Raw genomic sequence first — 72,089 nt, forward strand, 5'->3', positions numbered from 1 at the left:
TATAACTGACACCATTGTCCTTCAGGATAGTTCTTGAAATGTCCTTTTTGATGATAAATGCAACACCATTCCTCTTCAATGTGTTGTTCCCAGCGTAGTTGACCATATGATTTTCCCATTCAAAATCACCACTACCAGACCATTTCAGCTCACTAATGCTAGGATAGCAATGTTTACACTTTTCATTTCATTTTTGACAATTTCCAATTTTCCTAGAATCATACTTCATACATTCCACATTCCAATCATTAATGGATTTTTGCAGCTGTTTCTTCTTATTTTGAGTCGCGGCACATCAGCCAATGAAGGCCTTGAAAGCTTGACTCCGTCCACATCCATAAGGTTCACTCAACTTTAAGGAGGCAACTCTCTCCCAGTTGTATTTTGAGTGCCTTGCAACCTGAGGATCTCACCTTCCAGCACTAAAGAAGACAATATTAATCTGCTATTCATAATTTGTGTGTGTGTGCACATTAAAAGAAAGTTTACAAAACAAGTCAATCTCTCATATAAAAATTAATGTACAGCTTGCTATGTACTCCTAGTTGTTCTCCCCCTAATGAGACAGCACACTCCTCCAGTCTGTATTCCCTGTGTCCATTTAGCCAGCTACTGTCCCCCATTGCCTTCTCATATCCTCTCCCGACAAGAACTGCCCACATACTCTTATGTGTCTACTTGAGCCAAAAAGCTCACTCTTCACCGGTATCATTTTTCTGTCTTATAGTCTGAAGAATTGGCTTTGAGAATGGCCCTGTCTTGGGCTAATAGAAGGTCTGGGGTCCATGGCCTCTGGGGTCCTTCTAGTTTCAGTCAGACCATTAAGTCTGGTCTTTTTACAAGAATTTGAGGTCTGCATCCCACTGTTTTCCTGCTCCATCAGGGATTCTCTGTTGTGTTCCCTGTCAGGGCCATCATCGGTGGTAGCGAGGCACCATCCAGTTCTTCCTGTATCAGGCTGATGGTGCCTTGGATTTTCGTGGCACTTCCTGTCTCTTGGGCTCTTAATTACCCTGTATCTTTGGTGTTCTTCATTCTCTTTTCCTCCAGGTGGGTTGAGACCAATTGATGATGCATCTTAGGTTGCGGCTTGTTAGCGTTTAAGACCCCAGGCCCCACTCACCAAAGTGGGATGCAGAATGTTTTCTTAATACATTTTGCTATGCCAATTGACCTAGATGTCCCCTGAAATCATGGTTCTCAGACCCCTACCCCTGCTACTCTGGCCTTTGAAGCATTTGGTTGTATTCAGGAAATCTGTTTGCTTTTGGATAAGTCCAGTTTTGCTGACCTCTCCTGTATTGTGTGTTGTCTTTCCCTTCACCTAAAATACTCCTTGTCTACTATCTAATTAGTGAATCCCTTTTCCCTTCCCTCCCCACCCTCTAACCATCCACGAGTAAATTCCTCTGTGTTTCAATTATGTCCTGAGTTGTTATAACAGTGGTATCCTGCAATATTTGTCTTTTTGCAACTGACTAATTTCACTCAGCATAATGCCTTCCAGATTTCTCCATGTTATGAAATGTTTCATGGATTCATCATTGTTTTATCATTGTGTAATATTCCCCTGCATGAATATACCATAACTTAATTATCCATTCATCCGTTGATAGGTGCCTTGGATGCTTCCATGTTTTTGCTACTGTATATAGTGCTGCAGTGAACACGGGTGTGCATATAACTGTTTGTGTGAAGGCTCTTATTTCTTTAGGATAGATCCTGAGAAGTGCAATTGCTGGATCATATGGTAGATCTGTTTCTAGCTTTTTAAGGAAGTGCCAAATCAACTTCCAAGGTGGCTGTACAATTCTACGTTCCCACCAGCAGCATATAAGTGTTCTAGCCTCTCCTTAACCTCTGCAACATTTATTATCTTGTTGTTTTTTTCTTGGGGGTGAGGGGGATAATGGCAGCATTTTTGGAATGAGATGGTATCTTAGTGTAGTTTTGATTTGTATTTCTCTAATGGCTAATGATCTTGAGCATTTCCTCATGTATCTGTTAGCTGCCTGATTGTCTTCTTTGGTGAAGGGCCTGTTCATACTACTTGCACATTTTTTAACTGGGTTGTCTCTCTTTTTTGGTTTAGTTTTTGAGGTATAGCATAGGATTTAGAGATCAAACTCTCATCACTATTGTCATAGCTGAAACTGTTTTCCCAGTCTATAAGTAATCTTTTTACTTTTTTGGTACAGTCTCTGGATGATCGTATTTGATTTTTAGGAGCTTGCAGTTAGTTTCTCTTCTGGTTTTTGTGCACTTTTAGTAATGTTTTGTATACTGTTTATGCCATGTATTAGGGTTCCTAGTGCTGTCTCTATTTTTTCTTCCATGATCTTTATCATTTTAGATTTTATATTTAGGTCTTTGATCCCTTTTGAGCTAGTTTTTATGCATGTTGAGAGGTATGGGTATTGTTTCTTTCATTTTTTTTTTTTTTTTTTTGCAGCTGGATATCCAGATACGTCAGCACCATTTGTTAGAAAAGCTGTCTTTTCCCCATTTAACAGATTTTGGGACTTTTTCTGCTAGCAGCTGCTCATACGTGGATGGATTTATATCCCGGTATTCAATTCTGTTCCACTGGTCTATGTATCTGTTGTTGTATAGTTCTAGGCTGTTTTGACTACCGTCTGATATAATAGGTTCTAAAATCAGGTAGTATGAGGTCTGCCACTTTGTTCTTCTTTTTCAGTAATGCTCTATTTATCCGGGGTCTCTTTCTCTTCTGTGTGAAGTTGATGATTTGTTTCTCCATCTCACTGAAAAATGTCATTGGAATTTGGGTCAGAATTGCATTGTCCCTACAGATTGCTTTTGGTAGAATGGACATTTTTACAAAGTCGAGTCTTCCTATCCATGAGCAAGGTATGTTTTTCCACTTCTGTAGGTATCTGTTGGTTTCTTGCAGTAGTGTTTTGTAGTTTTCTTTGTATATATATCTTTTCTGTCTCTGGTTAGATTTATTCCTAAGTATTTTATTTTTGTGGGGCAATACTTAATTGTGCTCATGAAGAATCTGTAAGTTGATCAAGAGGCAGTAGTTTGAACAGAACGAGAGGATATTGCACGGTTTAAAGTCAGAAAATGTGCACTTCAGGGTTGTATCCTTTCACTGTACCTATTCAATCTGTATGCTGAACAAATAATCTGAGAAGCTGGACTGTAAGAAGAAGAATGGGGTATCAGGAATGGAGGAAGACTCCTTAACAACCTGTGTTATGCAGATGATATATCCTTGCTTGTTGAAAGTGAAGAGGACTTGAAGCACATGCTGATGAAGATCAAAGACTGCAGCCTTCAGTATGGATTACCTGTCAACATAGAGAAAAGAAAAATCTTCACAACTGGCTGAATAAATGAAGAAAAGATTGAAGTTGTAGAAGAATTCATTTTACCTACATCCAAATCAACACCCAGGGAAGCAACAGTCAAGAAACCAAAAGATACATTTCTTTGGGCAAATCAGCTGCGAGAGATCTCTTTTAAGTGTTAGGAAAAAATCTCTCCTTGAGGACTAACGTGCACTGACCAAAGTGATGGTGCTCCCAATAAGTTCATAGGCATGCAAAAGCAGGACAATGAATAAGGAAGGCCAAAGAAGAATTGAGGCCTTTGAATTGTGGTGTTCCCAAAGAATATTGAATATACCACGGACTGCCAAAAAAAAAAAAAAAAGAACAAATCTGTCATGGAAGAAGTACAGCCAGAATGCTCCTTGGAAGCAAGGATGAGGAGACTGTGTCATGTCGTCAGGAGGAATCAGTCCCTGGAGAAGAACATCATGCTTGGTAATGCAGAGGGCCAGCAGAAAAGAGGAAGACCCTCAAAGAGATGGACTGACACAGTGGCTTCAACAATGGGCTCAATGGTAGCAAAAGTGGTGAGGACGGTGCCGGACCAGGCAGTGTTTAGTTCTGTTGTAGATGGGGTCACTTTGGGTAGGAGTTGATTTGAGTGTACCTAACAAGAACAACATCTGGGACCAAACTGACAATAGTAACTTGAAAGGGTAGATAGGAAAATTAGGGAGGAGTGAGTTTGTGTAAATGGGGGAGGAAAACCAGAAAAGGAAGGTGAATGGTTACACAACTTGAATGTAATCAATGTCACTCAATTGTATATAAGAACCAAGATGTCTCAATGGTTTAGCACTCAGCTGATAACTGTAAGGTGGTGGTCCAAGCCTACTAGCGGCTCCACAGGAGAAAGATGTGGCTCTCTGCTTCCATAAGGATGACAGCTTTGGAAACACTACGGGGCAGGCCTTCTTGGTCCAATAGGGTCACTATGAGTTGGAATCCAAATGAGGAATGCTTCTGAATTGTACATGTAGAAACTATTGAATAGCTGTATATTTTGCTGTGCATATTCTCAACAGCAACATAATGACATAAAAAGATAAAAAAAGGCTTGGAGAAGTTACAGAATGAAAGAATAAACAACTCCCAACAGCAAGTAGGGCAAATGCTTAGGAGGGCAAAGACTCTATTTCCCAAAGCTAACACTAAAAGTGCTCAAACTCAGCAATATCAAAGGAATGTTAAGAACAACAACAACAACAACAGGAAAGAATGGTAATTCACAGTGGAAAAATTGATAGAAACTCTGAGTAAGTACTGATATTGAACTTACTAGAAAAATAAAGGAACTCTTAAATATGCTCAAAGAATGAAAGGCAAATATGGACAAAGAAATAAAGAAACAGAGAAAAAAAATCTATGTATGTACACAATGAGAATACTAGGAAAGTGATAGAAAATATAAAAGGGAGCTTTTGGGAGCTAAAAAGTAGTATTACTAAAGTGAAAACTTTAATGGGGAGTCTCAACAGAAGACTTGAGCAGGAGAAAAAGCAATCAATACACTTTTAATGACATAAAATTAAAATTTTCTGCTCATAGAAAAAAAATTAACGTAAGCAGGAAGAATGCAATGCAGTGGCTCTGGGTTTGGCCAAAGAGTGGGCGGTCTGTACTTTGAACCCACCATCTGCTCTGCAAGAGTAGGATTGCAGTCTACTTCCGTAAAGATTTACATCTTTGGAAATCCTATGGGGTTGTTATACCCTGTCCTAAACATTGAGAATGAGTAGGAATTTACCTGATGGCAAGTATTTTTGTTTGTTTGTTTAAATGTCCTATGGATCATCATTGAGTATACAAAAATAGGAAAAAAAGAAGACAAAAATAGGAACAAAAGGAACAAAAGAAAACTTGAAGAACTAATGACCAAAAACATCACATTTTAAGGAAGAAATGAATACGCACATTTAAGAAACTCAACACACTTTAAGTAACCTCAAAAGGGAACCAAACTGAAACTCATTATACTCAAATTGTGAAAACTCAGAGGGGGAGTATTGAGTGCAGCATGGGAGAAGCAACTTGTCGTGCAGAAGAGTCTCAGTAAGATTAATGGCTGAATGTATATCGGGGCCCATGGAGGTAAATTGCAGGTGTACATTTTGAGATGGTATATGTTTTGTCATGTGTATTTTTACCACAGACAAAACAAACAAAAATTAAAAAATTGGAAATGTGCAGTCAGCAAGGTGACACATTTAAAGTTCTCAAAGTAAGAAAACAAAATCTGTCCATCAAGAATTCTCTCCAGCTTCACTGGGATCTGCTGAGAAAGAACCAGAATAGCTGGTGGCTTTGTGGCAGAAGGCGTGGACTTCCTGCACAGGGTCATCATGAAGACCGTGTGCTTTGCCCACAGCTTCCAACCCGTGGTGGTGAAGGGCAGTAGGGCATCCTGACCCAGTCTGTAGGTAATCTTTTTACTCCTTTGGTGAAGTCTTTGGGTATTTAGGAGCTCCCAGTTATCTACTTTTTCTTCTGCATTGTTAGTAATGTTTTGCATACTGTTTACGCCGTGCGTTAGGGCTCCTGACGTGTTCCTTATTTTTCGTTCCATGATCTTTATCGTTTTAGATTTTATATTTAGGCCTTTGATTCAGTTTGAGCTCGTTTTTGTGCATGGAGTGAGGTATAGGTCTTGTTTCATTTCTTTGCAGATGGATATTCAGTTATGCCAGCAGCATTTGTTAAAAAGACTGTCTTTTCCCCTTTAACTGCTTTGGGCACTTTGTCAAATATCATCTGCTCATGTGTGGATGGATTTATGTCTGGATTGACAGTTCTGTTCCATTGGTCTTTGTATCTGTTGTCATACCAGTACCAGGCTGTTTGGACTACTGTGGCAGTAGTCAAAATCAGGTATAGTAAGGCCTCCCACTTTGTTCTTCTTTTTCTGTAATGCTTTACTTATCTGAGGCCTCTTTCCCTTCCATATGAAGTTGATGTTTTGTTTCTCCACCTCATTTAAAAATGTCGTTGGAATTTGGATTGGAATTTTGTTGTGTCTATAGATAGCTTTTGGTAGAATAGACATTTTTACAATGTTCAGTCTTCCTGTCCATGAGCAAGGTATGTTCTTCCACTTATGTAGGTCTCTTTTGGTTTCATGCAGAAGTGTATTGTAGTTTTCTTTATACAAGTCTTTGACATTTCTGGTAAGATTTATTTCTAAGTATTTTATCTTCTTGGGGGCTACTGTAAACGGTATTGATTTGGCGATTTCCTCTTCGATGTTCTTTTTGCTAGCATAGAGGAATCCAAGTGATTTTTTTATGTTTATTTTGTATCCCAGTACTCTGCTGAACTCTTCTCTTACCTTCAGTAGTTTTCTTGAGGAATCCCCAGGGTTTTCTGTGTATAAGATCATGTCATCTGCAAATAGAGATGCTTTTACTTCTTTCTTGCCAATCTGGATGCCTTTTATTTCTTTATCTAGCCTAATTGCTCTGGCTAGGACCTCCAGCACAATACTAAGAGCGGTGATAAAGGGCATCCTTGTCTGGTTCCCTATCTCAGGAGGAATGCTTTCAGCAAAAGTGACTGGAAGGTAATTTTTTTCCTTTAAGTGGGTGGGCAAATGGCTTGAGAGTGTACAAAAGAACATTATGAGTATGACACAAGGGATCAAAGTGTTATGTGCAGTAACTTTGCCAATACCATGGCTTGGGTCAGGTGCACCTTAGTCTTCAGGGTGACATCTTTGCTCTTCTATACTTTGAAGAGGTGCTTTGCAGCAGATTTGCCCAACGCAATGCATCTTTTGATTTCTTGACTACTGCTTCCGTGGCTGTTGATTGTGAATCCAAGTAAAATGAAATCCTTGATAACTTCAATCTTTTCTCCATTTATCATGATGTTGCTAAAAGGTCCAGTTCTGAGGAGTTTTGTTTTCTTTATGTTTAGGAGTAATCTGTACTGAGGGCTGCGGTCTTTGATCTTCATTAGTAAATGCTTCAGGTCCTCTTCACTTTCAGCAAGCCAGGTTGTGTTATCTGCATAATGCAGGTTGTTAATGAGTCTTCCTCCAATCCTGATGCCCCCTTCTTCATACAGTCTAGCTTCTCATATTATTTGCTCAGCATACAGATGAAATAGATATGGTGAAAGAATACAACCCTGAGGCACACCTTTCCTGACTTTAAACCAATCAGTATCCCCTTGTTCTGTCCGAACAACTGCCTCTTGATCTATGTCAAGTTTCCTCATGAGCACAATTAAGTGTTCTGGAATTCCCATTCTTCCCAGTGTTATCCATAGTTTTTTATGATCCACACAGTCGAATGCCTTCGCATAGTCAATAAAACACAGGTAAACATCCTTCTGGTATTCTCTGCTTTCAGACAGGATCCATCTGACATCAGCAATGATATCCCTGGTTCCACGTCCTCTTCCGAAACCAGCCTGAATTTCTGGCAGTTCCCTGTCGATTATACTGCTTCAGTCGTTTTTGAATGATCATCAGCAAAATGTTGTTTGCGTGTGATATTAATGATATTGTTCTATAATTTCCACATTCCGTTGGATCACCGTTCTTGGGAATAGGCATAAATATGGATCTCTTCCAGTCAGTTGTCCAGGAAGCTGTCTTCCATATTTCTTGGCATAGACGAGTGAGGAGCTCCAGCGCTGCATCTGTTTGTTGAAACATCTCAATTGATATTCCATCAATTCCTGGAGCCTTGTTTTTCACCAATGCCTTCAGAGCAGCTTGGACTTCTTCCTTCAGTACCATTGGTCCCTGATCACATGCCACCTCTTGAAATGGTTGAATATCGACTAATTCTTTTTGGTATAATGACTCTGTGTATTCCTTCCATCTTCTTTTTTTTTTTAATAACTTTTATTAAGCTTCAAGTGAACGTTTACAAATCCAATCAGTCTGTCACATATAAGTTTACACACATCTCACTCCCTACTCCCACTTGCTCTCCCCCTCTTGAGTCAGCCCTTTCAGTCTCTCCTTTCGTGACAATTTTGCCAGCTTCCCTCTCTCTCTATCCTCCCATCCCCGCTCCAGACAAGAGTTGCCAACACAATCTCAAGTGTCCACCTGATATAATTAGCTCACTCTTCATCAGCATCTCTCTCCCACCCGCTGACCAGTCCCTTTCATGTCTGATGAGTTGTCTTCGGGAATGGTTCCTGTCCTGTGTCAACAGAAGGTCTGGGGAGCATGGCCGCCGGGATTCCTCCAGTCTCAGTCAGACCATTAAGTTTGGTCTTTTTATGAGAATTTGGGGTCTGTATCCCACTGATCTCCTGCTCCCTCAGGGGTCCTCTGCTGTGCTCCCTGTCAGGGCAGTCATCGATTGTGGCTGGGCACCAACTAGTTCTTCTGGTCTCAGGATGATGTAGGTTTCTGGTTCATGTGGCCCTTTCTGTCTCTTGGGCTCTTAGTTGTCGTGTGGCCTTGGTGTTCTTCAATTTCCTTTGCTCCAGGTGGGTTGAGACCAATTGCTGCATCTTAGATGGCCGCTTGTTAGCATTTAAGACCCCAGACGCCATATTTCAAAATGGGATGCAGAATGATTTCATGATAGATTATTTTGCCAATTGACTTAGAAGTCCCCGCAAACCATGTTCCCCAGACCCCCGCACTTGCTCCGCTGACCTTTGAAGCATTCCTTTTATCCCGGAAACTTCTTTGCTTTTGGTCCAGTCCAATTGAGCTGACCTTCCATGTATTGAGTGTTGTCTTTCCCTTCACCTAAAGCAGTTCTTATCTACTGATTAATCAATAAAAAACCCTCTCCCACCCTCCCTCCCTCCCCCCCTCATAACCACAAAAGTATGTGTTCTTCTCAGGTTTACTATTTCTCAAGATCTTATAATAGTGGTCTTATACAATATTTGTCCTTTTGCCTCTGACTCATTTCGCTCAGCATAATGCCTTCCAGGTTCCTCCATGTTATGAAATGTTTCAGAGATTCATCACTGTTCTTTATCGATGCGTAGTATTCCATTGTGTGAATATACCACAATTTATTTACCCATTCATCCGTAGATGGACACCTTGGTTGCTTCCAACTTTTTGCTATTGTAAACAGAGCTGCAATAAACATGGGTGTGCATATATCTGTTTGTATGAAGGCTCTTGTATCTCTAGGGTATATTCCTAGGAGTGGGATTTCTGGGTTGTATGGTAGTTCTATTTCTAACTGTTTAAGATAACGCCAGATGGATTTCCAAAGTGGTTGTACCATTTTACATTCCCACCAGCAGTGTATGAGAGTTCCAATCTCTCCACAGCCTCTCCAACATTTATTATTTTGTGTTTTTTGGATTAATGCCAGCCTTGCTGGTGTGAGATGGAATCTCATTGTAGTTTGAATTTGCATTTCTCTAATGGCTAATGATCGAGAGCATTTTCTCATGTATCTGTTGGCTGCCTGAATATCTTCTTTAGTGAAATGTGTGTTCATATCCTTTGCCCACTTCTTGATTGGGTTGTTTGTCTTTTTGTGGTTGAGTTTTGACAGAATCATGTAGATTTTAGAGATCAGGCGCTGGTCGGAGATGTCATAGCTGAAAATTCTTTCCCAGTCTGTAGGTGGTCTTTTTACTCTTTTGGAGAAGTCTTTAGATGAGCATAGGTGTTTGATTTTTAGGAGCTCCCAGTTATCGGGTTTCTCTTCATCATTTTTGGTAATGTTTTGTATTCTGTTTATACCTTGTATTAGGGCTCCTAGGGTTGTCCCAATTTTTTCTTCCATGATCTTTGTCGTTTTAGTCTTTATGTTTAGGTCTTTGATCCACTTGGAGTTAGTTTTTGTGCATGGTGTGAGGTATGGGTCCTGTTTCATTTTTTTGCAAATGGATATCCAGTTATGCCAGCACCATTTGTTAAAAAGGCTATCTTTTCCCCAGTTAATTGTCACTGGGCCTTTGTCAAATATCAGCTGCTCATATGTGGATGGATCTATGTCTGGGTTCTCAATTCTGTTCCATTGGTCTATGTGTCTGTTGTTGTACCAATACCAGGCTGTTTTGACTACTGTGGCTGTATAGTAGGTTCTAAAGTCAGGTAAGGTGAGGCCTCCCACTTTCTTCTTCTTTTTCAGTAGTGCTTTGCTTATCCGGGGCTTCTTTCCCTTCCATATGAAATTGGTGATTTGTTTCTCTATCCCCTTAAAATATGACATTGGAATTTGCATCGGAAGTGCGTTAAATGTATAGATGGCTTTTGGTAGAATAGACATTTTTACTATGTTAAGTCTTCCTATCCATGAGCAGGGTATGTTTTTCCACTTAAGTATGTCCTTTTGAATTTCTTGTAGTAGAGCTTTGTAGTTTTCTTTGTATAGGTCTTTTACATCCTTGGTAAGATTTATTCCTAAGTATCTTATCTTCTTGGGGGCTACTGTGAATGGTATTGATTTGGTTATCTCCTCTTCGGTGTTCTTTTTGTTGATGTAGAGGAATCCAAGTGATTTTTGTATGTTTATTTTATAACCTGAGACTCTGCCAAACTCTTCTATTAGTTTCAGTAGTTTTCTGGAGGATTCCTTAGGGTTTTCTGTGTATATAATCATGTCATCTGCAAATAGTGATAACTTTACTTCTTCCTTGCCAATCCGGATACCTTTTATTTCTTTGTCTAGCCTAATTGCCCTGGCTAGGACTTCTAGCACGATGTTGAATAAGAGCGGTGATAAAGGGCATCCTTGTCTGGTTCCCGTTCTCAAGGGAAATGCTTTCAGGTTCTCTCCATTTAGAGTGATATTGGCTGTTGGCTTTGCATAAAAGCATAGATGCCCTTTATAATGTTGAGGAATTTACCTTCAATTCCTATTTTGGTAAGAGTTTTTATCATGAATGGGTGTTGGACTTTGTCAAATGCCTTTTCTGCATCAATTGATAAGATCATGTGGTTTTTGTCTTTTGTTTTATTTAAGTGATGGATTACATTAATGGTTTTTCTGATATTAAACCAGCCTTGCATACCAGGTATAAATCCCACTTGATCAGGGTGAATTATTTTTTTGATGTGTTGTTGGATTCTATTGGCTAGAATTTTGTTGAGGATTTTCGCATCAATGTTCATGAGGGATATAGGTCTATAATTTTCTTTTTTTGTAATGTCTTTACCTGGTTTTGGTATCAGGGAGATGGTGGCTTCATAGAATGAGTTGGGTAGTATTCCGTCATTTTCTATGCTTTGGAATACCTTTAGTAGTAGTGGTGTTAACTCTTCTCTGAAAGTTTGGTAGAACTCTGCAGTGAAGCCGTCCGGGCCAGGGCTTTTTTTCTTGGGAGTTTTTTGATTACCATTTCAATCTCTTTTTTTGTTATGGGTCTATTTATTTGCTCTACTTCTGAATGTGTTAGTTTAGGTAAGTGTTTTTCCAGGAATTCATCCATTTCTTCTAGGTTTTCAAATTTGTTAGAGTACAATTTTTCATAATAATCTGAAATGATTCTTTTAATTTCATTTGGTTCTGTTGTGATGTGGTCCTTCTCATTTCTTATTCGGGTTATTTGTTTCCCTTCCTGTATTTCTTTAGTCAGTCTAGCCAATGGTTTATCAATTTTGTTAATTTTTTCAAAGAACCAGCTTTTGGCTTTGTTAATTCTTTCAATTGTTTTTCTGTTCTCTAATTCATTTAGTTCAGCTCTAATTTTTATTATTTGTTTTCTTCTGGTGCCTGATGGATTCTTTTGTTGCTCAGTTTCTATTTGTTCAAGTTGTAGGGACAGTTCTCTGATTTTGGCTCTTTCTTCTTTTTGTATGTGTGCATTTATTGATATAAATTGTCCTCTGAGCACTGCTTTTGCTGTGTCCCAGAGGTTTTGATAGGAAGTATTTTCATTCTCGTTGCTTTCTAAGAATTTCCTTATTCCCTCCTTGATGTCTTCTATAACCCAGTCTTTTTTCAGGAGGGTATTGTTCATTTTCCAAGTATTTGATTTCTTTTCCCTAGTTTTTCTGTTATTGATCTCTAGTTTTATTGCCTTGTGGTCTGAGAAGATGCTTTGTAATATTTCGATGTTTTGGACTCTGCAAAGGTTTGTTTTATGACCTAATATGTGGTCTATTCTAGAGAATGTTCCATGTGCACTAGAAAAAAAAGTCTATTTTGCAGCAGTTGGGTGGGGAGTTCTGTATAAGTCAATGAGGTCAAGTTGGTTGATTGTTGTAATTAGATCTTCCGTGTCTCTGTTGAGCTTCTTACTGGATGTCCTGTCCTTCTCCGAAAGTGGTGTGTTGAAGTCTCCTACTATAATTGTGGAGGTGTCTATCTCGCTTTTCAATTCTGTTAAAATTTGATTTATGTATCTTGCAGCCCTGTCATTGGGTGCATAAATATTTAATATGGTTATGTCTTCCTGATCAATTGTCCCTTTTATCATTATATAGTGTCCTTCTTTATCCTTTGTGGTGGATTTAAGTCTAAAGTCTATTTTGTCAGAAATTAATATTGCTACTCCTCTTCTTTTTTGCTTATTGTTTGCTTGATATACTTTTTTCCATCCTTTGAGTTTTAGTTTGTTTGTGTCTCTAAGTCTAAGGTGTGTCTCTTGTAGGCAGCATATAGATGGATCGTGTTTCTTTATCCAGTCTGTGACTCTCTGTCTCTTTATTGGTGCATTTAGTCCATTTACATTCAGGGTAATTATAGATAAATAAGTTTTTAGTGCTGTCATTTTGATGCCTTTTTATGTGTGTTGTTGACAATTTCATTTTTCCACATACTTTTTCGTGCTGAGGCGTTTTTCTTAGTAAATTGTGAGATCCTCATTTTCATAGTGCTTGACTTTATGTTAGTTGAGTCGTTACGTTTTTCTTGGTTTTTATCTTGAGTTATAGAGTGTTATACCTTTTTGTGGTTACCTTATTATTTACCCCTATTTTTCTAAGTAAAAACCTAACTTGTATTGTTCTATATCGCCTTGTATTACTCTCCATATGGCAGTTCAATGCCTCCTGTATTTAGTCCCTCTTTTTGATTATTGTGATCTTTTACCTATTGACTTCCATGATTCCCTGTTATGTGTATTTATTTATTTTTTTAATTAATCTTAATTTGTTTGTTTTTGTGATTTCCCTATTTGAGTTTATATCAGGACGTTCTGTTTTGTGACCTTGTGTTGTGCTGATATCTGATATTATTGGTTTTCTGACCAAACAATATCCTTTAGTATTTCTTGTAGCTTTGGTTTGGTTTTTGCAAATTCTCTAAACTTGTGTTTGTCTGTAAATATCTTAATTTCGCCTTCATATTTCAGAGAGAGTTTTGCTGGATATATGATCCTTGGCTGGCAGTTTTTCTCCTTCAGTGTTCTGTATATGTCGTCCCATTCCCTTCTTGCCTGCATGGTTTCTGCTGAGTAGTCAGAACATATTCTTATTGATTCTCCCTTGAAGGAAACCTTTCTTTTCTCCCTGGCTGCTTTTAAAATTTTCTGTTTATCTTTGGTTTTGGTGAGTTTGATGATAATATGTCTTGGTGTTTTTCTTTTTGGATCAATCTTAAATGGGGTTCGATGAGCATCTTGGATAGATATCCTTTCGTCTTTCATGATGTCAGGGAAGTTTTGTGTCAGGAGTTCTTCAACTATTTTCTCTGTGTTTTCTGTCCCCCCTCCCTCTTCTGGGACTCCAATCACCCGCAAGTTATCCTTCTTGATAGAGTCCCACATAATTCTTAGGGTTTCTTCATTTTTTTTTAATTCTTTTATCTGATTTTTTTTCAGCTATGTTGGTGTTGATTCCCTGGTCCTCCAGATGTCCCAGTCTGCATTCTAATTGCTCGAGTCTGCTCCTCTGACTTCCTAGTGCGTTGTCTAATTCTGTTATTTTATTGTTAATCTTTTGGATTTCTACATGTTGTCTCTCTATGGATTCTTGCAACTTATTAATTTTTCCACTATGTTCTTGAATAATCTTTTTGAGTTCTTCAACAGTTTTATCAGTGTGTTCCTTGGCTTTTTCTGCAGTTATCCTAATTTCATTTGTGATATCATTAAGCATTCTGTAAATTAGTTTTTTATATTCTGTATCTGATAATTCCAAGATTGTATCTTCATTTGGGGAAGATTTTGATTCTTTTGTTTGGGGGGTTGGAGAAGCTGTCATGGTCTGCTTCTTTAAGTGGTTTGATATGGATTGTTGTCTCCGAGCCATCACTGGGAAACTAGTTTTTCCAGAAAATCCTCTGCGTCCAGTCCAAATCCCTGCGGGATGGTTCCCCGGCTCGGATGCTGCTCTTTCTGCTCCAAGACCAGTCACTGCCTCCCGGGGACTTCTCCTACCGGCTGCATCCCACGCCGCCCGTGGAACCGGCTGGTCCCCCTTCCGGGGTTAGATCAGGGGAGTGGAGCAGCTCTCTGTGCTTGTGCCGTACCTGACTGGTACGCTGGCTCCAGGCTCTGGAAACAATCGCTGCTTCCTCGTATTAGTTTGTTCTCCATCTCTAAATCTGTGTTTGTTGTTCAGGGTTCGTAGATTGTTATGTATGTGATCGATTCACTTGTTTTTCCGAGTCTTTGTTGTAAGAGGGATCCGAGGTAGCGTCTGCCTAGTCCGCCATCTTGGCTCCGCCTCCCCTCCATCTTCTTTTGATGCTTCCTGCATCATTTAACATTTAATGAAATATTTATTATTTAATGAAACGTTTACTATTTAATGAAGCTATTGGTAGAAAACAAAGCTCCAGGAATTGACAGAACGCCAATTGAGATGATACCACAAAAAAATGAAATGCTGGAAGTGCTCACTTGTTTATTTCAAGAAATTTGGAAGAAAGCTACTGGGCCAACTACCTAGAAGAGATCCTTATTTGTGCCCATTCCAAACAAAGTCATCCAACAGAATGTGAAAATTATCAGACTATATCATTAAGATCACACACAAGTAAAAATTTGCTGAAAAGAATTCAAAACCAGTTGTAGTGGAACTGTGAGAGGGAAATGCAAAAAAAATTTAAGCTATACTGAGAAGACGGTGTGGAATGAGGCATATCATTGATGATGTCAGAATGATCTTGGCTAGCAGAGAATAACGCAAAAATGTGTACCTGTTTTTTTTTTTTTTTTGAGTGTGCAAAGGCATTGCACTCTGTGGATCATAACTAATGATGGATAATGCTGTGAAGAATGGAAATTCCAGAACACTAATTGCGCTCATGCAGAACTGGTATATAGAGAGAAGATCAGCTGTTAGAACAGAAAAAGTGGATATTGAGTGGGTTAAAATCAGGAAACTTGTGGGCCAGCAGTGTATTCTTTCACCATATTTGTTAAATTTGTATGCTGAACTAATAATTCCATAAGCTGGACTTAGGAAGAATGTAGCAACAGTACTGAAGGAAGATTTGTTAACAACCTGAATATGCATGACACAACATTGCTTGATGAAAGCATAGAGGTCTTTAAGCACTTACTAAAAAAGACCAAAGACTGCAGCATTCAGTAGGGATTATACTTCACCATAAAGAAAACAAAAGTCCTCACAACTGGACCAAAAAGCAACATCATCAGAAATGGGGAAAATATTGATGTTGTCAAGGATTTCATGTTACTCGAATCCACAATCAATGCCCATGGAAGCAATAGTCAAGAAATCAATTGCATTGGGCAAACCTGATGCAAAAGACCTTTTCAAAGTGTTAACAGCAAAGATGATGCTTAGAGAACTAAAGTGTGCCTGACCCAACCCATGGCATTTTCAATCATCTCTTTGCATGGGAAAGCTGGAAATGATTAAGGAAGACAAAAGATGAATTGATGTCTTTATAGTGTCAATACGTCAGACTAAGAGTCTTCTATTTTTTATTGTTTCTTTATCTTAATAATCATGATGTCATTTTTCAGGGACTGGTCCCAACAGAAATCATGTCCAAAGTAAATGAGACAAACCCTCTCTATCCTTGGTGTCAAGGAACATTCGGTCTGTATATCTTCCAAGTCAGATTTGTTCGATCTTCTAGCCATCCACGGGATAGTCTATATTCTTTGTCAACCATACCGCAAAGCTATTGATTCTTCTTCCACCTTCTTTATTCATTGTACAGCATTCTCATGCACATAAGGCAAGTGAAAACATCATGGATTGGTTCAGGTGCACCTCAATCCTCAAAAATGACCTTTGATTTTCAAAATTTTAAGAGGACTTTTGCAGCAGATGTGCTCAAGGCAATAAGCTGCTTGATTTCTTGATTGCTGCTTCCATGGGTGTCGATTGTGGTTTAAAATCAGAAACACATGCATCAAGGTTGTATCCTTACATGATATGTATTTAATCTGTATGTTGACTAAGCTGAGAGGATGGACTATGTGAAGAAGAATGTGTCATCTGGATTGAAGGAAGACCCATTAACAACCTGCAATAGTGGGAGGACACAACCCAGCTTGATGAAAGCAAAGATGACTGGAAGCACTTACTGATGAAAATCAAGACTACAGCTTTCAGTATGAGCTACACCTGAACATAAAGAAAACAAAAATCCTCACAACTGGATTAATAAGTAACAACATAATAGATGGACAAAACAGAATTACCATAGCAAGCAGCAATAACACACCTAAGTATAAACTCCAAAGAAATGAACTGAAGGACTAAAGCAGGTATTTGTACACCAATGTTTATAGAAGCATGATTCACGGTAGCCAAAGGGTGGAAATACTTAAGTTTCCGTCAACAGATGAACCGATATACAAAATATGATACTTATATGCAATGGAATATTAGTCAGCCATCAAAAAGAGTGGAGTCGTAATGCATGTTATGACATGGATGAAGTACGAAAACGTTATGTAAGTAAAAGAAGCCACACAAAATCTGATAACTATTTTACAGTTCCATTTATACTAGGTATCTAGAATAGGCCAATGAGTTATTGTTTAATGGGCACAGAGTGACTATTTGAGATGAGGAAAATATCCTGGAAATACATATTTGTAATTGTTGTCACAGTATTATGAGTGCACTTAACATCGGTTAATTGTAAACTAAAAAAAAGAAAAATGTTGAAGTGGCAACAACTATGTTATGTGTATTTTACCACAATAAAATTAAAACAAAATAAAAACACATGGAAAAATTTGCTGAGTACTCCAGCCAACAACTCCAGCCTCTGATTAATTTAGTTTTGAATAAGGTCTTTACATAATGCATCCATAAAGAGTTTGTTCTCATTACCCACTCTACTTTGCTGTATGTATTTGTATGTTTTACATAAACTTTTTATCTCTATATTTGCCATACTAGAGGGTCCAGGATTGTGCAGATGACCTTCATGCTTGGCTATTAACAAAAAGTTTGGGGGATCACCTAGAAGCACCTTGGAAGAAAGGCCTGGCACTCTACTTCCAAAAAAATCTTCCATGCGAAACTCTATGGAGCACGTCTACTCTGACACACATGAGGTCACCACGAGTCAAAAGTGACTGGGAGGTAATTTTTTTCCTTTAAGTGGGTGGGAAAATGGCTTGAGAATGTCCAAGAGAACAACCTGAGTATGACACGAGGGATCAAAGTGTTATGCGCAGTTACTTTGCCTTCCCCTTGGCTATTTCTCTGTTCAGTGAAAGTCAGAGAGAATGGCAGAGAGGTTTGGAAGGAATCTGTGCAACTAACTATGCCTACACCCTGCTTTAGAAAATATAGAGATTAAGCAGGAACCTGTGGAACATTACTTCATAGTCTTCCTATTACTCGGCAATAAAAAAAAAAAAAAAGGAAAACAAAAAGATAAATGAACTCAGACAAGAAAATGAAAAGGGCAGACAGAGAAAAGGAACAAGTATTTTAAATGCTAATGTGGCAACCCAAGTCCTTCTAAGGTTTCTGACTGAAAGGTAATAAAGCGGTCCCTCAGGCTAGTTTTCCTGAAGATAATTAGCAGGGTGCGTTGATCCAGACTTCAAAATACTGGGCTTGCTGTTTCAGATCTAAGAAAGAAATATGACTGAGCTTCTCTAAGGTTTAAGGATTGATTGACTGGAATTCAAGGGGTTTGGTTTGGGTTCTCAGCCACCCGTACTGCCACCATTTCTGTTTAAGATGGGGGAGGGGCTTCACGGTCGCGGTAGGTGGTCTTGAGGCTCCACAGGGAACATGATGGGGAGAGCTTGGAAAGACGATGCTTCCAGCCACAGGCATCAACGCGAGATTGCCTGCGAGCAGTTCTCCTGGAGATCAGATGTGACAGGAGGGTTTCTGGCTGGGTGGAGTGAGGAAACGTATAGTGCAGGCTCCCCGCTTGGGGCACCGATTTCACCCACGTCATGAGTTGTCCCCAGCTGAGGAGCCACGCACAAAACCTGTTGCCCTCCAGTTGATTTTCACTCATAGCGACCCTAGAAGATGGAGTAGAAATGCCCCATTGGGTTTCCAAGGAGCGCCTGGTGGATTTGAACTGCCGGGCCTTTGGTGAGCAACTGCTGCACTTAGACAGTACGCCACCAGGGTATCCAGCTGAGGACTGAGAGTACGCCACCAGGGTATCCAACTGAGGACGGAGAGACAAATGAGTACCTCTGGGGGTAGGCACAGTAGAAAGGAGCCACCACCATGTGCCCGTAGGTGCAGCCTGGACCTCCTGCACCGCTAATGACCAGGGTCCAGCCACGTTCCATCTGGAAGGCCAAGATGACCCCCTCTGTCCTGTGCAGGGCGCCCTCTGCAGGCTGGCCCTGGTAGTGCAGAGGCTGCCCTGAGTCTGAGCGAGGCAAGGGGCGGGGTAGGAGTAGGAGCAGTCTCCGCCCCTGGCCGTCACTGATTGGTTGCGTTTGGCGACGTCGCCAGTGGCACGACAACGTCCGGGCACGAGAGAGCTGTGGCTAGAGCTCTGAGTGTTACGTTGAATACAAGTGGTGAAAACGGGAATCTTAGTTTTGTTCTTGATACTAGCTGCTGTGTTTCCAGGATTTCTCCAGTGATTATGATGCTAATTGTGGGTTTTCCACAAATTTCTTTTTGAGGTTAAGCATCCTTCCATTCTTAGTTTATTGAGTGTTTTCTTCATCAAAGTGTATTGGATTTTGTCCAATTTATTTCTGCATTAATTGAGATGACCTAGTACTTCACATTGTGTACTGATTTTAGTACGCTGAACCAACTTTGCATAATGGGACTACATTCTATTTGGACATTGAATATGATCCTGATAATATTCTCCTGGAGTTTCCTAGCGTGATGTTCAGGATTTTTGCATGCAGAGTCCTAAGATGTATTTGGTCTGTAGTTGTGTTGTTTCATTTCAATGAATTTGTAGCTTTGATACCAAAGTAATGACAGACGCATACAATGAGTTAGAAAGTGTTCCCTCCACCAGTATTTTGGAAGACCTTGATTTTGCTTCCTTCTTCCTGATTTATTGATTTTCTACCAGTGTAACTTTTTTTAAAATAATTTTTATTGAGCTTTAAGTGAACGTTTAAAAATCAAGTCAGTCTGTCACACATAAGCTTATATACACCTTACTCCATACTCCCACTTGCTCTCCGCCTAATGAGTCAGCCCTCCCAGTCTCTCCTTTCTGACAATTTTGCCAGTTTCTAACCCTCTCTACCCTCCTATCTCCCCTGCAGACAGGAGATGCCAACACAGTCTCAAGTGTCCATCTGATACAAGTAGCTCACTCTTCATCAGCATCTCTCTCCAACCCATTGTCCAGTCCCTTCCATATCTGATGAGTTGTCTTCGGGAATGGTTCCTGTCCTGGGCCAACAGAAGGTTTGGGGAGCATGACCGCTGGGATTCCCCTAGTCTCAGTCAGACCATTGTCTGGTCTTTTTATGAGAATTTGGGGTCTGCATCCCACTGATCTCCTGCTCTCTCAGGGGTTCTCTGTTGTGCTCCCTCTCAGGGCAGTCGTTGGTTGTGGCCGGGCACCATCTAGTTCTTCTGGTCTCAGGATGATGGAAGTCTCTGGTTCATGTGGCCCTTTCTGTCTCTTGGGCTCATAGTTATCGTGTGACCTTGGTGTTCTTCATTCTCCTTTGATCCAGGTGGGTTGAGACCAATTGATGCATCTTAGGTGGCTGCTTGCTAGCGTTTAAGACCCCAGACGCCACATTTCAAAGTGGGATGCAGAATGTTTTCATAATAGTATTATTTTCCCAATTGACTTAGAAGTTCCCTTAAGCCATAGTCCCCAAACTCCCGCCCTTGCTCCGCTGACCTTTGAAGCATTCAGTTTATCTCAGAAACTTCTTTGTTTTGGGTCCAGTCCATTTGAGCTGACCTTCTGTGTATTGAGTATTGTCCTTCCCTTCACCTAAAGTAGTTCTTATCTACTAACTAATCAGTAAATAACCCTCTCCTACCCTCCCTCCCTCCCCCCCTTGTAACCACAAAAGTATGTGTTCTTCTCAGTTTATACTATTTCTGAAGATCTTACAAAAGTGGTCTTATAAAATATTTGTCTTTTTGCCTCTGACTAATTTCACTCAGCAGAATGCCTTCCAGGTTCCTCCATGTTATGAAATGTTTCACAGATTCGTCATGGTTCTTTATTAATGTGTAGTATTCCATTGTGTGAATATACCACAATTTATTTAACCATTCATCAGTTGATGGACACCTTGGTTGCTTCCAGCTTTTTGCTATGGTAAACAGTTCTGCAATAAACATGCGTGTGCATATATCTGTTCGTGTAAGGGCTCTTATTTCTCTAGGGTATATTCCGAGGAGTGGGACTTCTGGGTTTTATGGTAGTTCTATTTCTACCTTTTTAAGAAAACACCAGATAGATTTCCAAAGTGGTTGTACCATTTGACATTCCCACCAGCAGTGTATAAGAGTTCCAATCTCTCCACAGCCCCTCCAACATTTATAATTTTGTGTTTTTTGGATTAATGCCAGCCTTGGTGGAGTGAGATGGAATCTCATCCAAGTTTTAATTTGCATTTCTCTAATGGCTAATGATCGAGAGCATTTTCCATGTGTCTGTTATCCGCCTGAATATCTTTCTTAGTGAAGTGTGTGTTCATATCCTTTGCCCACTTTTTGATTGGGTTGTTTGTCTTTTTGTGGTTGAGTTTTAACAGAATCACATAGATTTTAGAGATCAGACACTGGTCAGAAATGTCATACTTGAAAATTCTTTCCCAGTCTGTAGATGGTCTTTTTAATCTTTTGGTGAAGTGTTTAGATGAGCATCGGTGTTTGATTTTTAGGAGCTCCCAGTTATCTGGTTTCTCTTTGTCAGTTTTGGTAATATTTTGTATTCTGTTTATGCCTTGAATTAGGGCTTCTAAAGTTGCCCCTATTTTTTCTTCCATGATCTTTATCATTTTAGTTTTTATGTTTAGGTCTTTGATCCACTTGGAGTTAGTTTTTGTGCATGGTGTGAGGCATGGGTCCTGTTCCATTTTTTTGCAAATGGATATCCAGCTATGCCATCACCATTTGTTAAAAAAGATTATCTTTTCTGCAATTAACTGACACAGGGTCTTTGTCAAATATGAGCTGCTCATATGTGCATGGATTTATATCTGGGTTCTTAATTCTATTCCATTGGTCAATGTGCCCGTTGTTGTACCAGTACCAGGCTGTTTTGACTACTGTGGCTGTATAATAGGTTCTGAAATCTGGTAGAGTGAGGCCTCCCACTTTCTTCTTCTTTTTCAGTAATGCTTTACTTATCCGAGGCTTCTTTCCCTTCCATATGAAGTTGGTGATTTGTTTCTCCATCACATTAAAAAATGTCATTGGAATTTGGATCGGAAGTGCATTGTATGTATAGATGGCTTTTGGTAGAATAGACATTTTTACTATGTTAAGTCTTCCTATCCATGAGCAAGGTATGTTTTTCCACTTAAGTAGGTCCTTTTTAGTTTCTTGCAGTAGTACTTTGTAGTTTTCTTTGTATAGGTCTTTTACATCTTTGGTAAGATTTATTCCTAAGTATTGTATCTTCTTGGGAGCTACTGTGAATGGTATTGATTTGGTGATTTCCTCTTCGATGTTCTTTTTGTTGATGTAGAGGAATCCAAGTGATTTTTGTATGTTTATCTTATAACCTGAGACTCTGCCCAACTCTTCTATTAGTTTCAGTAGTTTTCTGGAGGATTCCTTAGGGTTTTCTGTGTATAAGATCATGTCATCTCCAAATAGAGATAATTTTACTTCCTCCTTGCCAATCCGGATGCCCTTTATTTCTTCATCTAGCCTTATTGCTCTAGCTAGGACCTCTAGCATAATGTTAAATAAGAGCGGTGATAAAGGGCATTCTTGTCTGGTTCCCGTTCTCAAGGGAAATGCTTTCAGGCTCTTTCCATTTAGAGTGATGTTGGCTGTTGGCTTTGTATAAAAAGATGCCCTTTATTATGTTGAGGAATTTTCCTTCAATTCCTATTTTGCTGAGAGTTTTTACCATGAATGGGTGTTGGACTTTGTCAAATGCCTTTTCTGCATCAATTGATAAGGTCATGTTGTTTTTGTCTTCTGTTTTATTTATATGGTGGATTACATTAATGGCTTTTCGAATATTAAACCAGCCTTGCATACCTGGTATAAATCCCACTTGGTCATGGTGGATTATTTTTTTGATATGTTGTTGAATTCTATTGGCTAGAATTTTGTTGAGGATTTTCGCATCTATGTTCATGAGAGATATAGGTCTGTAATTTTCTTTTTTTGTGATGTCTTTACCTGGTTTTGGTATCAGGGATATGGTGGCTTCATAGAATGAGGTAGGCAGTATTCCATCCTTTTCTATGCTTTGAAATACCTTTAGTAGTAGCGGTGTTAACTCTTCTCTGAAACATTGGTAGAACTCTTCAGTGAAGCTGTCCGGGCCAGAGCTTTTTTTCGTTTGGAGTTTTTTGATTACCGTTTCAATCTCTTTTTTTGTTATGGGTCTATTTAGTTGCTCTACTTCTGATTGTGTTAGTTTAGGTAGGCAATGTTTTCTAGGAATTCATCCATTTCTTCAAGGTTTGCAAATTTGTTAGAGTACAATTTTTCTTAATAATTTGGTATGATTCTTTTAATTTCAGTTGGGTCTGTTGTGATGTGGCCCATCTCATTTCTTATTTGGGTTATTTGTTTCCTTTCTGGTATTTCCTTAGTCAGTCTGGCCAATGATTTATCAATTTTGTTAATTTTTTCAAAAAACCAGCTTTTGGCTTTGTTAATTCTTTCAATTGTTTTTCTGTTCTCTAATTCATTTAGTTCAGCTCTAATTTTTATTATTTGTTTTCTTCTGGTGCCTGATGGATTCTTTTGTTGCTCACTTTCTATCTGTTCAAGTTGTAGGGACAGTTCTCTGCTTTTGGCTCTTTCTTCTTTTTGTATGTGTGCATTTATCGATACAAATTGGCCTCTGAGCACTGCTTTTGCTGTGTCCCAGAGGTTATGATAGGAAGTGTTTTCATTCTCGTTGCATTCTATGAATTTCTTTATTCCCTCCTTAATATCTTCTATAACCCAGTCTTTTTTGAGGAGGGTATTGTTCAGTTTCCAAGTATTTGATTTCTTTTCCCTAATTTTTCTGTTATTGATTTCCACTTTTATGGCCTTATGGTCTGAGAAGATGCTTTGTAATATTTTGATGTTTTGGATTCTGCAAAGGTTTGTTTTATGACCTAATATGCGGTCTATTCTGGAGAATGTTCCATGTGCGCTAGAAAAAAAAGTATACTTTGCAGCAGTTGGGTGGAGTGTTCTGTATAATTCTATAAGGTCAATTTGATTGATTGTAGCAATTAGGGCTTCTGTGTCTTTATTGAGCTTCTTATTGGATGTCCTGTCCTTCTCCGAAATTGGTGTGTTTAAGTCTCCTAGTATAATTGTGGAGGTGTCTATCTCACTTTTCAGTTCTCAAAAAGTTTGTTTTCTGTATCTTGCAGCCCTGTCATTGGGTGCATAAATATTTAATATGGTTATATCTTCCTGGTCAATTGTCCCTTTAATCATTATGTAGTGTCCTTCTTTATCCTTTGTGGTGGATTTAACTTTAAAGTCTATTTTGTCAGAAATTAATATTGCTACTCCTATTCTTTTTTGCTTATTGTTTACTTGATATATTTTTTTCCATCCTTTGAGTTTTAGTTTGTTTGTGTCTCTAAGTCTAAGGTGTGTCTCTTCTAGGCAGCATATAGACGGATCGTGTTTCTTTATCCAGTCTGAGACTCTCTGTCTCTTTATTGGTGCGTTTAGTGCATTTACATTCAGCGTAATTATAGATAAGCATGTGTTTAGTGCTGTCATTTTGTTGCCTTTTTATGTGTGTTGTTGACAATTTCATTTTTCCACTTACTTTTTTGTGCTGAGACATTTTTCTTTGTAAATTGTGTGTTCCTCATTTTCATAGTATTTGACTTTATGTTTGCTGAGTCGTTATGTTTTCCTGGTTTTTATTTTGAGTTATGGAGCTGTTATACCTCTTTGTGGTTACCTTAATATTTACTCCTATTTTTCTAAGTGAAAACCTAACTTGTATCATCCTATATTGCCTTGTATCCCTCTCCATATGGCAGTTCTATGCTACCTGTATTTAGTCCCTCTTTTTGATTATTGTGATCTTTTACATATTGACTTCAGTGATTCCGTGTTTTGAGAGTTTTTAAAAATAATCTTAATTTGTTTTTGTGATTTCCCTGTTCGAGGTGGTATCGGGATGTTCTGTTCTGTGACCTTGTGTTGTGCTGGTATCTGATATTACTGGTTTTCTGACCAAACAATTTCCTTTATCATTTCTTGTAGCTTTAGTTTGGTTTTTGCAAATTCTCTAAGCTTCTGTTTATCTGTAAATGTTTTAATTTCACCTACATATTTGAGAGAGAGTCTTGCTGGATATATGATCCTTGGCTGGCAGTTTTTCTCCTTCAGTGTCTATATATGTCTTCCCATTGCCTTCTTGCCTGCATGGTTTCTACTGAGTAGTCTGAACTTATTGATTTCTCCTTTGTAGGAGAACTTTGTTTTATCCCTGGCTGCTTTTAAAATTTTCTCTTTATCTTTGGTTGTGGCAAATTTGATGATAATATGTCTTGGTGTTTTTCTTTTTGGATCAGTCTTAAATGGGGTTCGATGAGCATCCTGGATAGATACCTTTCGTCTTTCATGATGTCAGGGAAGATTTCTGCCAACAGATCTTCAACTATTCTCTTTGTGGTTTCTGATATCCCTCCCTGTTCTGGGACTCCAGTCACATGCAAGTTATTCTTCTTGATAGAGTCCCACATGATTCTTAGGGTTTCTTCATTTTTTTTAATTCTTTTATCTGATTTTTTTTTCAGCTATATTGGTGTCAATTCCCTGGTCCTCCAGATCTCCCACTCTGCATCCCAATTGATCGAGTCTGCTCCTCTGACTTCCTATTGCATTGTCTAATTCTGTAATTTTATTGTTAATCTTTTGGATTTCTGAATACTGTCTCTCTATGGATTCTTGCAACTTAGTAATTTTTCCACTATATTCTTGAAAAATCTTTTTGAGTTCAACTGCTTTATCAGTGTGTTCCTTGGCTTTTTCTGTAAATTGCTTTATTTCATTTCTGAGGTCATCCCTGATGTCTTGAAGCATTCTGTAAATTAATTTTTTATATTCTCCATCTGGCAATTCCAGGATTGTGTCTTCATTTGGGAAAGATTTTGATTCTTTAGTTTGGGGAGTTGTAGAAGCAATCATAGTCTGCTTCTTTATGTGGTTAGATATCAACTGCTGTCTCCAAGCCATCACTAAGATATTGTAGTGGTTTAATCTATATTTGCTCACTGAGTCTTAACTTGTTTTGTTTTCTTTCAGTATACGTAGATGGGCTACTAGATTGCGCTGTCTTGATTGTTGTATCCCTTGACTCAGTTATGTCCTATTACCAGCTGGTTTGGGCTGTTACCAGATATATAAGCCTAAGAGTCCATTCACTATTCTTGAGTATAATCTGATTTTGGGTCATCAAGTGTGTGGTGCAGACTGTCACCTGTCCACTTAGAGAAGTAGTGGTGATAGTTGTGTGCACCAGATTCTAGTAGCAGCAGGGGGTCACACTCGGGGGGGCAGGATGCTGACAGGCTTCCCCCAAGTGCCAGTGAGGTAGGTGTGTCTCTATTCCTAAAGCACTTTGGTGGGTGGGCTCTGCAGGTGTACCTTAGGCCCCCAGTGCAAGTACCTCTACAGATTGGTAGGTGTCACCCTCCTTAGACCCCTAAGGCAGGAGGCTAGATGGTCTGGGGGGAGCTTCAGCCCTCAGTTCCCTGTTGTGGGTCAGTGAGAGCTCTGTTGAATACGCGAAGATATCAGACCTGGGAAACTTGTCTTTCCAGTAATCTGCTAAAACAATTACAGTCAGAGCCCTATCAGAAATGCCTTTGCATTATAATAGCCACCTTGTTCCCTGTAGGGATGAAAGCCCAAGACTGTGGATCACATATGCTTGGCTGGAGCTGGTTCTGTGTTTTTAGTCCAATTAGGGAAGGATACTTGGTCTCCGGGTTTTTTGTAGTTGCTTCTCTCAGGCCAGGAGAATGGATTAGGAAAAGACCAAGAAAGAAAGAAAAACCGCAGCACAGTTCACTCTCTGGCTGAGGAAATTCCAATGTAAATGAAGCCGCCTGGGAAGGGGGCAGTGGTTCAGATAAATAGGAGAGAAGAGCACCCCGGCATATAGACAAAGTTACTTATCTTGCTTGGGATGACTGTTTTATCTGAGATCGAGAGGCGCGTCGACTGTGTGCGCTGGCTGGGTAGAGATTGCCCCTGAGAGTCAGGCCCATGTCCCTTGCTTGCGCTGTCTCAGAAGCCATGGTTAGTTCCTCTGCTCCCAGTCCAACGCCCAGCGCCAAGGTTCCCTGGCTGGGACGCCACACTCCGGGCTCCAAAACCAGTCACTGTCTCCCGGTGACTTCTCCTGTCAGCCACATCGCTGCGCTGCCTGCGTGCACTGGTTGGGCTTCCCCCGAAGTCAGTTCAGGGGGTTAGGGCTGTGCCCCGTGTTTGCGCCTTCTCAGGATGCCGGGCTCAGCTCCCCTGCGCCCAGTCCAAAGCCCGGCGCCAAGGTTTCCTGACTGGGAAGCTGGCTCCAGGCCCCAAAAACAGTCGGTGCTTCCCCATCGTTGTTCGTTCTCAGTCTCTGTCACTCAGGTCAACTCTTTAGATCTGTGTTTGATGGTCAGGGTTCGTAGATTGTATGTGATCAATTCACTTGTTTTTCCGAGTCTTTGTTGCAAGAGGGATCCGAGGTAGCTTCTACCTAGTCCGCCATCTTGGCCCTGCCTTAGTGTAACTTTTTAATTTTCTTCTGAATTTTTTTTTTCCTTTATGGTTTTCCTGAAAATTACATTCACATCGTAGGATCAGAAAAATGCATTATGACTTCACAGTAACTTAGTTTTAGTGCTACACAGGTCTGTATCTGTTGGGTATGTTGTTATTGTCACAAGTTATATCTGAACATAGAGTGAGTCTAATACCATGTGTTTAATTACCACTTTGTGCAGTTTTCCTTAAATCATGTAGGAAATAAAAGAGTGGTTTCAAAGAAAACTACAATAAAATAGTATTTTATATCTTAATTCTGTATATTATGTATAATATCAGTAGTGCCAGGGTTGAGATTTTTGAAAAATCAGGTAAAAGAATTTTTAAAAAATGAGGAAACCCTAAGAATTACGTGGGATTGTGTCAAGAGAAATAACCTGCAAGTGATTGTAGTACCAGAATGTGTGGGATAACAGAAAATATAGAGAGAAAATTGTTGAAGATTTGTTGGCACAAAACTTCCCTGATATCGTGAAAGATGAGAAGATGTCTATCAAAGATGCTCATCGAGCTCCATGTAAGGTAGATGTTAAAAGAAAGTCACCAAGGCATATTATAATCTAACTTGCCAAAACCAAAGATAAAGAGAGAATTATAAGAGCAGCAAGGGTTAAATGAAAAGTCACCTACAAAGGAGAGCCAACAAGAATAAGCTCGGACTATTCGGCAGAAACCATGCAGGCAAGAAGGCAATGGGATGACACATTTAAAAAATTGAAGGAAAAAAATTGCCTGCCAAGAATTATGTACCATCAAAACTGTCTCTTAAATATGAAGGTGAAATTAAGACATTTCCAGATAAACACAAGTTGAGGGAATTCGTAAAAACCAAACCAAAACTAAAAGAAATACTAAAGGGAGCTCTTTGGTTAGAAAATCAAGAATATCAGGTATCAACCCAAGACTAGAACACTGGACAGAGCAACCAGAAGTCAACCCAGACAGGGAAATCCAAAAAACAAAGCAAAATTATTAAAAATAAAAACCAAAACAGGGAAACAGCGATGTTATTATGTAAAAGAAGACAACATTAAAATAATAGAGTGACTAAGAAATGTAATCATACACCTTCTATATGGAGAGGAAGATACAGCAATACAAAGAAATAAAAGTTTTAAATTTTGAAAAATAGTGGCAAATAATAAGGTAACCACAAAGGAGATAACCTGTCCTACTCATCAAAATAAAATACAAGGGGAAAATACTGACTCAGCAGAAACAAAATCAACAACAACAAATATGAGGAAAGGACAATATATAAAGAAATTCTACTCAGCACATAAAATCAAGTGGCAAAAAGAAACTGTGAACAACACAAAAAAGACATCAAAATGATAGCACTAAATTCATACCTATGCACAAATTACCCTGAATGTAAATGGACTAAATGCACCAATAAAGAGACAGAGAGTGGCAGAATGGATTAAATGGTAAGACCCCTCTACATGCTGCCTACCAGAGAAACACTTCAGACTTAGAGAAACAAACTAAAAAAGCAAAGGTTGGGAAAAAATGTATCAAACAAACAACAATCAAAAAAGAGCAGGAGTGGCAATATTAATTTCTGACAAAATAGACTTTAAAGTTAAATCCATCACAAAGAATAAGGAAGGACACTACATAATGATTAAAAGGACAGTACACCAAGAACATATAACCATATTAAATATTTATGCACCAAATGACAGGGCTGCAAGATACATAAAACAACCTCTATCAGTATTGAAAAGTGAGATAGACGGCTCCACAATGATAGTAGGAGACTTCAACACACCACTTTCAGTGAAGGACAGGTCATCCAGAAAGAAGGTCAGTGAAGACATGGAGCATCTAAATGCCGCAATCAACCAACTTGGCCTCGTAGACATATACAGAACACTCCACCCAACACCAGTCAAGTGTAGTTTCTTTTCTAGCGCACGTGGAACATTCTCCAGAATAGACCACAGATTAGGTCATAAAGCAAGCCTTAGCAGAATTCAAAACATTGAAATATTACAAAGCATCTTTTCTGACCATAATGCCATAAAAGTGGAAATCAATAATGGGAAAAGAAATCAAACACTTGGAAACAACAATACCCTGCTCAAAACAATACCCTGGATTATAGAAGTCATTAAGGATGGAATAAAGAAATTCGGAGATTCCAATGAGAATTGAAACACTTCTATCAGAACCTTCGGGACACAGCAAAAGTGGTGCTCAGAGGCCAATTTATATCAATAAATGCACACATCCAAAAAAGAAGAAAGGGCAAAAATCAAAGAATTTTCCCTACAACTTGAGTAAATAGAAAGAGAGCAACAAAAGAAACCTACAGGCACCAGAAGAAAAGAAATAATAAAAATTACAGGTGAATTAAACAGAAAACAATTCAAAGAATTAACAAGACCAAAAGCTGGTTTTTTGAAAAAATCAACAAAATTGATAAACCACTAGCCAAACTGACAAAAGAAAAACAGGAGAGGAAGCAAATAACCCAAATAAGAAATGAGATGGGTGATATTACAACAGACCCAACTGAAATTAAAAGAATCATATCAGATTACTATGAAAAACTGTACTCAAACAAATTTGAAAACCTAGAGAAATGGGTGAATTCCTAGAAACACACTACCTACCTAAAGTAACACAAAAAGAGGTAGAACAACTGAATAGACCCATAACAAAAGAAGAGATTGAGAAGGCAAACAAAACACTCAACAAAAAAAAAAAGCCCAGGTCCTGAGGGCTTCACTACAGAGTTCTACCTAACTTTCAGAGAAGAGTTAACACCACTGCTACTAAAGGTATTTTAGAGCGTGGAAAAGGATGGAATACTCCGAAACGCATTCTATGAAGCCACCATATCCCTGATACCAAAACCAGGTAAAGACACCACAAGAAGAGAAAATTATTGACCTATATATTCCTCATGAACGTAGATGCAAAAATCCTCAACAAAATTCTAGCCAATGAAATTAAACAACATATCAAAAAATTAATTCACCATGACCAAGTGGGATTCATACCAGCTATGCAGGGATGGTTCACCGTTAGAAAAACAATTAATGTAACCCACCACATAAATAAAACAAAAGACAAGAATCACATGATTTTATCAATTGATGCAGAAAAGGCATTTGAAAAAGCTCAATGTCATTCATGATAAAAACTCTCAGCAAAACAGGAAAAGAAGGAAAATTCCTCAGCATAATAAAGGGCTTTTATACAGAGCCAACAGCCAACATTACCTGAAATGGAGAGAGCCTGAAAACATTCCCATTGAGATCTGGAACCACACAAGAATGCCCTTTATCACCGCTCATATTCAACATTGTGTTGGAGGTCCTAGCCAGAGCAATTAGGCTAGATAAAGAAATAAACGGCATCCAGAATGGCAAGGAAGAAGTAAAGGTTTATCTATTTGCAGATGACATGATCTTATACACAGAAAACCCTAAGGAATCTTCAAGAAAACTACTGAAACTAATAAAAGAGTTCAGCAGAGTATCGGGATAAAGATAAACATACAAAAGTCAATCGGATTCCTCTACACCAACAAAAAGAACATTGAAGAGGAAATCACCAAATCAATGTCATTTACAATAGCACCCAAGAAGATAAAATACTTAGGAATTAATCTTACCAGAGATGTAAAAGACTTACACAAAGAAAACTATAATACACTTCTGCAAGAAACCAAAAGAGACTTACATGAGTGGAAAAATATACCTTGCTTGTGGATACAAAGACTTACCATTATAAAAATGCCAGTTCTACCAAAAGCAATCTATACATTTAATGAGATGAAAAAACAAATCACCTACTTCATATGGAAGGGAAAGAGGCCCTGGATAAATAAGGCATTACTGAAAAAGAAGAACAAAGTGGGAGGCCTTACTTTACCTGGTTTTAGAACCTATTATACCGCCAATGTAGTCAAAACAGCCTGGTACTGGTCCAACAACATATACATAAACCAATGGAACAGATTTGAGAATCCAGACATAAATCCATCCACATATGAGCAGCTGATATTTGACAAAAGCCCCAAAACAGTTAAATGGGGAAAAGACAGACTTTTTAACAAATGGTGCTGGCATAACTGGATATCCATCCGCAAAAAAAATGAAACAAGACCCATACCTCACTTCGTGCACAAAAAGTAACTCAAAATGCATAAAAGACCTGAATATAAAATCTAAAAAGGTAAAGATCATGGAAGAAAAAATAGGGACAACATTAGGAGCCCTAATACATGGCATAAACAGTATAGAAAACATTACTAAGAATGTGGAGGAAAAACTAGATACCTGGGAGCTCCTAAAAATCAAACACCTATGCTCATCCAAAGACTTCACCAAAAGAGTAAAAAAGACTACCCACAGACTGGGAAAAAGGTTTTGGCTATGACATTTCTGATCAGAGCCTGATCTCTAAAATCTACATGATACTGCAAAAACTCAAGTACAAAAAGACAAATAACCTTATTAAAAAATGGAAAAAGATAAGAGTAGACACTTCACTAAAGAAGACATTCAGGTAGCTAACTGATATATGAGGAAATGTTCACGATCATTAGCAATTAGAGAAATGCAGATCAAATCTACAATGAGATTTCATCTCACTCCAATAAGGCTGGCATTAATCCAAAAAACACAAAATAATAAATGTTGGAGACGTTGTGGAGAGATTGGAACACTTCTACGCTGCTGGTGGGAATGAAAAATGGTACAAGCACTTTGGAAGTCCATTTGGAGCACCCTTTAAAAACTAGAAATAGAACTACCATACGATCCAGCAATCCCACTCCTTGTAATATATCCTAGAGAAATAAGAGCCTTTACACAGATATATGCACACCCATGTTTATTGCAGCACAGTTTACAATAGAAAAAGATGGAAGCAACCAAGATACCCATCAATGGATGAATGGATAAATAAATTATGGGATATTCACACAATGGAATAGTACACATCTAAAAAGAACAGAGAGGAATCTGTGAAACATTTCATAACATGGAGGAACCTGGAAGGCATTATGCTGAGTGAAATTAGTCAGTTGCAAAAGGACAAATATTGTATAAGACCACTATTATAAGAACTTGAGAAATAGTTTAAACTGAGAAGAAAACATTCTTTTGTGGTTAGGAGAGGGGGGAGGGAGGGAGAGTGGGAGGGGGCATTCACTAATTACATAGTAGATAATAACGGCTTTAGGTGAAGGGGAGGACAGCACACAATACGGGGAGGTCAGCATAACTGGACTAAACCAAAAGCAAAGAAGTTTCCTGAATAAACGGAATGCTTCAAAGGCCAGCGTAGCAGGGTCAGGGGTCTGGGGACCATGATTTCAGGGAACATCTAAGTTAATTGGCATAATAAAATCTATTAAGAAAACATTCTGTATCCCACTTCGAAGAGTGGCGTCTGGGGTCTTAAATGCTAGCAAGCAGCCATCTAAGATGCATCAATTGGTCTCAACCCACCTGGATCAAAGGAGAATGAAGAACACCAAGGACACAAGGCAATTATGAGCCCAAGAGACAGAAAGGGCCACATGAACCAGAGACTACATCTTCCTGAGACCAGTAGAACTAGATGACTGCCCTGACAGGGAACACAACAGAGAACCCCTGAGGGAGAAGAGAGCAGTGGGATGCAGACCCCAAATTCTCATAAAAAGACCAGACTTAATGGCCTAACTGAGACTGGAAGGACCCCGGTCGTCATGGCCCTCAGACCTTCTGTTGGCCCAGGACAGGAACCATTCCCGAAGCCAACCCTTAAGACATGGATTGGACTGGACCATGGGTGGGAGAGGGATGTTGGTTGGAGTGAGCTTCTTGGATCAGGTGGACTCTTGAGACTATGTTGGCATCTCCTGCCTGGAGGGGAGATGAGAGGGTGCAGGGGATTAGAAGCTGGCGAAATGGACACGAAAGACAGACTGGAGGGAGAGAGCTGATATCTTAGTAGGGGGAGAGTAATTGGGAGTGTGTAACAAGGTGTATATGGGTTTTTGTGAGAGAGACTGACTTGATTTGTAAACTTTCATTTAAAGCACAGTAAAAATTATTAAAAAAATGTATTATGTTCATTAAAGACATTAATCGTTCTGAAGGTGTGTTCTGAAAGCAGAGTGAAAAGTGTAGTTTAATTCCACTTTGAGACCCAGTGCTTGTTTACCCCTATCAGTTCATGTTGCTTTCTCTGTTCTACAGGAGAGCAGCAAGTGCCTGGCGCTGAAAACCACCATCTGTACCAGGAAACTTCTGGCTGAGGGCCAGGGGTAGGGGGAGCACATTTAAAAATCCTGGGTTTTCAATATTCAATATCACATGGATAATTTGGTGAACTGAGAACTCAAGTTCTACTGTACTTTTGTGATGATAAACATGACACATGGAAAAACTGTAGGGTTTTGTCTTTCCCAAGAATGTAGATGCTGAGTCTAGATATCTAAAGAGAGATTGACATTTGGTTTACTGGTTCAAGTCTGGGCGAGCTTGTGTAATAACTTCTGCTATCCACACCTTCACACACACACAAACACACACACAACCTCATCCTCTTCTCCAACCAACTGCTTAATCTCTGAAGTGTGCAAATACTGGTGCACACTCTTCCTTTCAGAGGAAACAGGAGCAGAAGTTTGTGGCCTACAGCAGCCTGAGCCCAGAGTTGAGAATTTTCTTATACCCTTGACATTTTGGTGCATTTTTGGTAAAAGACAGAGAAGGAAGTAAACAGAATAAACCCAAAGCTATATATGCATAACCCTTATTGTGAAAGGGGTTCTCTGGCATATTTGTGTGCTTTATGTGTCTTTTGCTGTTTCCCCACCCCCAGAAGGCTCTTTTGCAGTGAAGCACCAAATAATTGCTTTTGGGATTTCCACAAATCTTGATTGAGGATTATAGACCTAATTGTTCTTTTAAGAACATCATTGATAAAATGGCCAGGCGGATCTTATGTGTTAATTCAGAGGCAGAAACCCAAACTACCTGTTGCTACATTAGCTGGAACATATTTTGAGTGTCATCTGTTGCTTTGTTTGTTGGCAGGTTCCTGAAAACATAGATCATTTATTGCATTTGGGCTAGAGAGTACTCAGATAATAAAATCTTAAAAACAAATACGCAATTTTGATTATGACCCCCAAAGGGTTGTAATCTTTAAGGCAGTAGAAAGAAGATAGGGAAGACAATGGGAACACTGAACATTACTGCCCCAAGAAAACAACATGATTTTCCAGGTGTTGAAGAATATCTTTGGTATACACCATTGCAAGTCCCTTTGTGTACTACCTACCACCTGTCCGACTGGGAGTGTCTGTTTCATTGAAGGTGGGTCTCTAGTCTTCTTCAGATTTTCTTCTCTACAATGCTAGGGCCTGGGACCAGGACCTTTTACTCAAAAGATACGTGTTGGCTGACTGGGCTTACCTGACAAGAAGAGAATGTAAGCGTTTAACCTGGGCTCTATTTAAAGAAGACGTTCTCCTTCGGTGCAGTTGAGTCAGTTCCACCTCATAGTCACCCTGTGTACAACAGAACGAAACACTGCCCGGTCCTGTGCCATTCACAATCGCTGCTATGTTTGAGACCATTTTTGCACCCACTGTGTCAATCCATCTCATTGAGGGTCTTCCTGTTTTTCACTAACCCTCCACTTTACCAAGCATGATATCCTTCTCTAGGGACTGCTCCCTCCCATATCATATCTAAAGTATGTGGGAAGAAGTCTCACCATCCTTGCTTCTAAGGAGAATTCTGGCTCTACTTCTCCCAAGACAGATTTTGTTTCATTCTTCTGGAAGTTCATTGTACAGTCAGTATTATTCGCCAACACCACAGTTGAAAGGCATCAATTTTTCTCATCTTCCTTATTCATTATCCAGTTTTCATGGATATAGGTGGCCATAGACAACACCATGGCTTGTGTCAGGCATACCTTAATCCTTAAAGTAACATCTTTGCTTTTCAACACTTTGAAGAGATCTTTTACAGATTTGTCCACAGGCAATGCATCTTTTGGTTTAACTGCTTCTTCCGTAGCTGTCGATGTGGATCCAAGTAAGAAGAAATCCTTGACAGCCTCAGACATTTCTCCATTTATCATGATGTTGCTTATTGGTTCACATGTGAGGTTTTGTGTTTTCTTCATGTTGAGATGTAATGCTGAAAGCAGTAGACTTTGATCTTTGTCAGTGAGTACTTCGAGTCCTCTTCACTTTTAGGAAGTGAGGTTGTGTCATCTGCATAACAGAGGTTGTTAATGAGCCTTGCTCCCCTCCTGATGCTGCATTCTTTTCCACATAGTCCTGCTTTTCGGATAACTTGCTCAAATGGAGATTGAATAAATATGGTGAAAGGTACACAGTGATGCTCATCTTTCCTGACATTAAATCATGCAGTATCCCCTTGTGCTGGTAGAATGACCACTTCTTGGTCTAAGTACAGGTTCCTCATGAGCACAATTAAGAGTTTTGGAATTCCCTTTCTTCTCAGTCTTATCCAATGTTTGTTATGATCCACAGTCAAATCCTTTTGCTTAGTTTATAAAGCCCTCTTTCTGCTGTTTGCTTTCAGCCAAAATCCATCGGACATCAACAATGATATCCTTCATTTCATGTCCTTTCCTGAATCTGGCCTAAATTTCAGGCAGTTCCCTGTCCATGTACTGTTAAAATCATTTTAGATTTATCTTTAGCATAATTTTACTTGTATGTAACATTAATGATATTGTTTGGTAATTTCTGCATTCAGCTGAATCACTTTTCTTTGGATAGGCACAAAGATGGATCTCTTCCAGTCAGTGGCTAGGTAGTTCTCCCCCAAATTTCATTTCTTTTTATGGCACTTTAAGTGAAAGTTTACAATTCAAGTCAGTTTTTCATACAAAAATGTATACGCACATTATTATGAGACCCTAATTGTTCTCCCCACAATGTGACAGCACACTCCTTCTCTACACCCTGTATTTCCCGTGTCCATTCAACCAGCTCCTGTCCTCCGCTGCCTTCTCGTCTCACCACAGGACAGATCTTCCAACATAGTCTTACATGTACATTTCAGCTAAGAAGCATACTACTCAGCAGTATCATTTTATGTCTTATAGTCCAGCCTAATCTTTGAAGAGTTGGCTTTGGGAATGGTTTCAGTTTTGGGCTAAAAGAAAGCCTGGAGGTCATGACCTCTGGGTTCCCTCCAGTCTCCTTCAGATCATTAGGTCTGGAATCTTCACTAGAATTTGAGTTCTGCACCCCACTTTACTCCTACTTCCTCAGGGACTCTCTGTTTTGTTTCCTGTCAGGGCAGTCCTTGGTGGTAGCCAGGCACCCTCTACTTCTTCTGGTCTCAGGCTGATGGAGTCTCTTCTTTATGTGGCTTTTTCTGTCTTTTGGGCTCATATCTTCCTTGTGTTTTGATGTTCTTCATTCTCCTTTGCTGCAGGTCAGTTGAGACCAATTGATGCATCTTAGATGGCTGCTTACTAGCTTTTAAGACCCCAGATCCCTCTCACCAAAGTGGGATGCAGAGCATTTTTTTAATACACTTTGTTATGCCACTTGACTTAGGTGACCCCTGAAACCATGTTCCCCAGACCCCCACCCCTGCTGCTCTGACCCTCAAAGTCTTTGGTTGTATTCAGGAAACTTCTTAGCTTCTGGTTTTCTCCAGTTGTGCTAACTTCCCCTGTATTATGCATTCTTCTTCCCTTCCCCTAAAATAATTCTTGTCTAGTATCTAATTAGCGAATGCCCCCTTCTTTCCCTCCCTACCCTCATAACAACTGAAGAATGTTTTCTTCTGTGTTTAAACCTTTCCTTGAGTTCTTATAATAGTGGTTTCATACAATATTTATCCTATTGCAACTGAGGAGTTGCACTCAGCAAAATGCCTTCCAGTTTCCTCCACGTTATGAGATTTTTCATGGATTCATCTTTATTCTTTAACACTGCATATTATTCCATTGTGTGAATATAATGTAATACATTTATCCATTCATTCGACGATGGGCACCTTGTTTGTATGTATCTTTTTGCTATTGTAAACAGTGCTGCAGTGAACATGGGTGTGCATATGTCTATTGTGTGAGGGCTCTTATTTCTCTATGATATACTCCAAGGAGTGAGATTGCTGGGTTGTATGGCACTTCTATTTCTAGCTTTTTAAGAAAACATCAGATTGATTTCAAAAGTGGTTGTGCTGTTTTACGTTCCACCAGTAGTGTGTCAGTGTTCTTGTTTCTCTACAACTTCTCCAACATTTATGATTTTCTGATTTTTGGAATAATGCTAGCCTTGTTGGTGTGAGAGGGCATCTCACAGTAGTTTTGATTTGCATTTCTCCAGTGGCTAATGATGGTGAGCATTTCCTCATGTATCTGTTAGTCCCCTAAATGTCCTCTTTGGTGAAGTGTCTGTTCATATCTTTAGCCCATTTTCTAACGGGGTTATTTGTCTTTTTGTTGTTGAGTTCTTGGAGTATCATGTAGATTTTTAGAGAGTAGATACTGATCAGATTTGTCATAGCCAAAAATATTTCTCCAGTCTGTAGGTTGTCTTTTCACTCATTTGGCGAAGCCTTTAGATGAGCACATGTGTTTGATATTTAGGAGCTCCCAGGTGTCTAGTTTCTCTTTGGATATTTGTACATTGTTAGTCATGTTTTGTATACTGTTCATGCCATGTATTGGGGCTCCTAGTGTTCCTATTTTTTCTTCCATGATCTTCATCATTTTAGATTTTATGTTTAGGTCTTCGATCCATTTTGAGTTAGTTTTTGTGCATCGTGTAAAGTATGGGTCTTGTTTCATTTTTTTGCAGTTGGGTATCCAGTATGCCACCATCATTTGTTAAATAGACAGACTTTTTCCCGTTTAAGGAACTTTGGGCCATTGTCAAATATCAGCTGTTCATAGGTGGATGAATTTATATCTGGATTCTCAATTCTCTTCCACTGGTCTACATATGTGTTGTTGTACTAGTACCAGGCTGTTTTGACTACTGTTGTGATATAATAGGTTCTAAAATCAGGCATCCCATTTTGTTCTTCTTTTTCAGTAATACTTTACATATCCGGAGCCTCTTCCCTTTCTATATCAAGTTTGTGATTTGTTTCTCCATCTTATTAAAAAGTGCCATTGGGTTTTGGATAGGGATTGCATTGTACGTATAGATGGCTTTGGTTGGGTAGAATAGAGATTTTCACAATGCTGATTCTTCTTATTCATAAGCAAAGTATGTTTTTCCACTTATGTAGGTCTCTTTTGGTTTCTTGCAGTAGTGCCTTGTAGTTTTCTTCTTATAGGTCTTTTACGTCTCTGGTTAGGTTTATTTCGAAGTATTTAATCTTCTTGGGGGCTAGTAATGGTTTGGGGATTTCCTCTTCGACATTTGCTTTGTTGGTGTAGAGGAACTGAACTGCTTGGTGTGTTTATCTTGTATCCTGATACTTTGCTGAACTCTTCAATCACTTCCAGTAGTTCGTCTTGTGGATTCTTTAGGGATTTCTGTGTGTAACATAGAGAGATAGTAAAGAGGTCATTTTACTCCTTCCTTACCAGTTTGGATGAACTTTATTTATTTTGCTAGCCAAATAGCGATGTTGAATAAGAGCGGAGATAAAGGGCATCCTTGTCTTTTTCCCATTCTCAAGGAAAATTATTTCAAACTGTCTCCATTTAGAAGGATGTCAGCAGTTTGCTTTGCATAAGTGCAATTTTTATGTTGAGGAATATCCCTTCTATTCCTATTTTGCTGAGAGTTTTATCATGAATGGGTGTTGGATTTCCTCAAATGCCTTTTCTGTATCAATTGTGGAGATGGTATTGTTCTTGTCTTTTATTTATGTGATGGATTACACTGATGGTTTTTCTAACGTTAAACCATCACTGTATACCTAGTATGAAGCCCATTTGGTCATGATGAATCATTTATTTGATATGTTTTTCAATTGTATTGGCTAGGATTTTATTGAGAATATTTGCATCTAAGTTAATGAGGGATATTGGTCTGTAATTTTTTTTTCTTTTTTTTGTGATGTCTTTACCTGGTTTTTGTATAAAGGGTTATGCTGGCTTAAAAGAATGAGTTTGGGAGCATTTCATCCTTTTCTATGTTCTGAAATACCTTTAGTAGAAGTCGTATTATTATTCTCTGAAAGTCTGATAGAATTATCCAGTGAAATTGTCAGGGTAGCGGCTCTGCTTTTTTGTTGTTCTTGGGAGTTTTTAAACTACCTTTTCAATATCTTCTTTTGATATAGATTTATGTAGTTGCTCTACCTATGTGTTAGTTTAGGTTGTTGTTGTTGTCGTTAGGTGCTGTCAAGTCGGTTCCGACTCATAGCGACCCTATGCACACCAGGACAAATCACTGCCCTGTCCTGAGCCATCCTTACAGTCGTTGTTATGCTTGAGCTCATTGTTGCAGTCATTGTGCCAACTCACGTCGTTGAGGGTCTTCCTCTTTTCAGCTGACCCTGTACTCTGCCAAGCATGATGTCCTTCTCCAGGGACTGATCCCTCCTGACAACATGTCCAAAGTATGTAAGACGCAGTCTCGCCATCCTTGCCTCTAAGGAGCATTCTGGCTGTACTTCTTCTAAGACAGATTTGTTCATCTATCTAACAAATCTGTCTTAGTTTAGGTAGGTAATGTGTTTTTAGAAATTCGTTCATTTCCTCTGTTTTCAAATTTGTTCAGGACAATTTTTCATAGTGCTTTGTTATGATTCTTTTAATATCACTTGGTTCTGTTGTGATATCACCTGTCTCATTTCTTATTCAGGTTTTGTGCATCCTCTCCTGTTTTTCTTCTGTCAGCTTGGCCAGTCCTTTATCATTTTGTTGCTCTTTTTAAAGAACCAGCTTTTGTTTTTGTTAACTCTTTGTTTTTCTGGTCTCTGTTTCATTTAATTCTGCTCTTATTTTTATTACTTGCTTTCTTCTTCTGAGGGCTGCTTTTGCTGATCACTATTTTTTGAGTAGTAGGCATAATCCTTTGATTTTGGCCCTTTCTTCTTTTTGGAAGTGTGCTTGTGATGTTACAAATTGATCTCTGAGAACTGCTTTTGCTGTGTCCTAAAGGTTCTCCAAGAAAGTGTTTTCGTTCTCATTTGATTCTATGAATTTCTTTATTTTGTCTTTAATTTCTTCTATAACCCTGTAGTCTTTAGCAAGATGCTGTTCAGTTTCTATGTGTTTGATTTTTTCCTTGCTTTTTCAGTTATTGATTTCTACATTTATGGCTTTAATTCAGAAAAGCTGCTTTGTAATATTTCAATGTTTTGCATTCTGTTAAGGCTTGCTTTATGGGCTAATACGTGGTCTATTCCAGAGCATGTACCATGTGCATTGGAAAAGAAAAGTATACTTGGCTGCTGTTGGGTGGAGTGTTCTGTATATGTTTATGAGGTCAGGTCGGTTGATTGAGGCATTTAGATCTTCCATGTTGTTGTTGAGCTGCTTTCTGGATGTTCTGTCCTTCACTGAAAATGGTGTGTTGAAGTCTCCTACTAGTATTGTGGAGATTTCTGTCTCTCTTCATTGCTGTTAGAGTTTGTTTTATGTATTTTAGAACCCTTTTGTTGGGTGCATAAGTATTTATTATGGTTATATCCTATTGGCATATTGACCATCTAATCATTATATAGTGTCCTTATCTTTTGCAATAGATTTTACTTTAAAGTCTATTTTGTCAGAAATTAATATTGCTAGTTCTGGTCTCTTTTGATTGTTCTTTACTTGATACATATATTTTTTCCATCCTTTGAGTTTTAGTTTATGTCTTTAAGGTGTGTCTCCTGTAGGCAGCGAATAGATGGAACATTTTTATTTATTTATTTTAATCCACTCTCTGTCTCTTTATTGGTGCATTTGGTCCATTTGCATTCAGCATAATTATGGATAGGTATGAATTTAGTGCTATCATTTTGATGTCTTTGTGAGTGTGTTGTTGACAGTTTCTTTTTTCTAGTTAGTTTTCTGTGTCAAACAGTTTTTCTGTATGTTTTGTCTTTTCGTCTTTTACATTGTTGTTGCTTTTGTATTTGTTGAGTCTTTATGTTTTTCTTGTTTTTTATTTTGATGTTTAGGATTCTTAGTTTCCTTTGTGGTTGCCGTTATATTTTCCCCTACTTTTCTAAACCAATCTTAATTATCGATACCACCTCGACTTCCTCTCTGTATGAAAGATACATGACTATAGTCCCTCTTTTCTGATTTAATGTTGTCATCTTTTACAAAATGGCATCGCTGTTTCCCTCTTTTGAGCATTTTAGCTTTGATTTATTTTTGTAATTTCCCTATCTGGGTTCATATCTTGTTGCTCTCTCCTGTGTTCTAGTCCTGGATTGTTATCTGATGTTATTGATTTCCTAACTGGATGACTCCCTTTAGTATTTCCTGAAATGTTGATTTGGTTTTCAAATTCCCTAAACCTCCGTTTGTCTGAAAATGTCCTAATTTTGTCTTCATATTTGAGAAACAGTTTTGCTTGGTATATAATTCTTGGCTGGCAATTTTATTTTTTCCTTTAAGTCTTTAAATATGTTGTTTCATTGCTTTCTGGTCTGCTTGGTTTCCTCTGAGTACTCTGAGCTTAGTCTTATTGACCCTCTTCTGTAGTTGACTTTTCGTGTATCCCTAGCTGCGCTTAAAATTCTCTCTTTATCTTTGGTTTTGGCAAGTTTGATTATAATATGTTTTGGTGACTTTCTTTTAAGACCGACCTTATGTGGAGTTCAATGAGCATCTTCAATAGATAACTTCTTCTCTTTCATGATATCAGGGAAGTTTTCTGCCAACAAATCTTCAACAATTTTCTCTCTCTATTTTCTGTTATCCCACCCTTTCTGGTACTACAATCACTTGCAGGTTATTTCTCTTGATACAATCCTACATAATTCTTAGGGTTTCTTCATTTTCTAAAAATTCTTTTACCTGATTTTTCCACAAATATGTTGGTGTTAAGTGCTTTATCTTCAGTCTCGCTAACTCTGACTTACATTTACTTGCTTCTGTCCTATCACTATTGAACTAATTATGAAATTTTATTGTTAATTTTCTGAATTCCTGATTGCTGTCTCTCTGTGCGTTCTTGCAGCCTATTAAGTTTGACATTATGCTCTTCTCTAATCGTCTTAATTTCCTCTAATTCTATGTCTGTGTATTACTTGGATTATTTTGGATGTTGCCTGATTTCCTTCTTGACTGCTTGTAGAACTGCATTTATTAATCTTTTGTATTCTACCCCTGGTAATTCCAGGAAATTCTCTTCATCTGGAAGATTTCTTGATTCTTTGTTTTTGGAGCTTGCTGAAGCCATCATGGTCTGCCTCTTCATGTTGTTTGATATTGACTGTTGTCTCCAAGCCATCAATAAGTTATTGTATTTATTTATTTTATGTTTGCTTACTGTGTCCTAACTTCTTGTTTTGTCTTGTTTTGACATGCCAGAATAGGCTGCTTGAGTGAATAGTTTGATTATTGGTGCCTTTGAAGCTCTAACATCCTGTTACCAGTTAGTTAGATCTTTCACTAGGTTTGCGATTCTTGGAATTCATTTCTTTTCGTGTATGGATTCAGCTCAGGTGTCCAGAAAGTAGGTCACCAAGTTTGTGGAGCAAGTTCTCACCTACAGTCTTAGACAAGCAGGTGTGATTGGTGTAGGCACAGGTATTTGGCTGCAGTAAGGTGTCACACACTAAGAAAAGCTGGCGACTGACAATCGCCCCTGCATGTCTGTTAGGAATGCATATTCCTATTCCCTAGAGTGCCTAGGTGGGTGTGTTTTCCAGCCCAACTATAGGCACTCAGTGCTGTTTCCTGTATGCCTGGGAGGCACCACTTATCCTTGGACCCTGTCATTGTAGTGGCTAGATGGTCTGGGTGAAGCCACCAGTTCTCATGCTCCTGATGTGTGTAGGTGAGGACCCCACTTAATAGGCAGAGCAGTGTCAAATGTCACAAACCTGCCTCTGCACCATATAGCTGAAACAGTTGAAGTTAGACTTCAGGTATATACCTTGTTGTACTGTGATAATGAGGGCATAGGCTGTTGAAAAGGACCCACATAGGTCTATGCAGGAATGAAAGGCATTGAAAGTCTGCAGACTGCTTATGCCTGTGCCTAGGCAAATGAGCTGTTTCTCCCCTGAGTTCCCAGCTTAGGGGACTCAGAGGATTATTTTTCCCCTGTTTGTTAATTTGTTCCTTCTCTAAGGCTGGGAGGATGACTCAGGGCATGTGACAGTTCCTTCTTCCATCCCAGGGGAAGCATCTACCACTGAAGACAGCTTTGTATCTGTGCAGAACAGGGAGGGGTCAGACAAGAGATATTTTTTTTCCAAAGGGCTGTTTTTTGGTCCACATTGTACATTGGGGACAAGTTCTTATCATTTTCTGGGAGCAGTGGTTTTTGCTGATTCTGTCACATGGGTGGACTCTCCGCCACTAGGTCTCTGCCGACTTGGAAAACATGTCCCAAATGCCACTGCTTGCCTCACTGCACTCAGGCCATCAGATCTGGCTTGTAGGCTGCTGGTTCCCACCAGATCAGGTCTGGTATCTCCTTGCTGCTTCTGTGCTGTTTCTCCGTCACCATGCCTCTCAGTCTGATTCCTCAACTTTGCCTTTGAAATTCAGGGTCCCTAGATTGTCATAGATAATTGATTCAATTTTTTCAGGCCTTTGCTGTAAGAGTGACCACAGGATTCATCTGACTACTCCAGCATCTCGGCCCCCACCTCTCTCCAAAGTTCTTGACATAGACAAGTGGGAACCTCCAGTGCATCATCAATTTGTTGAAACACCTGCACTGGTATTCTGACACTTCCTGGAAGCTTGTTTCTTCACAAATGTGTAGCTTCAACTTCTTCATTGAATATCTTTAGTTTCTTGATCATATACCAACCCCCAAAATGGTTGAATATTGGCCAGTTCTTTTTGGTACAGTGACTGTATGTTCCCTCCATCTTCTTTTGGTTCTTCCTGCATCGTTCAATGTTCTGCCTATGGAATCCTTCAAGATTTGCTAGAAATGGAAATACCATAGGAACCAGCAAATAAGAAGAAAAGATGGAGCAATCAACAATAAGTGGTAAAAATCCTTGCAGAAGTCTACTGCATTGTGAGTGACAGCACCTCCTGGGGGGCTTGATCAAAAGGAGAAAACTGCGGAAGCTAGAAATCCATGTAGAGACTAAAAATGGAAAACTGAGGACATTTCTGCCAAGTCTGGAGAATATGGAGAAACCTGGTATCATGGAGCAAGTGTTTTAAGACAATAAGAAACCTAAACCTTAGAGTTAACAACTAGCTAGTTTCTTTAAGTTAATTGTAATGAGCCCTATTAGACTTGCTCTGCATTCCACATAAGTTGGGTTATTTAGGCATTGACCCCTCAGACCTTCGTCGTTTGTCTTCTTAGCCAGACACAGTTCTGAGGAAGAAAGGACTTCAAGAGACATTTTGATGAATATCTGAAAGACTTATCGAAACCTCTTGGATTTCCCTGACTTTCTTTGTTCCTCGGACTGTAAGGACTCCGTATTGCTTCACCTTTTGTACAATACACGTTCTCACGCTGTTTGTTATCCGATTCACGAATTGTATGATCAAATAATAAATCCCTAGCACTATTTTGAACTTTATTTGCATCCTAAGCAATTCTTTTACATAGGTCACCACTAATTTGATGATATTTTGAAGAGGACATGCAATGCACTCATTCTTGCTATCACCAAATGATTTAACAAATGAACATTTTAGTTAAATGATCTTGAATTTTCATTTCTAATGTGCTTAATGTTTATAGTTGCCCTCCCACTCCCTCAACGAACTCACAAACTCTTTAATGTCTCTGAAGCTTGAAGAGTGCCAAGGAATTTTGAAAAAAAATAAGTATATGATTGAATAAAACAAATATTGTTTTGAAAAAACACCTAGTCATTTTCTGGGGCTGGGGAAGAAAAGTCTGTACGTGGTTGTATTCCTCTGAAACTGTTTCTTCTTAGCATAGTCTCAACCCCTATCAAATTTCATAACTTTTAAGGAAAGTAATTTAGTTCTATTACATACACGAAATTGAAGGGTGGATTTTTTCATTGTGATTTTTGTCTTTTGATTTAAAATTTCACCACCATAGACAGTGCTTGTTTATGGTTCATTTATTTTCTGATAACTGTATTATCAAAAACCAAACTTAATGCTGACATCATGTTGATTCTAACTCATAGCAACCCTAATGGACAAAGCAGAATTGACCCATACGGTGTCTAAGGCTATTATCTTTTTGCACACGGACTACTTCTGTGGAATGGCTGGCAAGTTTGACATGCCAACTTTTCAGTTAGCATCCAGAAAACTGTAGTAAGAAATCATTTTTTCTTATTTTAAACCTCATCAATGTCCACATTATTTATCCTGTTTTCTTTTATCTCTTTAAAGTTATTCACTCTGTTGTGAGGAATTCTCTCTTCAAAAGTTTCCCTGGGGCTCCACTGGCAAACCTCAAGCCTCAAAGTGTATGGTATGCTGAGGCCTGATCCTAAAACCCTTCCTTTTCTGAGGCTAATTGTCAAAAAGGATATGGAAATCTCAGATAATTTACATATATTTAAATTAACATAGGTATTTTGGAAGACAAAAGAAACTTTAATAGCTCAGGTTATTTTCAGAAACCAATTTCTTTTCTTTTTTCTTTATTATGCTTTTGGTGTGATGGTTAAGGTTTGTGTCAGCTTGGCTGTGTCATGATTCTCAGTGGTTTAGGAGTTCTGTAAGTATACAGTTCGGTAGTTTTGTAATGATGTATTTTGAGGGTTATATAAGGATGTATTTATCCTCCATGATGTCATCTGATGTGATCAGGAAATCAGTTGTAAGGAGAGTTTCTTTGGGTGATGTGGCATGCATCCAATGTATGTATGGACATTCTGGCAAAGCTCACATTGTAGCTCTGGATTCTGCATACAGCTCATTATCCTCTGATGTCCAGTTCTTGGGATTTAAGCCAGCAGCCTACTTACTATATTGCCTGCAGATCTTGGATTTGTCATCTTCCACAGTGCATAACCACCAGACTGTTGTCTGACCTGCTAACCCTGGACTCATTGACCCCTGCAGCTATGAGAGTCAGGAGAAGCCTATAGCCTGAATGTTCAAATACTGCCAGCTTCTAAAATTGCATGAGCCATTTAAAATAAATAGATAAATATAATAAACATCAAAAACTAATAGACACATAATAGTTTTCAGTGCTGACAGGTCTTAAAGGTGCTGATGGCTCTAACCCTAATAGTAAAAAGTATGCTGCTAATCCATGGAGTAAGGTGGCCATATTAATAGTCAAAATATTACCAATAGATCAAGTGATATTAGAAGTGAGGCTATGGGTGATTGCATGTTTGATGCTCTTCTGCAGTTTGTCAGAATGAGGAGTATAGGCAAGCTAGGTGACTGGTCTTACTTTAAAAAGGCAAAGTGCTGAAAAAAGAGACAAGATCAGGGCTTCAGAATCACAGCTCAAGCGCCATATAAAAAATCTGAAAGTTGCCGTGTGTGCCCTAAAGGAAAGTCATAGTTCTTATAGCAACAGTGTTGACACGCTGGAAAACCAAACCCAGGGTCATATTGTAAAAGTGACTGAATTACAAGGCCAGCTGAATTCCCAGCCTTCAATGGTGTCTAAAGTGAGGACAATGATTCTGAAGAAATAGTGCCCTGCAACTTGGAATGGGGACGTATGGGCAGATAATCAGGAAGTTGTAGACATGGAACCCCTAAATTCCATTGAATCGCTTCTGCCTACAAAGCCAACCCTGTCACTCCCATCTAAAGACATTACTCAATTTTTGTCTGCTAAACCACCTACCCCAGTAAAATCGTTAGCCCCTAAACCCCTATCTGATTATATTAACCCGGCTGTGTCTGAAAAGCCTTTGTCTGAGGTATCAACTGGGGCAGCATCTGAGACATGGCCTGGGACATTGCCTGAGGTACATGCCTTGCATGACATTGATGAATGTTCCCAAGACTCACACTAGCCACCCATTTTTATTTCTAGACCTATAGCTAGGCTTATGTCCCTGTCAGCCTCAAAGGTGAGGTATAAAATGTGATCCAGGAGGAGGTACGCCACACTCCAAAAGAACTGTTTGTTTTTCTAATATGTACAAACAGAAACTTGGAGAATAAGTGTGAGAATGGCTACCAAGGTTTGGGATAAGGTACAAGGAACATAAAGTTGGATCAGTCTGAGTTTATTGATAGGGACCCTCTAAGCGCAGATTCTTCATTCAATGTTTCAGCTCAGAAGTTAGGAAAGGATCTAATAGTTTATTTAATCAGTTTCTGAAGCATGGATTATGGGGTGACCTACAATAAATCAAGCTGAAGTATCAGACCCGCCTTAGTATCCTAGAGAAGAGGGTATCCAAAAGTTTAGGGAAATAGGCAAATTAGAATAGACTTATCAGATTTATCAATGGATTCATCCAGAGACAAACATGGAGTGCCCAGAGAACACACCTTTTATCACGAATGTGAGAAAAAAGTTTGTCACAAGACGCCAGGATCCATGAAGACTGCTGTGATTCCTGTTTTATGTCAGTAAGATTTGACATGGGAATTGCCCTAACTGAATTAAGACTCCTAAATAGTATGGAGCTGATTGGACCCCGTGGTGGTAGCAGCCGAAAGGTGGGTATGGTTTTCGTAATGGACAGCAGAGTGAAAGTAGTCATCAGAATAATCTGACTCCTATGGAGTATGGTGTTGGCTAGTCATGGTGACCTTAAGAGTGAAAAACATAGGAAATTACTAAATATTTACTTGATCTGTGCAAGCAGATGAATTCTAAGTCAAGGTAACAGCAATCTAACTCAAATATCCAGAATAGAGAGTCACAGCTCCTCAATTCATTCCCAGATTGAGCGAGTTTAAAGGCTCACAATCCCTTGAATGAAGGGAGGTGAGATCCCCTCGAGGAAGGACTCCAGTACATTGACAAAAATGTATGCTGAAATTCTTCCAGCCTTCCCCAAAGGGATCTGTGGCCTTTGAGAGAGTGACTTTTTGTTGGAGAAAAGAAAGTAACGAGGCTTTTCAGGGATTCATGGATACTGACACTAACTCCAGGAGACCCAAAACATCAGTGTGGCTCACCAGTCAGAGTGCGGGTGTATGGAGGTCAGGTTATTAGTGGAATCTTAGCTCATGTCTATCTCACAGTAGTTCCAGTGGTTCCCTGAACTCATCCTGTAGTGATTTTCCCAGTTCCAGAATGCATAATTGGAAGAGATACACCCAACAACTGGCAGCACCTCCACATTGGATCCTGACAAGTGGAGCGGGGCTATTATGGTAGGAGAAGCCAAGTGGAAACCATTAGAACTGGCCCTACGTAGGAAAATAGTAAATTGAAAGCAATACTGCATTCCTGGAGGGGTTGTGAAGATTACAGCCACTATCTGATATTAAGAAATAGTTTTTGGCTTATTATTCATCCTTAGCTCATTCATGGGCCACCAAGTCACCATGTGGCCTGAGCTGCACATCATGAACTGGGTGTTGCCTGACACAGAGAGCTTTAAAGTTGTACATGCACAGCAGTACTCCATCACTAAATGGAAATGGTATATACAAGGTCAGGTCAGAGCACGACCAGAAGGCACAAGTGGCATGAGGAAGTGACCCATATGCCCATGGTGTCCACTCCTGGCTATAACCTTACATTTCCCAGTCTACACTTATGGCCTCACGGGGAGTTCCTTATGTTCAGTTGACTAAGGAAGAGAACACTTGTGCTTAGTTACAGATGATTCTGTGTAGGCACCACTAGAAAGTAGACAGCAGCAGAACTACAGTCCCCTTCTGGGACCTCCCTGAAGGGCAGTGGTGCAGGGGAATCCTCCAAATGGACAGAACTTTGAGCAGTTCACCTGGTTGTTCACTTTGCTTGGAAGGAGAAATGGCCAGCTGTGTGACCGTATACTGATTTGTGGAAGATTTTTTGGCTGGATGGTCAGGGACTTTGAAGGAACATGATTGGATGACTGGAGACAAGAAAGTATGGGGAACAGGTTTGTGGATAGAGCTCTATGAGTGGACCAAAGAAGTAACGACATTCATGTCCCATGTGAATTCCCACCCAAGGGTGACCTCAGCAGAGGATGATTTTAACAGCCAGTTGGGTAGGATGACGCGTTCTTTGGAAACAAGTCGTCCTCTTTCCCGAGCCACTCCCATCCTTGCTCAATTAGCTCATGAATAAAGTGGCCACGGTGGCAGAGGTGGAGGTGTGGATTTTCACTCACCAAGGATGACTTAGATACTGCCACTGCTGAGTGTCCAGTCTACCAGCAACAGACACCAACACCAATTCCCTGATATGGCACCATCTCTTGAGGTGATTAGCCAGAAACCTGATGACAAGTGTTTACATTGGAGTACTTCCATCATGGAAAGGGTAGCATTTTATTCCTACCAGAATAGACACATATCTGATATGGGTTTGCTTTCCCTGCATGCAATGCTTCTGCCAAAACTACCACCCATAGACTTACAGGATGCCTTATCCACTCTCATGGTATCCCACACAGCATTACCTTGGATCAAAGGACTCACTTCAAGTGAATGAAGTTGGTCAGTGGGCCCATGCTCATGGAATTCACTGGTCTTACCATGTCCCCCATCACTGTGAAGCAGCCGCTCTGATAGAATGGTCGGACAGCCTCCTAAAGACACAATTACAGGGCAAGCTGGGTGTCGATACCTTGTAGGGTTGGGGGAATGTTCTCTAGGAGGCTATATATACTTTAAACCAACCCCCAATATATGGTGCTTTTTCCTCCATAGCTCCAATTCATGGGTCCAGGATCAAGGGGTAGGAATGGGAGTGGCATCACTCATTATTACCCCTTGTCTTGGATTGAATTGTGTCCCCTGAAAATATCTGTCAACTTGGCTGGGCCACAAGTCCCAGTATTGTGTGACTGTTTGCCATTTTATGTTATTTTCCTATGTGTTGTAAATCCTGTCACTATGATGAAATGAGATGGATTAATGACAGTTATATTGATGAGATCTACAACATCAGATAGTGTCTTAAGCCAATTTCTTTGATGTATAAAAGAGAGAAGCGAGCAGAGACAAGGGGACCTCATACCACCAAGAAAGCACCACCAGGAGCAGAGTTTCCTGTGCTGGGATGCTCCCAGAACAAGTGAAGATTGATGACAAGGACCTTCTTCCAGAGCAGACAGAGAGAGAAAACCTTCCCCTGGAGCTGACACCCTGAATTTGGACTTCTAGCCAACTAGACTGTGAGAAAATAAATATCTGTTTCCTAAAGCCATCCAATTGTGCTATTTCTGTCACAGCAGCACTAGATGACTAAGACGCCCCTAGTGACTCACTAGCAAAATTTTCACTTCCTGTTTCCACTACCTTGTGCTCTGGTGGTCTAGAGCACATAGTTCCAAAGGGAGGAATATTCCCACCTGGAGACACATCATTGAAATGGAAGCTAAAAATGCTACCTGCTATGCAGGAACAGCTTAACATTAGGAAAAAACCTGATGTAATCCATCACAGAAATAAAACAAAAGGCAAGAACCACATGATCTTATCAATTGGGGCACAAAAGGTATTTTAAAAAGTCCAACACCCATTCACAATAAAAATTCTCAGCAAAATAGGAATAGAAGGAAAATTCCTCAACATAATAAAGGGCATTTACGCAAAGCCAGCAGCCAACATCATCCTAAATGGAGAGAGTCTGAAAGCATTCCCCTTGAGGATGGGAACCAGACAAGGACATCCTTTAATACCACTCTTATTCAACATTGTGCTGGAGGTCCTACCAGAGAAATTAGCCAAGATAAAGAAATAAACAGCATCTAGATTGGTAAGGCAGAAGTCAAAGTATCTCTGTTTGCAGATGACATGACCTTATACTCAGAAAACCATAAGAGATCCTCGAGAAAACTACTAAAACTAGTAGAAGAGTTCAGCCATGTATCAGGATAAAAGTTAAATGTACAAAATCGGTTGGATTCCTCTACACAAAGAGAACATTGAAGAAGAAACCACCAAATCAAAACCATTTAGAGTAGCCTCCAAGAAGATAAAACTCTTAGGAATAAATGTTATCACAGAAATAGAAGACAGACAAAGAAAACTAGAAGAAATTACTGCAAGAAACATAGGTGGAAAAACACACCTTGTTCATGGATAGGAAGACTCAACACTGTAAAAATGTCTATTGTACAAAAAACGATCAATAGATACAAGGCAATTACAATCCATATTCCAAAGGCATTTTTTAATGAGATGGAGAAACAAATCGCCAGCTTCATATGGAAGAGAAAGAGGCCCCAAATAAGTAAAGTATTACTGAAAAAGAGCAGAGTCGGAGGCCTCACACTACCTGATTTTAGAACATATTATACTACCACAGTAGTCAATACACTTGATCCACATTTGAGCAACTGATATATCACAAAGGCTCACAATCAGTTAAGCGGGGGAAGAGACAGTCTCTTTAACAAATGGTGCTGGCATAACTGCATATCCATCTGCAAAAAAATGAAACAAGAGCCAGACCTTACACTATGCACAAAAACTAACTCAAAATGGATCAATCACCCAAATATAAATGCTAAAATGATGAAGATCATGGAAGAAAAAAATAGGGACAATGCTAGGAGCCTTCATACATGGCAGGAACAGTATACAAGACATTACTAACAATGCACAAACACCAGAAGAGAAACTAGATAACTGGGAGCTCCTAAAAATCAAACACCTATACTCATCAAAAGATTTTGCCAAAAGAGTGAAAAGATTATCTACAGACTGGGAAAAAATTTTTAGCTATGACATTTCCTGTTAACATCTGATCTCAAAAATTTACATAATACTGTAAAAGCTCAACAACAAAAGGGTAAATAACTCAATTAACAATTGGGCAAATGATACGAACAGGAACTTCACCAAAGAAGACATTCAAGCAGCTAACAGATCATGATCATTGGCCATTAAAAATTAGAGAAATATAAATGAAAACTACAATGAGATACCACCTCACTCCAACACGCCTGGTATTAATCCCCCCCCCCCGCCAAAAAAAAAAACAAAGGAGAGCTTGTGGAGAGACTGGAACACTTGTACGCTGCTGGTGGGAATGTAAAATGCTATAACTGCTTCGTAAAAAGGTTTGGTGGGAACGAAAAATGGTATAATTATTTTGGAAATAGATTTGGTGCTTCCTTAAAAAGGTAGAAATAGAAATACCATATGTTCCAGCAATCCCACTTCTGGGAATATATGCCAGAGGAATAAGAGCCTTTACACCAACAGATATATGCACACCCATGTTAATTGCAGCAGTGTTTATAATAGCAAAAAGTTGGAAATAACCAAGATGCCCAAAAACAGATGAATGGATAAATAAATTATGGTATATTCACACAATGGAATAGTATGCATTGATGAAGTACAATGATGAATCCATGAAACATTTCACAACATAGAGTAATCTGGAAGGCATTATTCTGAGTGAAATTAGTTGCAAAAAGACAAATATTGTATGAGACCACTATTATATGATCTCAAGAAATAGTTTAAACACAGAATAAAATATGCTTTGAAGGTTACAAGGTGGGGAGGACAGAGAAAGAGGTGTATTCACTAATTCTATAGTAGACAAGAACTCTTTCAGGTGAAGTGAAAGAAAACACAATACAGGAGAGGTAAGCACAACTTGACTAAAACGAAAGCAAAGAAGTGTTCTGAATAAACCGAATTCTTCCAATGCCAGAGTAGCAGGGACGAGCGTCTGGGGACCATGGTTTCAGGGGGCTTCTAGGTCAATTGGCATAATAAAATCTATTAAGGAATCATTCTGCATCCCACTTTGGTGAGTGGCGTCTGGGGTCTTAAACGCTACCAAGCTGCTGCCTAAGATGCATCAATTGGTCTCAAACCACCTGGAGCAAAGGAGAATGAAGAACACCAAAGACACAAGGTAATTATCAGCCCAAGAGACAGAAAGGGCCACACAAGTCAGAGACTCCATCATCCTGAGACCAGAAGAACTAGACGGTGCCTGGCTACAATTGATGACTGCCCTGACAGGAAACACAACAGAGAATCCCTGATGGAGCAGAACAGTGGGTTGCAGGCCTCAGATTCTCATAAAAAAGACCATACTTAATGGTCTGATTGAGACCAGAAGGACCCCAGAGGCCATGGTCCCCAGACCTGTTAGCCCAAGTCTGGAACAATTCCCAAAGACAACTCTTAAGACAGGGATTGGACTGGACTATAACATGGAAGATGAGGTGTGAGCTTCGTGGCTCAAGTAGACACATGAAACTGTGTGGGCAGCTTCTGTGTGGCGGGAAGATGAGATGGCATAGGAGGACAGAAGCTGGCTGAATAGACACAGGGAATACAGGGTGGAAGTAAGAAGTGTGCTGTCTCATTAGGGCGAGAGCAGCCAGGAGTACAAAGCCAGATGCATATAAATTTTGTATGAGAGACTGACTTGATTTGTAAATTTTCACAATGAAAAAAAAAAATGCCACCTGCCACTTTGGGGTCCTTATGCCTCTAGATCAACAGGCAAAGAAGGGAATTACCATACTGGCTGATGTGATTTATCCTTGTTACCAAGAGGAAATAGGATTGATATTACATAAAGGAGGTGAAAATGAGTATGTCTGGAATGCAGGACATCCCTTAGGGTGTCTTTTAGTACTATCATGCCCCATGATTAAAGTCAATGAAAAACTACAGCAACACAATTCTGACATGACTACTCATGACCAGGACCCTTCAGGAATGAAAGTTTGGGTCACCCACCAGGCAAAGAAACACGACTAGGTGAGGTGCTTGCTGAGGCCAAAAGGAATATGGAATGGGTTGTGGAAGAAGGTAGTCCTAAATACCAGTTATGACCATGTGACCAGTTGCAGACAGCAGACTGTCATGAGGATATGTGCTTTGCATGTGTTCATCAATTTTTTTTTCACTTATAAAATATAAGATGTAAATAGTGCTAGTGCATTTTTGGTTGTATCTGTATTCACTGTATGATGTTAGGTGCAACTGTATCTTTATGATTGTGTTTATTCAGTGATTATGTAAGGCTTAAGGAGATGTGTACAGGTGCCAAGTTGATAAAGGGTGGATGGTGATGGTTAAGGTTGTGTGTCAACTTGACTGGACCGTGATTATCAGTGGTTTGGCAGTTACATTTTGGCTGTCATATAATGTCGTGAGTGTTTCCGTGATGAGATCTGATATACATAATCACCTCCGTGGTGGCATCTGCTGTGAGTAGCCAATCAGTTGAAAGGGAATTTCCTTGGGCATGTGGCCTGCATCGAGCCGGCAAAGCTCGTTGGCTTTTGCTCCCTCTGGATCCTGCCGCTGGCTTCTTGGGCAAGGAGCTTACCTGCAGCCTTGTCTGCTCGTCTTGAGATTCATTGTTCTTCACAACCTGTGAGAAACAGTCTTGCTGTCCATCTTGCCAATCCTGGTTTCACCAGCCCCTGTGGCTACATGAATCAGAAGCCACTATCCTGATCAGTGGACTTGGGATGATCCAGCCTCTACAACGATGTAATCATTTCCTTGATATAAATCTCTCTACATATATTTATATGCTTTTCTGGTTTTGCTTTTCTAGAGAACCCAGCCTAAGACATAGGCTTTATCAATTCCGAGACTTTAGCCAGTACTGCTTAAATGTAAGGGAGGCCCAGTTCCCTTGAGGAAGGACTCCCCTCCGTGGCCAAAAAATATAATTCTAATTTTCCTTCCAGCTTTCCAAAGAAATAAACAATGACTTTTTTGTTTGTTTGTTTCTTACAATGGTGACTGCTCTTGAGGTAAAGGAAATAATCAGACTTTTCTGGAATTACTGGATACCAACCCTAAACTGACACTAATCCCAGAAGATCTAAACACTACTGTGGGCCAACACACAGAGTAGCACACTATGTAGATAAGATTATAATGAAATCTTAGTTCAGGGTCCAAGAACCCATCCTGTAGTGATTTTCCATGTTCCATGATTCATAATCGGAATAGATATACTCAACCACTAGCGGAACCCTCACAATGGATCCTTGACAAGTGGAGTAAGGGTTATTATGTTAGGAAAAACAATGTGGAAGTCATGAGAACTACTTCTACTTGGAAAATAGTAAAATGAAAGCAATGTTCCATTCCTGCATGAACTGAGAAAATTACTGCCTCTGTCAAGGACTTAAAGGGTGCAGGGCTGTAGATTCCCACCACATCCCTATAAAATACACCTATTAAGACTATGCAAAAAGAGATGAATTTTGGAGAATGACAGTGGGTTAACTTAAACTTATTCAAGTGGTGACTGAAATTGCAGGTGCTATTCCAGATGTGCTTTCATTGCTTGAACAAATTCATACATTTCCTGATGCCTGGTATGCAGCTATTGATTTGGCTAATACATTTTTCCCCCTTAAGAAGAGACACCAGAAGCAGTTTGCCTTCCATTGGTAGGGCCAGCAATACACCTTCCCTGTCCTACCTCAGCCCTATAGCAACTCTCCAGCCCCACGTCATAAATTAGTCTGCAGGGATCTTGACTGCCTTCCCATTGCACAATATGTCATACTGGTCCATTACATTGATGACATTTTTCTGACTGGGCCCAGTAAGGAAGAAGTGTCAATGGCTACGGACTTATTGGTGAAACATCTGCTTCGTAGAGGGTGGGAAATTTGTTCCACAAAAGTTCAGACCCTTTCCACCTCAGTGAATTCCTAGGAGTCCTCGGTTGTGGGACATGTTGAGATATTCCTTCAGAAGTGAAAGATAAGTTGTCAAACCTGGTCCCTCATACAATTAAAAGAAAGGACAACACATAGTGGGCCTTTTTGGATTTTTTCAGGAAATATATATCTAATTTGGGTGTGTTACTCTGGCCTATTTATCAAGAGACTCTAAAACCTCCTAGTTTTGAGTAGGGCCACACAAAGAGAATTTTCTGCAAAAGGTTCAGGATGCGATGCAAGCGGCTCAGCGACTTGGGTCATATGATCTGGCTGATCTAATGGTACTTGAAGTGTCAGTGGCAGATAGAGAGGTTGTTTGGAATCTTTGGCCAGCCCATATTAGAGAATTAGAGCACAGTCCCTTAGGATTTTGAAGCAAAGCACAGACATCCTCTGCAGATAAATACTTTTCATTTAAGGACAGGTTTTAGCTCATGTCCTTATGGGAGTTTGTTATGGTCACTTGATTAAGTTAGGGAAAACTCGTGCCTGGTTTACAGATGGTTCTGCCCAATATGCACATGGCTAGAGCACTACAACCCCTTTCTGGGACCTCCCTGAAGAACAGTGTGAGGGAAAATCCTCCAAAGGACAGGGCTTTGAGCAGTGCACTTTGCTTGGAAGGAGAAACGGCAAGATGTGCGATAGAATACTTCTTCAAGGGCTGTGGCCGATACTTCGGCTGGATGATCACGGACTTAGAAGGAACTTGATTGGAAAACTGGTGACAAGGATGTATGGGGAAGGGATATGTGGACAGACCCCCCTGGCGGGCCAAAGAAGTGATGCTATTTGTGTCTTACGGGAATGCTCATCAAAGGCTGACATCAGCAGAGAAGTATTTTAACAACCAATTAGATCTGATGATGTGTTCTGTGGAAACCAGTCATTCTCTTTACCAGCCACTCTCTTCATTGCACAGTGGTCTCAAGAACAAAAAGGCCATGGTAGCAGGGATGGGAGTTATGCATGAGCTCAGCAAAATGGAGTCCAACTCACCGATGCTAACTTAGCTACAGTCACTGCAGGGACCAACACTGAGCTCCTGACATGACACCATTCCTGGAGGTGATCAGCCAGCAACCTGGTGGCAGGTTGTTTACGTTGGACAGCTTCCATCATGCCAAGGCAGCATTTCATTCTTACGGGGTTAGACACTCTGGATACCTGTCTGCCTTCCCTGCACACAATGCTTCTGCCAAGACTACCATCCATGAACCCACAGAATGCTTTATGCACAGTCACGTTATCACAAACAGCATTTCCTCTGATCAAAGGACTCACTTCACCTAAAGTGAAGTGCAGCAATGAGCACATGCCATGGAATTAACTGGTTTTACCATGTTCCCTTTCATCCCGAAGCAACCTGCTTGATAGAACAGTGGAATGGCTTTCTAAAGACACAATTACAGTGTCGGCTATGCAGCAACACTTTGCAGAGTTGGGCAATGTTCCCTAGGAGGCTGTATATGCTCTAAACCAGCACCCAATATGTGATGTTATTTCCCCCATTGTGAGGACTCATGGTTCCAGGAATCAAGGCGTGGAAACTGGAGTGGTACCAGTCACTATTATCCCCAGTTTTCCACTCACAATGTTTTGCTTCCTGTCTCTGTGACCCTATGCTCTGCAGGTCTAAAGGTCTTAGTTCCAAAGGGAAGAATATTCCCACCTGGCATTCATGATTCAGTGGAACTGGAAGTTAAGAATGCCCTCGGAACAGTTTTAGACCCTCATGCCTGTGGACGAAAAGGCTAAGTACTTACAGTGTTAGGTGGGGTAATTCATCCTGACAACCAAGGAGAAATCAGATTGCTCTTGCCTAATGAGGTAAAGAAGATTATGTCTGAAATACAGAAGATCCCTTAGGGTATCTCTTAGTACTATCATGCCCTGTGATTAAGGTCCATGGGAAGCTACAGCAATCCAATATCTACATGATTACTAATGGCTCAGGGGCTTCAGGAATGAAAGTTTGGGTCACTCGACCAGGCAAAGAACCATAAACAGCTATGGAGCTTGCAGACATTACAGGAAATACAAAACTGATGGTAGATGAAGGTAGTTTTAAACACCAGTTTTGACCATGTAACCAGCTACAGAAATGAGAACTGTAATTTTTTTATGAATATGTCTTCCTCATATGTGTGCATCAGTTTTTTTGTCTTCACTTATAAAATATAAGATGTAAACTAGGCTAGTGTGTCTCTGGTTATACACATGTTAGTTGTATCATGTTAGGCACAACTATGACATTGTCATTGACTTTATTTAGAGGTTTATTAGAGCTGTGTATGGTTTAAGTGATGTGTACAGGTACCAAGTTGACAGCTGATGAACTTTGATGGTTACAGTTGTGTGTCAACTTCGCTGGGCTGTGATTCTCAGTCGTTTGGCAGTTTGGTATTATGTAATGATGTAATTTGACAGTTATGTATTGATATAGTTATCCTCCATGTTTTTTTTATTAACTTTTATTGAGCTTCAAGTGAACATTTACAAATCAAGTCAGTCTGTCACATATAAGTTTATATACATCTTACTCCATACTCCCACTTGCTCTCCCCCTAATGGGTCAGCCCTTCCAGTCTCTCCTTTCGTGACAATTTTGCCAGCTTCCAACTCTCTCTATCCTCCCATTCCCCCTCCAGACAGGAGATGCCTACACAGTCTCAAGTGTCCACCTGATATAATTAGCTCACTCTTCATCAGCATCTCTCACCTACCCACTGTCCAGTCCCTTTCATGTCTGATGAGTTGTCTTCGGGGATGGTTCCTGTCCTGTGCCAACAGAAGGTCTGGGGACCATGGCCGCCGGGATTCCTCTAGTCTCAGTCAGACCATTAAGTATGGTCTTTTTATGAGAATTTGGGGTCTGCATCCCACTGATCTCCTGCTCCCTCAGGGGTTCTCTGTTGTGCTCCCTCTCAGGGCAGTCATCGATTGTGGCCGGGCACCAACTAGTTCTTCTGGTCTCAGGATGATGTAGGTCTCTGGTTCATGTGGCCCTTTCTGTCTCTTGGGCTCTTAGTTGTCGTGTGACCTTGGTGTTCTTCATTCTCCTTTGCTCCAGGTGGGTTGAGACCAATTGATGCATCTTAGGTGGCCGCTTGTTAGCATTTAAGACCCCAGACGCCACATTTCAAAGTGGGATGCAGAATGTTTTCATAATAGAATTATTTTGCCAACTGACTTAGAAGTCCCCTCAAACCATGGTTCCCAAACCCCTGCCCTTGCTCCGCTGACCTTTGAAGCATTCAGTTTATCCCGGAAACTTCTTTGCTTTTGGTGCAGTCCAACTGAGCTGACCTTCCATGTATTGAGTGTTGTCCTTCCCTTCACCTAAAGCAGTTCTTATCTACTAATTAATCAGTAAAAAACCCTCTCCCTCCCTCCCTCCCTCCCCTCCTCGTAACCACAAAAGTATGTGTTCTTCTCAGTTTATACTATTTCTCAAGATCTTATAATAGTGGTCTTATACAATATTTGTCCTTTTGCCTCTGACTGATTTCGCTCAGCATAATGCCTTCCAGGTTCCTCCATGTTATGAAATGTTTCACAGGTTCGTCACTATTCTTTATTGATGCGTAGTATTCCATTGTGTGAATATACCACAATTTATTTACCCATTCATCCGTTGATGGACACCTTGGTTGCTTCCAGCTTTTTGCTACTGTAAACGGAGCTGCAATAAACATGGGTGTGCATATATCTGTTTGTGTGAAGGCTCTTATTTCTCTAAGGTATATTCCGAGGAGTGGGATTTCTGGGTTGGATGGTAGTTCTATTTCTAACTGTTTAAGATAACGCCAGATAGATTTCCAAAGTGGTTGTACCATTTTACATTCCCACCAGCAGTGTATAAGAGATCCAATCTCTCCACAGCCTCTCCAACATTTAGCATTTTGTGTTTTTTGGATTAATACCAGCCTTGTTGGAGTGAGATGGAATCTCATGGTAGTTTTAATTTGCATTTCTCTAATGGCTAATGATCGAGAGCATTTTCTCATGTATCTGTTAGCTGCCTGAATATCTTCTTTAGCAAAGTGTGTGTTCATATCCTTTGCCCACTTCTTGATTGGGTTGTTTGTCTTTTTGTGGTTGAGTTTTGACAGAATCATGTAGATTTTAGAGATCAGGCGCTGGTCGGAGGTGTCATAGCTAAAAATTCTTTCCCAGTCTGTAGGTGGTCTTTTTACTCTTTTGGTGAAGTCTTTGGATGAGCATAGGTGTTTGATTTTTAGGAGCTCCCAGTTATCTGGTTTCTCTTCATCATTTTTGGTAATGTTTTGTATTCTCTTTATGCCTTGTATTAGGGCTCCTAAAGTTGTCCCTATTTTTTCTTCCATGATCTTTATCGTTTTAGTCTTTATGTTTAGGTCTTTGATCCACTTGGAGTTAGTTTTTGCGCATGGTGTGAGGTATGGGTCCTGTTTCATTTTTTTGCAAATGGATATCCAGTTATGCCAGCACCATTTGTTAAAAAGACTATCTTTTCCCCAATTAACTGACACTGGACCTTTGTGAAATATCAGCTGCTCATATGTGGATGGATTTATATCTGGGTTCGCAATTCTGTTCCACTGGTCTATGTGCCTGTTGTTGTACCAGTACCAGGCTGTTTTGACTACTGTGGCTGTATAATAGGTTCTGAAATCTGGTAGAGTGAGGTCTCCCACTTTCTTCTTCTTTTTCAGTAATACTTTGCTTATCCGAGGCTTCTTTCCCTTCCATATGAAGTTGGTGATTTGTTTCTCTATCACCTTAAAAAACGACATTGGAATTTGGATAGGAAGTGCATTGTATGTACAGATGGCTTTTGGTAGAATAGACATTTTTACTATGTTAAGTCTTCCTATCCATGAGCAAGGTATGTTTTTCCACTTAAGTATGTCCTTTTTAATTTCTTGTAGTAGAGCTTTGTAGTTTTCTTTGTATAGGTCTTTTACATCCTTGGTAAGATTTATTCCTAAGTATTTTATCTTCTTGGGGGCTACTGTGAATGGTATTGATTTGGTGATTTCCTCTTCGATGTTCTTTTTGTTGATGTAGAGGAATCCAAGTGATTTTTGTATGTTTATCTTATAACCTGAGACTCTGCCAAACTCTTCTATTAGTTTCAATAGTTTTCTGGAGGATTCCTTAGGGTTTTCTATGTATAAGATCCTGTCATCTGCAAAGAGCGATAATTGTACTTCCATCTTGCCAATCTGGATGCCCTTTATTTCTTTGTCTAGCCTAATTGCCCTGGCTAGGACTTCTACCACGATGTTGAATAAGAGCGGTGATAAAGGGCACCCTTGTCTGGTTCCCGTTCTCAAGGGAAATGCTTTCAAGCTTTCTCCATTTAGGGTGATGTTGGCTGTTGGCTTTGCATACATGCCGTTTGTTGTGTTGAGGAATTTTCCTTCAATTCCTATTTTGCTGAGAGTTTTTATCATAAAAGGGTGTTGCACTTTGTCAAATGCCTTTTCTGCATCAATTGATAAGATCATGTGGTTTTTGTCTTTTGTTTTATTTATGTGGTGGATTACATTAATGGCTTTTCGAATATTAAACCAGCCTTGCATAAAAGTATAAATCCCACTTGATCGTGGTGAATTATTTTTTTGATATGTTGTTGAATTCTATTGGCTAGAATTTTGTGGAGGATTTTTGCATCGATGTTCATGAGGGATATAGGTCTGTAATTTTCTTTTTTTGTAATGTCTTTACCTGGTTTTGGGATCAGGGAGATGGTGGCTTCATAGAATGAGTTGGGTAGTATTCCGTCATTTTCTATGCTTTGAAATACCTTTAGTAGTAATGGTGTTAACTCTTCTCTGAAAGTTTGGTAGAACTCTGCAGTGAAGCTGTCCGGGCCAGGGCTTTTTTTGTTGGGAGTTTTTTGATTACCGTTTCAATCTCTTTTTTTGTTATGGGTCTATTTAGTTGCTCTACTTCTAAATGTATTAGTTTAGGTAGGTAGTGTTTTTCCAGGAATTCATCCATTTCTTCTAGGTTTGCATATTTGTTAGAGTACAATTTTTGGTGACAATCTGATATGATTCTTTTAATTTCAGTTGGGTCTGTTGTGATGTGGCCCTTCTCGTTTCTTATTCGGGTTATTTGTTTCCTTTCCTGTATTTCTTTAGTCAGTCTAGCCAATGGTTTATCAATTTTGTTAATTTTTTCAAAGAACCAGCTTTTGGCTTTGTTAATTCTTTCAATTGTTTTTCTGTTCTCTAATTCATTTAGTTCAGCTCTAATTTTTATTATTTGTTTTCTCCTGGTGCCTGATGGATTCTTTTGTTGCTCACTTTCTATCTGTTCAAGTTGTAGGGACAGTTCTCTGCTTTTGGCTCTTTCTTCTTTTTGTATGTGTGCATTTATCGATATAAATTGGCCTCTGAGCACTGCTTTTGCTGTGTCCCAGAGGTTTTGATAGGAAGTATTTTCATTCTCGTTGCACTCTATGAATTTCCTTATTCCCTCCTTAATGTCTTGTATAACAGTCTTTTTTGAGGAGGGTATTGTTCAGTTTCCAAGTATTTGATTTGTTTCCCTAGTTTTTCTGTTATTGATTTCCACTTTTATGGCCTTATGGTCTGAGAAGATGCTTTGTAATATTTCGATGTTTTGAATTCTGCAAAGTTTGTTTTATGACCTAATATGTGATCTATTCTAGAGAATGTTCCATGTGCACTAGAAAAAAAAGTATACTTTGCAGCAGTTGGGTGGAGAGTTCTGTATAAGTCAATGAGGTCAAGTTGGTTGATTGTTGTAATTAGGTCTTCCGTGTCTCTATTGAGCTTCTAACTGGATGTCCTGTCCTTCTCCGAAAGTGGTGTGTCAAAGTCTCCTGGTATAATCGTGGAGGTGTCTATCTCACTTTTCAGTTCTGTTAAAATTTGATTTATGTATCTTGCAGCCCTGTCATTGGGTTCATAAATATTTAATATGGTTATGTCTTCCTGGTAAATTGTCCCTTTTATCATTATGTAGTGTCCTTCTTTATCCTTTGTGGTGGGTTTAAGTCTAAAGTCTATTTTGTCAGAAATTAATATTGCTACTCCTCTTCTTTTTTGCTTATTGTTTGCTTGATATATTTTTTTCCATCCTTTGAGTTTTAGTTTGTTTGTGTCTCCAAGTCTAAGGTGTGTCTCTTGTAGGCAGCATATAGATGGATCGTTTTTCTTTATCCAGTCCGAGACTCTCTGTCTCTTTATTGGTGCATTTAGTCCCTTTACATTCAGCGTAATTATAGATAAATAAGTGTTTAGTGTTGTCATTTTGATGCCTTTTATGTGTGTTGTTGACAATTTCATTTTTCCACATACTTTTTTGTGCTGAGACGTTTTTGTTAGTAAATTGTGAGATCCTCATTTTCGTAGCGTTTGACTTTATGTTTGTTGAGTCGGTACTTTTTTCTTGGCTTTCATCTTGAGTTATGGAGTCGTTATACCTCTTTGTGGTTACCTTAATATTTACCCCTATTTTTCTAAGTAAAAACCTAACTCTTATTGTTCTATATCACCTCGTATCACTCTCCATATGGCAGTTCTATGCCACCTGTATTTAGTCCCTCTTTTTGATTATTGTGATCTTTTACATATTGACTTCAGTGATTCCCTGTTATCAGCATTTTTTTTTAATTAATCTTAATTTGTTTTTGTGATTTCCCTATTTGAGTTGATATCAGGATGTTCTGTTTTGTGACCTCGTGTTGTGCTGGTATCTGATATTATTGGTTTTCTGACCAAACAATATCCTTTAGTATTTCTTGTAGCTTTGGTTTGGTTTTTGCAAATTCTCTAAGCTTGTGTTTATCTGTAAATATCTTAATTTCGCCTTCATATTCCAGAGAGAGTTTTGCTGGATATATGATCCTTGGCTGGCTGTTTTTCTCCTTCAGTGCTCTGTATATGTCGTCCCATTCCCTTCTTGCCTGCATGGTTTCTGCTGAGTAGTCTGAACTTATTCTTATTGATTCTCCCTTGAAGGAGACCTTTCTTTTCTCCCCGGCTGCTTTTAAATTTTTCTTTTTATCTTTGGTTTCGGCAAGTTTGATGATAATATGTCTTGGTGTTTTTCTTTTTGGATCAATCTTAAATGGGGTTCAATGAGCATCTTGGATAGATAGCCTTTCGTCTTTCATGATGTCAGGGAAGTTTTCTGTCAGCAGATCTTCAACTATTTTCTCTGTGTTTTCTGTCCCCCCTCCCTCTTCTGGGACTCCAGACACACGCAAGTTATCCTTCTTGATAGAGTCCCACATGATTCTTAGGGTTTCTTCATTTTTTTTAATTCTTTTATCTGATTTTTTTTCAGCTATGTTGGTGTTAATTCCCTGGTCCTCCAGATGTCCCAGTCTGCATTCTAATTGCTCGAGTCTGCTCCTCTGACTTCCTATTGCATTGTCTAATTCTGTAATTTTATTGTTAATCTTCTGGATTTCCACATGCTGTCTCTCTATGGATTCTTGCAACTTATTAATTTTTCCACTATGTTCTTGAATAATCGTTTTGAGTTTTTCAACTGTTTTATCAGTGTGTTCTTTGGCTTTTTCTGCAGTTTGCCTTATTTCGTTTCTCATGTCTTGAAGCATTCTGTAAATTAGTTTTTTATATTCTGTATCTGATAATTCCAGGATTGTATCTTCATTTGGGAAAGATTTTGATTCTTTTGTTTGGGGGGTTGTAGAAGCTGTCATGGTCTGCTTCTTTAAGTGGTTTGATACGGATTGTTGTCTCCGAGCCATCACTGGGAAACTTGTTTTTCCAGAAAATCCGCTAAAAAAAAGTGCAGTCAGATCCCTATCAGAACTGCCTTTGGATTATAACCACCACCTTGTTCCCTGTAAGGATGGAAGTCCGAGATTTGGATCATATATGCTTGGCTGTAGCTGGTTTTGTGTTTTTAGTCCAATTAGGGAAGGATTTTTGGTCCCTGGGTTTTTTGTGGTTCCTTCTCTCAGGCAGGAAGAATGGGTTAGGAAAAGACCAAAAGAAAAAAAAGGGGAGGGAAGCAAAGCCGCCGCGGAGCCAGAACCATTCTCCCTCTGGCTCAGGAAATTCCAATGTTAATGAAGCTGCCTGGGAAGGGTGGGGGAGGGATCAAAGAGATAGGAGAGTAGCACCTCAGAATATAGCCAGAGTTGCTTGTCTTGCTTGGAATGACTATTTTATCTGAGATTCCCGCCGGGAGTGTCGCCTATGTGTGCTGGCTGTGTGGAGATTGCCCCCGGGGCTCTGGCCTGCTGAAGCTGCAGTCAGATCCTCCACTGCCAGTCCAAAGCCCAGCGTCAAGGTTCCCCTGCTGGGATGCTGCACTCCTGGCTCCAAAATCAGTCACTGCCTCCTGGGGACTTCTCGTCCAGCCAGCTGCGTCACCGTGCTGCCTCCGTGAAACAGCTGGGCCCCCTCCCGGGGTTAGTTCAGAGGAGTAGAGCTGCGCCGGTGCTTGCGCCATGACTGAGCCCAGTCAAAAGCCCAGCACCAAGGTTCCCTGGCTGGGATGCTGCTGTTGGCTCCAAAATCAGTCGCTGTCTCCCGGGGACTTCTCGTCCTGCCAGCCGCGTCGCCGTGCCACTCCTGAGGACCGGCTGGGCCCCCTCCGAGGTTAGTTCAGAGGAGTAGAGCTGCTCCCCATGCTTGCGCAGTGACAGCGCCCTATCAAAAGCCCGGTGCTAAGGTTCCCCGGCTGGGACACTGCACTCCTGGCTCCAAAACCAGTCACTGCCTCCCGGAGACTTCTCCCACCAGCCGCTCCCCACGCCGCCCGCGGACCGGCTGGGCCCCCTCCCAGGTTCAGTTCAGGGGGGTAGGGCTGCGCCCCTTGTTTGCGCCATCACAAGATTTATAAGTCTAGTTCCCCTGGGCCCAGAAGCCCGGCGCCAAGGTTACCTGACTGGGACGCTGGCTCCAGGCTCCGAAAACAGTCACTGCTTCCCCGTATTTGTTTGTTTTCCGTCTCTAAATCTGTGTTTGTTGTTCAGGGTTCATAGATTGTTATGTATATGATTGATTCACTTGTTTTTCCGAGTCTGTGTTGCAAGAGGGATCCGAGGTAGCGTCTAAGTAGTCCGCCATCTTGGCCCCGCCTCTCCATGATATTTTTTGATGTGATCAGTCAATCAGTTGTAAGTGGAACTTCCTTGGGGTGTGGCCTGAATCCAGTATGTATATAGACACTGCGAAAGTTCACATTGGTATCCTGCATCTGGTTCATCATCATCTGTCCTACTGACGTAGTGGCCTACCATATTGCCTGCAAAACTTTGGAATCATCCGCCCTCACAGTCAGTGAGTCAGTGTCCCACTCTCTGACCTGCCAATTTTGGGTTCATCAGCCCCTGGAGGTATGTTATGCCTGACCCACTGACTTGGGACTTGCCAGTTCTACAGTTGCATGAGCCATCTCCTTAGATAAATCTCCCTTATGTGTATGTACTCTTCACTGGTTCTGCTTGTCTAGAGAACCCAACCTAAGACACTTGGTGAACACTTTTGCCTTCTCTTCATAACCTTCTTTTAATCATTTTTAACCTGCCATAGCCACCCAAATTTCCTTCTCAGTGTTTCTCTTTCTAATTCTGGACCAACTAGTTTCTTTCATTTCAGTGCAAAATTACTATCTTTTCACTTAAACATACTCCATAATCTTAAACTATTCTAAGGTACTTGGAAATGCCTTTGAAATTGACATAAAGTTTTGTAAGAAGTTCACTTTCATTAATTCCTGGGAATACTTGAACTGTTAAATATATAGAAGCACTTATTTATCATTAAATCAAACAAAATAAATCTCTTTAACAGAATATTATAATCTAACAATACCATCCATAGGTAAAAAAATATTCCATTTTCATAACTCTATCTTCTGTGTCCTTTAAATAGTTCTTTATAGAAGTAAATTTAGAATAAATTGTATTATTTCGAGGCTTTGTTACATTGGTCAAAATAAACTACCCATAGTTTTCCTTTTTTGGTGCACTTTTCAAATGAGCCAACTTGTACCAACGTTTCTCAGGGTAGCTACTGAAGCCCAGATCATAAAACAGGCATATGAAGCACTTTTTTATAGAGCAGAGTTAAAGTAAGCTCATGATGCTGTTCAGAAAAACAAAAATTAAAAATACCGAACTAAATGTTCCTTCTAAGTCAAAACCACAGTACTCAAGTTCAAAACTCATTCACTTTTTTTTTTTTAGATGACCCACTACAAAAGTTGTCTAAGTGGACATGATTTTGGGGGAAAAAACACAGATTTGCTAGTGTATCAAGCCAACTTAAACATCAGGCTCACAAGGTCTAAACCAAACACATTGTAGTTAAATTGATTTTTATTCATAGGGACCTCACAGAACAGAGAATTGTGTCAAAGGGTTTGCCAAGGCTGTAAATCTTTACAGAAGCAGACTGCCACATCTTTCTCTCATGGAGCAGCTTTTGGGTTTAAGTTAGCAGCTGAGTGTTTAATCACTGTGCCATGAGGGCAGTTTTCAGGGGCAAATTTATAGTTATAAATGTCTACAATAACAAAAGAAGAAAAGACCCTAACTTTAAATCTTGAGGAACTAGAAAAATAACAATTCATCATCAATAGTAGTGTAAGGAAGGAAATAAAATATACTAGAGCACACATATAAATGAAACAGAAAAAAAAAGCAATCGAGAGAATCAATAAAACCAAGAATTAACTCTTTGAAAAGAGCAACAAAATGGATAAGTCGTAGCTAAACTGGCAAAAAAAAAGAGGGAGATGTTCGTAACTAAAATCAGAAATTAAACTGATAATGCAAAACCCATTCCTGACTCATGGTGATCTGACAGGCTGGAGTAGAACTGCCCCATAGAGTTTGCAAGGCTGAAATCTTTACAGAATCTGATTGTCACATCTCTCCTACAGAGTGGCTGGTGGAATTTGAACCACTGACTTTTTGGTCAGAAGCTGAGTGTTTAACCACTGCACCACTAGGAGTCTTTGAAAGTGCGAACACTACCAACAAGTTTATAGAAATTAAGGGGATTATAACAATACTATAAACAATTCTGTGCTAAAATCCTAGATAACCTAAACAGAATAACTAAATTGACAGAAACATACACACTACCTAAATTGGATTAAGAAGAAATAGAAACTGACCTATAACAAGAAAAGAGGTTAAAATTGCAATCAAACATCCCAGCAGGGAAAAGACCTTTACAAGAAGGCTTCATTCGTAAATTCTACCAAATACTAAGGCATTAGAAACAATCCTTCTCAAACACTTGTTAAAAATAGAGGAGGAAACATTTCTTAACTTATCCTGTGAGGCCAGCATTGTTGTGATAAAAAAAAAAAAAAGACAGAAAAAGATGCCTGCCTCAAGAGAAAAGGTACAGCAAAAGAAATAGCCTTCATGATTATAGATACAAAAGTCCTCACTGAAATAGTAGGAAAACAAATACAACAGCATATTAAAATGATTCTATACCATGACCAAGTAGGATTTCTCCTAGGATGTAAGACAATTTTCAATATAAGAACAGTAATATTTTTATACAAATAATGCACACCTTCCATGCTTGTTTTCCACCCATGCCCTCCCTGCTGTGAAGTATTTCCATAAGCGCCACAATGTCAAACTTAATTAATATGTAAAAAATGAGCATAGTGCACTGAAGGATACCTTGTGGTAGGAAGGGATGTATGGCAAACAAGCATAGAGGGTGTGCATTATTTGAGTAAAAACATGATAATTCTCTTAATTGATTAAAAACAGGCAAGTGACAAAATCTAACACTCTTTTAAAATAAAGGTATTCAACAAACTAAGGATAGTAGAAAATTCCTTAATATAAAGTTTATTTATAATAAAAACACAACACAGGAGGCAGAGGGTGGGGCCAAGATGGCTGACTAGGTACAAGCTACCTCAGATCCCTCTTGCAACAAAGACTCGGAAAAACAAGTGAATCGATCACATACATGACAATCTACGAACCATGACCATCAAACACAGATCTAAAGGGTTGACCTGAGAGCCAGGTGAGCGAAAAGCTGCATCCTGAAACAGCAACTGCCTCTGAAGCCGGTGACCGGCACCATAGCCTTGAGCCCTTGTGGTTCCCTGGTGCCGAGTGGTGAGGCTGATTGCAGCTTGTTGAGGCGGGGTAGGCACAGGACACAGCCCTAACCCTCAGCCCCCTGGGGTAACCTCCATAGAGACTCAGCCAGTGCAAGCAGGCTGCACACTGACGTGGCTAACGGAAGAACGAGCAACCACGGGGAAGCAGCGACTGTTTTCGGAGCCTGGAGCCAGCATCCCAGTCAGAAAACCTTGGCGCCAGGCTTTGCACTGGGTGCAGGGGAGCTGGGCATGGCATCCTGAGATGGCGCAAACATGGGATGCAGCCCTAGCCCCCAGAAGTGACCTCGGGGCAAGCCCAGCCAGTGCCTGCAGGCAGCACAGTGATGCAGCTGACAGGAGGAGAAGTCACTGGGAGGCAGCAACTGTTTTGGAGCCTGGAGTTCAGCGTCCCAGCCAGGGAACCTTGGTGCTGGGCTTTGGACAGGGAGTGGAAGAGCTGACCATGGCTCCTGAGACAGCACAAGCACAAGACGCGGGCCTGACCCTCGGGGGAAATCTCAACCCAGGCAGTGCACACAGGCTACATGCCCCTGGGGAATCTCAGATAAAACAGTCATCACCAAGCAAGATAACTAACTTTGTCTATATTCCTGGGTGGTACTTTCTCCTATCTATCTGATTCCTCCCCTCCCTTCCCAGGCGGCTTCATTAACATTGGAATTTCCCGGGCCAGAGAGTGAAATGCTCTGCAGTTTTTTTTTGTTTTGTTTTGTTTTGTTTTTTGTCTTTTCCTAACCCATTCTCCTGGCCTGAGAGAAGCAGCTACAAGAAACCCAGGGACCAAAAATCCTTCCCTGACACCCCAAATTTGGAATAAAAGTACAGAAACATCTCCACCCAAGCATATGCGATCCACAGTCTTGAACTTTCCTCCCTACAGGGAAAAAGGTGGCTGTTACAAAGCAAAAGCAATTCTGATACTGATCTGAATGTAATTGTTTTAGCAGATTACTGGAAAGACAAGTTCTCCAGGTCTGATATCTCTACCTATTAAACAGAGCCCTCACTGACCCACAACGGGGAACTGAGGGCTGAAGCTCCACCCATACCACTTAGCCTCCTGCCTAAGGGATCTGAGGATAATGACACCTACCAATCTGTAGAGGTATCAGCATTGGGTGCCTAAGGTACAGCCGCACAACCCACCCACCAAAGTCCTTTAGGAATAGGGACACACCTACCTCACTGGCACTTGGGGGAAGTCTGTCAGCATCCTGTCCCCCCTGGAATGTGACCCCTGCTGCTACTAGCACCTGGTGCACACAACTGTCACTATTACTCCTATAAGCAAATACGTGACAGTCTACCCCACACACTTGGTGACCCAAAATCAGATTCTACTCAAGAATAGTGAATGGACTCTTAGGCTTATATTTCTCGTAACAGCTCAAAGCAGCTGGTAATAAGACATTAGTGATTCAAAGGCTACAACAATCGAGACAGCGCAATCTAGTAGCCCATCTATGAATACTGAAAGAAAACAAAACAAGATAAGACTCAGTGAGCAAATATAAAATAAGTCACTACAATATCTTAGAGATGGCTCGGAGACAGCAGTCGATATCAAACCACATAAAGAAGCAGACTATTATTGCTTCTACAACTCCCCAAATTACAGAATTGAAATCTTTCCCGAATGAAGATACAATCCTGGAATTACCAGATGCAGAATATAAAAAACTAATTTACAGAATGCTTCAAGACATCAGGCATGACCTCATAAATGAAATAAGGCAATTTACAGAAAAAGCCAAGGAACACACTGATAAAGCAGTTGAAGAAATCAAAAAGATTATTCAAGAACATAGGGGAAAAATTAATAAGCTGCAAGAATCCATAGAGAGACAGCATTCAGAAATCCAAAAGATTAACAGTAAAATCACAGAATTAGACAACTCAAAAGGAAGTCAGAGGAGCAGAATGGAGCAATTGGAATGCAGAGTGGGGGAGGTGGAGGATAAGGCAATTGACACCAATATAGTTGGAGAAAAATCAGGAAAAAGAATTTTAAAAAATGAAGAAACCCTAAGAATCATGTGGGACTCTATCAAGAAGAATAACGTGCGTGTGATTGGAGTTCCAGAACAGGGAGGGATAACAGAACATACAGAGAGAATAGTTGAAGATCTGTTGGCAGAAAACTTCCCCGACATCATGAAAGACGAAAGCGTATCTATTCAAGATGCTCATCGAACCCCATATAAGATTGATCCAAAAAGAAAATCACCAAGACATATTATCATTGAACTTGCCAAAACCAAAGATAAAGAGAAAATTTTAAAAGCAGCCAGGGATAAAAGAAAGGTCTCCTACAAAGGAGAATCAATAAGTTCAGACTACTCAGCAGAAACCATGCAGTCAAGAAGGTAATGGGATGACATATACAGAGCACTGAAGGAGAAAAACAGTCAGCCAAGGATCATATATCCAGCAAAACTCTCTCTCAAATATGAACGTGAAATTAAAACCTTTACAGATGAACACAAGCTTAGAGAATTTGCAAAAACCAAACCAATGCTACAAGAAATACTAAAGAAAATTGGTCAGAAAATCAATAATAGCAGATACCAGCACAAG

This window comes from Loxodonta africana, unplaced genomic scaffold (assembly GCF_030014295.1).
Source record: "Loxodonta africana isolate mLoxAfr1 unplaced genomic scaffold, mLoxAfr1.hap2 scaffold_358, whole genome shotgun sequence".
NCBI classification, from domain to species: domain Eukaryota; kingdom Metazoa; phylum Chordata; class Mammalia; order Proboscidea; family Elephantidae; genus Loxodonta; species Loxodonta africana.